Below are 68,801 nucleotides of genomic sequence, written 5' to 3'. Positions count from 1 at the left end.
GGCCACCATGCTGGCCCCTGCCCCCCACCTCCACAGCCCCCGCCTGGCCACCATGCTGGCCCCTGCCCCCACCTCCACAGCCCCCGCCTGGCCACCATGCTGTCCCCTGCCCCCACCTCCACAGCCCCCGCCTGGCCACCATGCTGGCCCCTGCCCCCACCTCCACAGCCCCCGCCTGGCCACCATGCTGGCCCCTGCCCCCACCTCCACAGCCCCCGCCTGGCCACCATGCTGGCCCCTGCCCCCACCTCCACAGCCCCGCCTGGCCACCATGCTGGTCCCTGTCCCCCACCTCCACAGCCCCCGCCTGGCCACCATGCTGGTCCCTGTCCCCCACCTCCACAGCCCCCGCCTGGCCACCATGCTGGCCCCTGCCCCCACCTCCACAGCCCCCGCCTGGCCACCATGCTGGCCCCTGCCCCCACCTCCACAGCCCCCGCCTGGCCACCATGCTGGCCCCTGCCCCCACCTCCACAGCCCCCGCTGGCCACCATGCTGGCCCCTGCCCCCCACCTCCACAGCCCCCGCCTGGCCACCATGCTGGTCCCTGCCCCCCACCTCCACAGCCCCGCCTGGCCACCATGCTGGTCCCTGTCCCCACCTCCACAGCCCCCGCCTGGCCACCATGCTGGCCCCTGCCCCCACCTCCACAGCCCCCGCCTGGCCACCATGCTGGCCCCTGTCCCCCACCTCCACAGCCCCCGCCTGGCCACCATGCTGGTCCCTGTCCCCCACTTCCACAGCCCCCGCCTGGCCACCATGCTGGTCCCTGTCCCCCACCTCCACAGCCCCCGCCTGGCCACCATGCTGGCCCCTGCCCCCACCTCCACAGCCCCCGCCTGGCCACCATGCGGTCACGGGAGCTCCCGTAGCTCCTTAGTGTCCTGGCTCTCTTTGTAAACCCACCGTTCCCCCCAAATGATGTTTTGAAATGGGGATTTGGATCATGTCACGTCCCTGCTTAATATTCTTCAGTGGCTCCCTGTCCTTAGAATAAATTCCAAGTCCCTCCCCAGTCCCGCCTCATGTGGCACCCTCTTGCCCCACCCCTCAGCGGCCCAGCCACACCCTTGTTGTTCTTTCCTACTTCAGCGCCCTTCCCTCGCCCCTCCACCTGCTAACTCCTCTCTACCCTTGAGATGCCAGCTGGAGCCTCACCTCCAGAAGCCCTCCCTGACCTCTCTGGCATCGCCCACCGTCCAGATCTTTCTTTAGAAGCACTTTTGCCAGATGAAGTTGCGTGTTTACTTGTGCCATGACTCTCCTCCTTGAAGACGGTGACTTGGCTCACTTTGCTCAACACTATGTCCTCAGAATGTTCCAGCACCAGCCTTCCAGAACATGTTTGTGAATGAACGAATGAATGAATGGACACATGGACTTGTCCGGGTCTCTGGCTCTCCCTCCCAGCCTCTCGGTGCTTGGGCTTGCCCAGCAGGGCTCCCTTCCCCTCCTGGCCTGGTCAGCATGGCTCTGTGGCAACCCCGCTCAGCAGCCGCCCTGTCCCTGCTCCCGAGACCCAGGGTGCTGGCCGTGGAGACAGCCTCCCCATTCCAGGGCATGTCGTCACCCCTTACCCTGGTGTACGAGCGGGCGGCTGCCACAGACCTGCCCAGGTTCCGGTGAGAGCCCTCCTCCCGTGCTGGTCCCCTCGCCGTGCCCCAGCTTGGCACAGCGCCGTCCTCTGCCCTCCCACCCCGCCCGCCCTAGGCAGGACGGGACACACCCCGGGAGAGGTCACTGTCCAGCCCTTCTCAGTCAGGGCAGGCCTCAGGGCTGGCGGCTTGTGGCCATGCTGGCCTGACCCGCCCAGCCCCAGCCCCGCAGGGACTCCCAGCCCGGGCGCTGGTCCGCTCAGGGCTCTGCACCAGAGCCGCTGGGCCGCGGGCTGCCGCCCAACAGCAGGAGGGCCCGGCCCAGACCTCTGCACCCTCTCCCTCCCTCCGCAGCCGAGGGCTGCCGCCCAACAGCAGGAGGGCCCGGCCCAGACCTCTGCACCCTCTCCCTCCCTCCGCAGCCGCGGCCGCCCCAGGGAGCCTGCGTCTGGGCCCATGAGCCCTTGAGCCGCACACGCGCCAACCCGGAGCTGACAGGCCCTCTCTGCAGGCAGGCGGAGGCTCCTGGAATGCGGCAGCTGTCGCCACTCGGCCCTGGGAACAGGCGCCCTCCGCGGGCAGGGTGCGTGGGAGGGCGGCGGGTGTGAGGGGGAACACTGAGGGCCACCACAGCCGCCCCACGCCAGCAGCAGGAGCCGCTACCACGGCGGGCGCCATTGGTGCCGGCCCTGCTCTCGGCTCCTCCCGCGCCTTGTCGCGTTGATCCTCGAGACAGCCCTGTCGGGGAGAGCCCTCGGTCACACAGCTCGCAAGTGCGGGGCGGGATTTGAACCTGGAGCCCCCACTCCTACCTCACGCCCGATCTTATTATTGGGCAGCCCCACAGCCACGCGTCGGCCCCGACACATCCCTGACAGGGGAGAGCCGGCCCCACCCTCCGCTCCCAGCCAAGCCTGCGGAGGCCGGCGGGAGGGCGGCGTGGCCGGCGGCGCATGCCGACACTGGGCCGGCGGGAGGGCGGCGTGGCGGGCCGCGCACGCGGACACTGGGCCGGCTCGCCCAGCAGCGCTGGGTGACAGTCCATGCCCCCAACTCACATCGGGCAGAGGCCCCGAGAAAGGACGCCCTGCCCAGGGCCACATGGGACCTGGGACCTCCGGACCCCAGACAGCTCTCGAAGGGCAGGTTCTTGTGGGGTTTCGATCCGCGCGAAAGCCGTTGTGTGGCACTGAGAGCCCACCTGGCGCCACCAACATTGCGGTCGTGTCCTCTTTGCCCTGCAGACGGCCGGCAGGCAAAGCTTACGAGGCCTGCGCGGTGGCCGACATCGGCGGCCGTCAGAGGAAGGTGGCGGCCGAGGGTCCTGCCCCGCCTGCCTGCCGATCCCAAGAGCTCTGCCGCCCTTTCTGGGGGTTGCCTTCCTCCAGAACAGGCTGCCACCGGCCCTCCGGGCATAAGGAGAGGAGGCTGGGAGGGCTCTGCACAGAGGACCTGGCCAGGGACAGCCGGGTCGCGCCATTCCTGCCGCGGGCGTGAGGCTTTGTTGGCTCAGCTCAGAGCAGTCCTGTGCAGGAGGAAGACCCCAGGACATCAGAGCTGGAGGGGCCTTGGGGGCTTCCCGTCGCAGGAGAGGAGAGGCGGGTGGGCTGGGGGGTGGCTGTGGGAGAGGCGGACGAGCCAGGGGCCACGGAGGTCCAGACTTTTCGCTGCGGAGCGGACGTGGCAGAGACGGATCTACGCCCGGTGGACGCGGCCTCGCCTCGCTCCGTCCACCTCTGCCGTCCCCTGTGGCTGGCTGTGGACAGGCACCCTCGCCTCACCGCGCCTCAGCTCCTGAGCAGGGGCAGCCTCCCTAAAGCAGGGCAGTTTGCTGGGGTCATTGTGGCGCTTCAACGACATAATGCAATGCAAAGCATTTAGCATGATGACGCAGGGTCCCCCAAACCGTGACTATTGTTGTAGTTATAAGCGTGAGCCGGGCCACGTGGGGATGGACTCTGCCCGGAGTGGAACGGGGTGGCTGTACTCTCCAACCCTGAATTCAGATTCATGTCTTGACGTGGTTATGTCCTGGCTCAGAATACTGGAATCTGGGCCTGTCCCCAAATCCAGAACACATATGAGGGGCCGTGGGAGCGGAAGGTGGGAGAGGTTAGTCCACTTGCCATGGGCGTGGGCTGCAGGCTTCCCCGGAGAGACAGCATCCGAGCTGGGCCCTGAAGGGTGGGTAGGAGTCCCCTGGCAGATAAATGAATGAAGGGAACAGCAAGGGGAACAGCGTCTGCCAAGGCACAGAGGCATGTAAGAGCATGGCATTTTTGGAAGGCTTCAGGGTAGCTGGGGTGGGGTGGGGTGGGGTAGGGTGGAAGTGGCGGAGGGAGGACATTTTACCTCTCCTTTCCCCTGGGGGTGCCCATATTTCTCCTCTCCTTTCCCCTGGGGGCGCCCATATTTCAACTGTGAAGCCAGGACCACAGCCCCTTGCCAGGCCAGCCCTTCACAGCTGACGTGAACATTTCCTCACATTTTACAGATAAGGAACGGGGCCCACAGAGGGCCTGCCCCCCCCCCCCGCCCCGAGAATCCAGCTGGGCAGAGGTAGAGCCAGGTGGGGACCCAGATCTGCTGACTCTCAGGCCGGGGGCCGGCAGCGTGGGCTGCAGGGGGAAGGGGCCGTGCTGGGCTGGGAGTGCAGGGCAGGGATGACGGCCCAGGGTGGCCGGCCCTGTTATTTATGGCTGTTTCTTTGAGAGTCCTTCAGGGCCACTAGGTAATTGAATAAGTGAGGGTGAGCAAACGCCTGCAATCATTTAATTGTGGCAGAAAATGAAGTTGGTTGCAGCTGGGGGCTGCCAGCCCATTACCGCCGGCCCGGCTTTCTGCTGAGCTGGGCTCTCGGCCGGAGCAGCCACCATCCTTGGCCAGCCCCCGCCCTGTCCCCTGGCAGCTGCCCACGCCTGGGCAGGTGGGTGGGCAGGGGATTTGTCCTCCGGGCAGTCTACTCCCCATGGCCCCCCTCCACCCCAGGAAGGCGGCAGAGGACAGTGGAGGGTCCTGGGAGGGGGGCAGCGGGGTTGGGGCCTGCGGCAGGAGCGGGTGCAGGTCACGGTGCTTGTGCAGCAGCAGCAGACACGCGGAAAGCCCTGACTATGTGCCAAGCGCTGTTCTAACCGCTGGTACGTGTCAACTCAGTTAATCTTCCAGTGACTTTGTGAGTGAAGTGCTATTATTGTCCACAGATTTCACGATGAGGAAACTGAGGCACAGGCTCCTGACTCCTCACACAGGGTTGAGGATCTCTGGGGAGGCTCTGGGGATCCCCATGGAGGCTGCAGCAGCCATCAGGTGAGCCACAGTAAGACCCGGCCCGAGGATCCCACAGGGTGCGGGGCTCTCCTGAGCCCGCAAGGCCCTGCAGGCTGTCCCTCTCACCTCTTGCCTTGTTTTAGCCCAGCGGCACCCGCTGCCTGCCCCTGCAGCCTGAACCCCAAGTTCTGAGGCGGATCGTCTGCTTGCAGGCCTGGGCCTCGGGCCGCCTCCTCTGGCACCCTGTCCAGCCCTCCGGGTTCAGGTTCAAGTTCAGCCTGGAATGTGGAAAGCCAGTGGCCCCAGGAATGCCAGGAAGGGCAACTGGGTAAAGGCCAGTGCAGGGCTGAGGCCTGGGTCTAGGCCAAACCAGAGAGGACCTTAGGCAAGTCCCCATAGCTAAGGTGGCCAGGCAGCAAACAAGAGTGCAAGATGCCCTGTCACCTTTGAATGTCAGATAAACAATGAATGGTTTTGTGTGAGCACATCCCGTGTGACTCACATTGAAGTGGGGTCCCATGTTTTATGTGGCAGCCCTCCCTGCAGCTCCAGGCTCAGTTTCCTCAGCTGTCAAGCAGGATGTTAGTGCTCCCTGTCACATGCACTGGGTGTCCCTGCCTGGAGAGAGGTTAAAAGGGCCCCCTCTCCTGAGCACCTGCTATACCCTGAGGGCTGGGCTCGGCTCTCCACGTCTGCGACATCTTGCTGTAGATATGGGGAAAAGGATGCCAGGAAGAGACACAGCAAGTGCAAAGGTCCTGGGGCAGGAACAAGGAGGCCAGTGTGGCTGGAACAGAGGGAGTGAGGGTGAGTGGTAGAAGAGAGGGTCAGAGATGTGTGTGTGTGTGAGAGAGACAGAGAGACAGACAGACTTTGGCTTCTATTTTAAGTAGATGGGAGCCAAGTCCAATCTATATAATTCGTGAAGCATAGTGCAAAGTGAACAAGTGGGACCCTTGCTCAAAAATTATTAAGAATTCCCAGATGGTAACAGCAGAGCATTGGACCAAGTGTGGGACCCTTCTGAGCATGGGCTGACTGCTTGGGTTTTAGGTTCTGGGGTTAAGGGATGAAACGGGGCCCAGTAAGGAGGTTTTGCATTTGTCAAGCTGGAGGTGACAGGATTGCAAATGGTGGAGGGGGAGAGATGTGGCCTGACTGTCCCCATTTTATAGGTGGGGAAACAGAGTCCTGGGGCTGTAGGTCACTCATAGCCAAACCAGGAAGAAAACCGTCTTGGTCCCCAGCCGCCAGCCTGCTGCAGGGCACTGGAGGCGCTGTGGCTGCACTGGCCCAGCACGGGCCTCCCTGCTGACTCCCTGCCTGGTTTTCGCCAGCGCTGCTGCCGCTGGGCGCCGCTGGCCACTGCCTCGTCCCTGTGGCCAGGCTGAAGCCCCCACTCCCACCTGTCCACTCCCACGCTGGCGGCAGCCTTCACCTCCCGCGTGGAGGACACCCTTATCCTCTGCACACCTGGCTCTCTGAGGCACGGGGGCGAGCCCAGCACTGAAGCTCTGCACCGGCAGGACAGGCCGGTCTGAGCAAGGGGGGATCCAAGGAGAAACAAGGTAGAAAGTCTCTGAGGCTGAGGCCCGCCCACACCCGGAAGCTGAGCAGCGGTGAGACCAGGTGCCCTCCCCAGCCGGCCCGGGACTGGCTGCGGCTGTTCCTGGATGAGGCTGCAGCCCCTGCCACCGTCCAGGTTCCCACAGGCAGGAAGGAAGGGGAACAGGAGAGGCGGATCCAATGTCTTAAGGGCAAGTCCAGAACTGGCCATCGTCACTGTCATATGCATCCCACTGACAGATCTCATCCCACTGTCACTTGTTTTTTGACAGACTTTCACTCTGTCACCCAGGCTGGAGTGCAGTGATGCCATCATAGCTCACTGCAGCCTTGAACTTCTGGGCTCCAGTCGTCCTCCCGCCTCGGCCTCCCAAACAGCTAGGACTACAGGCATGCGCCACTGTGCCTGCTGGCCACAGCCCTTCTGAACTGCAGAGGAAGGTGAGAAGCAACCCGGCTAGGCAGCACATTCCAGAACCACACAAGGAAGGAGAGAGGAGGGAGAGTGGATTTTGGTGGCCACCAGCAGTTCACCACAAATGTGTCAAAAGACCCAACTCCCATGCACCCTGTCTCAGAAAGCTCTTACAGGGGCGACTTCCACAAAACGAGGATGTGAACCCAGAGCAAGCATGACAAGGGGAGCAGAGAATGCGAGGCCCGCTGGTGGAGGGGCGCCCGCGAGGATGTTGTCGGGTTGCTGTCAGATTACCAGAGGGGAGGGGAGCCTCTCGAGGGAGTTTAGTCTGGTTGGAGCGTTTGAGGGTAAACTGACAAGGTACATAGAAGCCTCAGGGAATAAACAGCAAAGACCAAAAGGCCCTCTACATAGACTCACACCTTCTCCCTCAGACCCAGTGGATCCACTACTCCTCCAGGAAGCCCTCCAGGCAGAGCCACCCCACCCTCTCTGTTATCTTCTAACAGGGAGGGGATAAGGCTGCCTCTACCTGTGGTGTGGGTGGGTCCGTTCCTACTGCTCCCCCCTCCACACCTAGGCCCTTACTCAAAGCTCGCCCAGGCCTGGCCTGGTCTGACCCGTGGCAGGATGGTTAGGGCTGCGGCTTGGGGGTGACACCTTCCTGCAGGCCCACGGCCTGGCCCTGCCTGGCACGCACCAGGTCTAGGTCCTGGCACACATGAGGTCTCAGCAGTGCTGAGCGCAGGGCCGAGGCTGCAGGTGCCGTTGCCCCTGGAAGGGCAAGGAGCAGGACGGGCGTGGAGAAGCTTCCTGGGCCCCAGCCTCTCCCTGGAGCACAGGCCGCGACGCTGTGTGGGTGTGCAGGGGCCAGATGCGGGCCGGCTCTGGTACCGGGGCACTCCTTCCTTTTGTGACCCTTGGCCACATCCATGGCCACAGGAGCCCTCGCCTTGGCTGCCACCTCAAGCCCTTCCATCTCTGAATCTCACTGCTGAGACCAGGCAGACAGCCCCCAGGGAGGAGAGACACATTCAAGAGGACTCCCATGGGCAAGAAACTCCGCTGGCTTTAACCAAAAGCTTACCTGGAATCACACCCCCCTAGTGTAGCGCAAGATGCTAATTCATCTGCTTCTGTCCATCCTTTCAGAGCTAGGATCTCTGCTGAATGGTCATGCAGCCTCTGCTTACATAGCTCCAGTGACAGGAGCCTCACTACCTCTTGGGGCAACCCAAGGCTCAAAATAGTGAGGGCCTTCCTCCTCCTATAGAGCTGGGGTTTGTCTTTCAGAGGCTTCCACTCACAAGACCCGGCTCTGCCCCGTCGGGTCCTCAGAACCACCTGATGCTCCTGCTTATGGTATTTGGAGCAAGTGATCCTCTTCTTGCTGAATCTTATTCCCAGCCAGAAGCCAACAGAGGGCCAGTAAGAGCCACTTGGAGAACCAGGATGTGCCTGTCAGAAGGAGGAGGCGTCTCACTCCCAACCTTCAGCAGCCGCTGAAACCCCGCCCAGCCACGCACGTCAGCTCTGGGGCGGAAAGTAGAGAGAAGTCCTCGCAAGGCTGGGGGTCTCAGAGGCCAGGCCTGACTCTGGGGGCACGTTTGAAAGGACAGGGCTGGGGCGCCCTGGCCACAGGGAGGAGAGACGGGGTATGGGTGGCTGTTTCCCAGGTGGACGGTGTGGAGGGGGCTGGGCTTGAGCTGCCTGAAAAGTCCCTGCCCAGCAGGTCCCTGGCTTCAAACCCGGGAGCTCTGAGTCCCCACTACCCTCCGCCTGGACGCTTCCCTTCACGATGCGGCCACGGGCTGGCTCGCCCTGCCGCAGCCACTTCTGCCCGCAGAGCTGACCATCGTGGTGACCCCCACGCTGGCGCTCCCCACCCCGGGCCTGTGCAGTCAGGTCTGCGGCCCTGGGAGCCGCTGTCCTCCCCTCCTCCACACAGGGAGGCAGGGCACAAATAGGACGGAATCAGCACGTTTGTCCCTGTTAAGTTTCGTCTCGTTAGATCCACCCCATTGCTCCGGCCTGTCAACTTCTCTTTAGATCCCAGCTCTGTCATGTGGCGTATTTGCCATCGTCTCCCCCAGCTGTGTGGCATCTGCAAATTTGATAAAGTGCATGGAGCATGTTTGTCCCAGAGGAAGCCCCATCCCTGCACGGGGTGGCTAGAGCACAGGCACGTGCAAGCATGTGCATGCACACGCCTTCGAGCACACGCACGGTTCACACACACGCACTTCCCTCTCTCTGGCTGGGCTATTCGCCCCTGTCCAGTCACCCTCACGATCCTGGGGGGGCCCCTGGGCACCTGCCCCACAGAGGGCCAGGCACGTCGTGCTGTGTCCCTGCGGGGGATGGGATGCCCTGGGGGTGTCCATGCCACCTCACCTCCACTGACAGCCGTTTTGTTCGTCTCTGACCTGACCGCACACTACTGGCGTCTTCTGCCACGCTTGGGTCAAGGCTGGGCAGCCGCCGTGGGCCTTGGCTCTCCTGGGACTGCCGCGTGGCCCTGCCTCCACTAAGCCCGCGAGATGCAGCGCCTGAACCTGCGGCCCCGGCTTCTCCGCTGTGGCCCTGGCTGCTGGTGGAGCCAGCGCGACTGCCTGGCAGGGGGATCCCCCTGCCCCCGGGCCTGTGGCCGCTTCTCTAGTTCTTCCCTTCAGGGACCATGGCCTTGTCTTGGCGGTAGCTGAGGAGGGGAGCTAGCTTGGAAAGACCCAGCTTCAGCCCCTCACTACAGAGCCTGCCAGACTCCGCCCTGCTCTCTGCACCAAGGCTTTGCAGAGTCAAAAACGCAGGACCTGGACAGACCTTCCAGAGTTTTCTAGCCTATTCCCCCACATCCCAGCACTGGAAGTAGGAGTGCCGAGGACCCGGGCCTGCTCCCATGCCTGCCTGCTGTCATGCGCTGTGCTCCTTCCCCAGGGAGGATGGCAGTAGCTAGAGACCTGGGTCAGCGAGCATGGCGGGCCAAAGCTGGGGTGGCACACCCCCAGATTCCTGGCGGCATATAGCAGCACAGGTGGGTCTCTCGCTCAGGCCCACATTGCAGGGCAGCTGGGGACTGTGGGGCCCAGGCTGAGGGGCAGCCCCGGCGGCAGCACCACTTGTGGCAGAGGACGAGAGCAGGCACCATGATGAGCTCTTGCTGATTCCGTCTCAAAGTGCTGTTTGTCACTTCCAGTCACATCTCACTGGCTGAGGCAAGTCCTAGTGCTGTGCCTGATTTCAAAGGGTGTGGGGAAAGGTCTAACCTTTCCTTGTGCCAGGAATTTTGGTAAATGGCCTCAGTGACTGCTCTGCACATTAGCTGTCCCTACCCCTCAGGGCCACCCGAGTTCCTAGGACCCCTCTTAGGCATTCGATCTGAGCCCAGTGAGGAATGTCCCTCCACTCCCACCTGGGACCCGAGAGCCGGGGTTTGGCCTGGGCTCTCTCCTTCTGGTCGCAGCACCGCACCCTGCCATTTGGGAATTGCTCCGGCCCCCACCCTGTGATTGGGCCAGCCTTGAGCACCGTCCTGTGCCCTGACCGGGGGGAGGCACAGGGCTCCGAGCTGACCCCACAGTGCTCCATCCCCAGGCACTGGCCTAGCGGTGGGTCCCGGCTCACTCCGAGTCCTCCCTTCTCTCCTCCCTCGGAGGTGTGTCCGCTGGAGGAGCCCTCTAGGACCCGGGGCGTATGCAGCCCCATGCTTCCCTGCCCTGCCTTGCCGAGTGGTTACCGAGCCGGTGCATTCGCCCTGTGCTTGCGACGGTCTGAGCTGCTTCTCTCACTTTCAACTGAGCAGCGCCGAGTACAGCACATGCCTAGTGGTCTCGCGCATTCACGCGGAAACTTAGTGTCTTCCTGGGATAAAATCCCATAGAACTAGACACACACACACAAGTGCATGTAAAACTGGTGGCACCGGGCAAAGGGCTGTACCTGAGTTTATAGGGTTGTATCAAAGTCAATTTCCTTTTGTGACAATATGCTGCGGTGACACTGGGGGGAGCTGGGTGACGGGTGCACGAGAACTCCCCGTACCATTTTCCTATCAGCGTGTGAGTCTTAAACTATTTCAAATTAAAAAGTTGTAATAACAATATAAAGTTAGTGGCTTAAGACAACGATAACCACTGTTTATTTACTCCTGAAGCCACCATTTGGGCAGGGCTTGGCGGGGACAGATTATCTGTCCCCATGGCGTGGCCGGGGCTGCTGCAGGTGGCTTCACTTGCGCATCTGCCGTGTCAGCTGGGATGGCTGGAACAGCTGGGGCTGGCCAGGCGTCTCTCCCCACAGGGCCGCCCCACGGGGCTGGCCGCTGGCTGTGGCAGCTGGGCCCAGAGGGAGGACGTGGAAGCGACAAGGCCTCTCGAGGCCTCGGCCGCAACTGGCTAGCGCCACGTTCCATTGGCCAAGGCAGTCACGGCCAGCCCTGATCCAGGGGAGAAGAAAACTCCGCCCTTTGGTGACAGGAGCAGCGAAGGACGTGCAGGTCTCCAGCCCACTGCCATTGCCAAGTGTGTCGGAGGCTGCTGGGCTCGCCACCCTGGATCTAGTCCAGCTTTTTCCCTTGAGATGAGGAGGTGGGGCTGGAGAGGGGAAGAGGACCGGCCACACTGAGAGGGCCATGGATTAGGGGCAGAGCTGGGCTCCCGGCCAGGGCTCGCCCACCCTCACCCCGTCAGAGCCCTGGCTCCGTCGGCAGGGCCGCCTCACCAGCCTGGCATCGCTGCTGGGTTCTGTTTTGCACACGCTGGTGTTTGCAATCAAAAAGTTCAGCGGTCCTTCTAGTGTGCTTAAATTAGTTCCGATGAAAACCAAATCATTTCATTTGCAGAGAAGGGCTTAATTGCAAGGGGAATGAGGCAAAGGGAATTCTGCTGCCTATTTTCATTGAAGGAAATTACTATACTTTCCCGTCTCCTTACGAAACAGAAGCAGCTTAGAAATTGGGCTGTAATCACCAGGCTACCTCCTCTACCCTTTCTTTTAAGAGCGGGCTGTTCAGCTCCTGCCCCGTCCTGAGACCCTGCCTAGGACTACTGCTGTTCGTCCCTGGCCGGGCACACCTGGAGTCTCCCTTCACCCCGTGATGTGGAGACGATCGCCCCCGGCTTCACGGACAGACCCCAGCGTAGAACTGGACCATGCCTTTGGCAATGAGAATCATCCTGGCCCTTTCCTTAGAGATAAGTCAATCTGCCCCAAGCTTTCGCGCACCAGGGCTGGCGAGAAATCACACTTCAGGGGGCTGCCGACCAGCATCTTACACAAATCCTGGGCGTGTCTGCTTTGATGCCTGGTTGAGGGGAGGCCCTGGGCCCTAGACCATCTTCTCCGCAGCTTCCTCTGTTACACGGGGCCGGGGGCTGGGCAGGTCCTCGGTGCCCTGCCGGGTGTCCCACTTGAGGAAACATGGTCAACACGGCTCTCCTGTCCGACGTCTCTGGCCAACGTGAGAGCCCTGCCCCGACTCTGACAGTCCTGCCTCGACCCCTCTGTGGCCAGAATGAAGGCTGTTTACCTGGGCTGGGGACATGGACCCTTCGGGGAGATGACCTGCAGGGAGAGGTGGGGGCTGCAGGCAGTGAGGAGTGCTGGGGCCCATGGCAGATGGGAGAGGGTCACTCAGTTCACTCAGATTGAAGAAGAAAAAATAAGGAACAAAACCAGCCTAAACAGAGACCTTAGAAACTCAGCGCCGGCTCTCCTGGGATGGCGGTTTCCCGTTCTCTATCTCTTGACTATACTGAGTGCCTCCTGTGTGCCTGGCACTGTTCTATGCTGGGGACAGCAGTGGACAAGAACCAAAGGTTCACGCCCTTGATGCACTGGCAGGCAGGTGGGTGGAGAAACAGGAATGAGTAAAACATGCAGCATGTCAGGCGTCAGGAGAGAGAAAGGGGAGTTGGTCGAGAGGGCACGTGGGTGGCGCAGTCACAACTTCAGACGGGCACCAGAGCTGGCGGAGAGGAGCGAGGGCGCTGCATGGAGCTCTGGGGGACGCAGGGCAGGCGGGCAGCAAGTGCAAAGGCCTGGAGGCAGGACGGGGCGGTGAGGGCAGGACGGCAAGGGCGTGGGCCCAGCAGAGTGGGAGCACAATGGCAGCCACGGGGCGGGAGCTGAGGTCCTAGCCTTCCTCTGGAATGAAGTTGTTCATTTGGACAAATCCGTAGCAGCGCCAGTCTGAGCGTGCCCCCGCCCCCATCAGGGAAGCGGAGCGTGCAGGGCTGAGGCAAGGCTCTGGAGCCAGGTGGCCTGGGTTCTGACGCTGGTTCGTCTCCTGACTCCCCCACTTAGGGGATGACAGTGGCACCCACAGCATGAGGCCAGGGCTGTTCTGAGGAGTCCTCAAGCCGAAGCTCACTAGGAGCGAGCAGTGATGCTGTCACGCGTGGGCTGATTTGACCATTTAATGCCTGCCCTGGATACAGGGTCGAGTGATTTGCCCGAGGTCCCCAGACACTGAAGGGCAGAGCTGTCCTGAGGATGCTAAGCCCACACCTCCACCCCTCCCAGTGCAGCCCGCCCTGGGAAGGCCTGGGGACACCAGGTGGCACAGTGCCCAGGGGTCCGGCCGCCCCACTGGTCGCTCAGCCCTTCTCATCCCTGGTACATCTCCTGTCTCTAGTGCTTTCTCTAGGGACAGGGTGGAGAGGCTGACCTGGCTGCCCAGGGCGGACTGCTTTGGAACAGTTAGGTGACTTACCATGTAACCGCTCCCCTGCCGCTTCCCTCTGGGGGAGGCCGACAGGATAATAGATTTGAGTCCACGCACCTGTCTCAACAAAGGCAGTTTTTTTTGAGGCTCAAAGTCAATGGTGTATTAATTAAGGGGAACAGCTGCTACCGCAGTTCTTATGATAAGTCAGTGACAAATGGCCGTGTTTACCTTTTTCCTGAGTTGAGACTGTGGAAGGTGGCCTGGAGCTCCTGGGTGGATGTCCATGGCTGAGATTTGTGGGGTACAGCCTCTTCCTCCCTCGACCCTGAAACTTCCTTAGCAGTGCTGAGGCCGGGAGGGCTATTTGTCACCAAGGAAAGACAGGTCTGCCACCTGGGGAGGGCTCAGAAGGGATTCAGAATGACTTGAACTTTCCAACAACAGCTCCAGCCCCAAGATGGCTCAGACGCCCTCCCTGGACAAGCCCCACCACCCCCTGCGGTCCCCTGTGAAATAAGAGCTACCTAAAAGTGAGACTTGGCCCTTCAAAGGCGAGGGAGGCTGCAGAGACTGATCTGAACCGGCTGCAGCCGGAGCGAGGCTGAGGACGCACCTCGGGGCCTTTGTGCCAGCCTGTGTTCCAGAAAGGAAGGAGCTGGGCCGGCGGGGGCCTTTTGTTATTTGGTTTATTTTGATCTCTCTGCTGCTCTCCAAACAGCTTCACAGAAATAGAGCCACATCAGCTCCCTTCTCAGCTCCAGACGAAGCAGAAGCAGCCGAGGCAAGTTCCGCCGAGGAACAGAAAGGGAAAGATGGGCTCTTTTCCCGCCCCCCCCCCCCCCGTTGTTTCTGGGTCCTTTGATGGACTGCGGACCCAGATGTCTGACGACAGCTGACGGAAGACTAACAGGCTGGTGCTGGCTGTAGACAGGAAAGGTGGCCACAAATGGGCAGCGCAAACCCCACGGGGCACAGCAGGGCTCACTGATCTTTGGGCCCCCAAAAAGGAGGGCCCAGGCTGGGTGTTGGCGCCGTCCCAGATGCCAGCAGCCTTCCCCAGCTCTAGGCGCGGCTGCAGGCAGGGCGGCACTGGTGAGCAGCAGCGGGCCCCGAAGCACTCAGCAACCCGCCCAGGCCCGCCGGGCCCTGCACACAGCCGGCACGGGTGGGGGTGGGTGGTCTCCTCAGTAGTTGGGGCCGAGTGGACAGGAAGTCTTTCTCCTTCAGGGACACCATCAGTTGCTGGGAACCCCCCCAACCTTCACTCTGCTCTTTCTTCCTCTGCCTCTGGGAGCTGGTGCGAGTACTCCAGGGACACCGTGGCCTTGGCAGGGCCAGAGATAGAGCTGAAGGAGAAAGGCCCTGTTGGCTCCCACTTCCAGCCACCCCTTGGGGCAAGGCAGATGCCCTGCGAGTTGCACTCCTCAGGCTAGGGTCATCAAGCCGTATCACAAATGTGGAAACCGAGGCTCTGAGGACTGGTCACTAAGCAGTGGAGGCCCGGAGGCTGCAGGAGCCACAGAACAGGCATGCCCCCAGCCCTCCCCGAGCCAGAGCTTCGTAACTCCACACGTTCCTTAGATGTTGCCTTGGGGGAAAGAAAGGACCACGGACGAGAAACCATCCACTTTTAATAAATAGTTTATTTATCCAGCAGTTTCAACCCTGATACTGGAGCCCATTGCGGTGTTTCTTCCTATTCTGGCCACAGTCCGATTGCGAGAACGCGGCGTCACTGTGGGCAGCACGCAGACTCCAGCCCCGCGATCGCGCCCACATCAGAGGAAATGAGAGTATTGCTCAAGTGAGGGAGACTGGAGCTTTATTAAGGAGACAAAAAATACCAGTAAGACCAGAGATGGTAGCTAGTGTCTTCTGGAGGCAGCCTGGCATCTCCTATGTCTGTTCTTCCTCTCCCGCCTGCTGCAGATAAGGATATAGGGGATGAGGGTCGCCAGAGTGGCTTCTCACTTAACTAATAAGGCCCCCTGCCTCGGTGTTTCTGGAGCCTTCCACCAGGCAGGCTGAGGAGAGCCCGAGCAGAGCCCGAGGGAGGGCCGGTAGTCTGCGGTGGCGGCGTGTGGCCAGCAGGGGGCAGCGTGTGGCCACCGCGCCTCGCTTGCCGGGAGCCACAGCAGTGAGTGGCACAGACACAGTCGCTGTAGGAAGTTCTGGTTAAACATCCCCGGGTGGGGAGGCTGTGGTCACAGTAAAACAAGGTGTTCTTCGCACACAGGAAGTGTGAGGCTCCAGCTGACGTAGGACCCCAAGGTCCTGGAATGCCCGTCTCAGCCAGATGCAATGCCAGCTGCAGGTCCGGTCTAAAGTCGCCACTTCGGTGAGACGCACCACTGCACAGGGCCCACCCCTGGCCCTGGAGGTGGTGGCTGCACGGCTGCAGGACCCTTCTCTCTGCTCTCAGCTCCGCCCTTCCTCTGGGTTCCTCCTTCCAGGAAGCCATGCCAACAGCTCGCTCCTCCTGACCTGAGGGCTCCTCTGTCAGGGCCTGGTGTTTCTAGACAGTTCCCCTACAGTTACTCGTTCTAATTTCTAGCATCTTCCCCTTCAGGATAAAGCAGTGCATCCAGCCAGAGGCCAGGCTCACCCTTGAGCTCCCAGGTAACACCCCCTGAAGGCACATGGACCAAGCTGCTCCCATCCCCCCACCGCCCAACCCGCAGTCCCTGCCCCACCTCCCAGGCCAGCAGACTGGCCAAGCGGCAAGCCCCAGGGCACCCACCCTCACACGGCTCTGCTGGGTTTGACAGCTGCTGCTCTTTTGTCTTTTCTATTCATGAAAAGCAAACCCTTCTCCCCTTTTCTGCCAGGAAAAGGGGGCAGAGGATGGGCCCTCACCCCTGGCTTCTCCCCTCCACCATCAAAGGAAGCCCACATTTCCTAACTAGCTGAGCTCCTCTGGAGAGAAACCTTTGCAACTGTGTCGGGAGGCGGATAAAAAGTCAAGGCAAGTGTGAATTCAGCACCGGCAGGTCTCGTGACCCTCTGTGCCCCTGGAGGTGACCTCCAGGACAGGCTGACTGGAAACAGGTGACTGTCCAGGCTTATCGCTCGGAGTCGGAGAAGGAGGAGGGCTTAGTCCATCTCCACACCAGCATGTCTTCTCCGGCCACGCGGTGGGACTCCGTCTGGATCCGGGACTCATTGGAGGCCAGGAACTCCACGGCACGGTCCCAGACCCGCTTCATGCGCCTCCTGCAGTGAGAGGGGTGGGCTCAGCAGGCGAGTGGCGCCCTCGCCAGCTCTGCCTGGCACTGCCGAGAGGCAAGCTGGCCCGAAGACGCCCTTCTACAAAGGAGACAAATGTCCAAGCTCCAGCACGGAATTTATCTCAGGGAGGAAAAGCTGTCAGGTACTAAATGACGACTGCAGAGCAATGTCTTGGGCCACGGGGAAAGGATCCCTTAACCGACTGTGCTGCAAAAGCACTCACTTAAAGGGAGCTGCACGGGGCGAGGTGTCAGGAGCACCCCAGGTCTCCAGTGAGAAGGCTGCGCCGGGCGGCCCCACTACCAGCGCCACTGCATCTCCATGCTCCTTGGGCGCTCATTAAGGAGACGCCTCCGGGCCGAGTCCCAGCTCTACAACGCCACAGGGCCCGGGGACGGGATAAGCATCGGACCAAGAGGCCAAGACGGGGGAGCCACCAGAGAGGCCCTTCCAGTGGCCAGAGTCTCTGCTTCACTGGGTCCCTGGGGCCTTACACCCCTCACCCTTCTTCCCCCTTTCAGACTAGACAGGAAGGCTCCACGGCTGCTGGGAGGCTGCTTTGACCTTTCCCTTTGACGAGCTTGGTCACACAGACCTCAGCCTTTTCCTGACACTGCAGAGCCCGTGACGCCATGTGTGGAGAGAGCGACGAGTGTGTACGTGTGGGAGGACAAAGGTGGCCAGTGAGTCAGGAGGCAGGGTGGGGGTGTAGGGGCTTTCTTCTCCTGGGTCAGGCCCTGCCACCAACCAAACCCCGTGGCCGATTCAGCAGCCCCCACTTGGGCCATACTCCCTGGAGACTGAGCTCCGAGGACAAGGACGCCATACCTCGGGCTGGTGCCGAGGAGGCAGTGAGCACTGGGTGGGCAGTGCCTCACCCCACCCCGCTTCCCAGGTTGCCCACGATGGGATGCGCGAGCCGCCCAGGCCAGCAGCTCCAGGCAGCGCCCCATCTCACCGCACATGCTCTTCGCATCCCCGCAACCTTTCACAAGCAGCCCCACTACCGGACAGACCTGACGATCCGGCCAACGCCTCCTGACGCGTCGAGAGCGGGCCTGGACTGACTGGGTGTCTCGGGAGGTGAGTCCAGAGACTGCAATTCTCGACAGGCTCAGGCCCTGCAGGGCGGCCGCCTGAGCGCGGCAGCTCTGGAGTCTACGCTGGAGCACGGGAGCTTGGGGTGAGTCACCCCGGCCGCGGGCAAGCTTCGATGCCATCTCACATTCTTATTTAAGTGAACGTGTGTTGCAGACATCGTTTAAGCCCTAGTAATAATGGATACCCTTGCATGGGCACTTATGTGCTAGGCCCTGCCTTAGCTTCGAGGCCACCTCCCCAACACTCATCCCCACTTCCTTTAGCACTTGCCACTCACTATCTGATATTACACATTTTCCTTACGAATCTTGTCATCTGTCACCTTCCCTAGAACAAATGGTCTAGCTGGAGAAGGCTTAGTGCTTCTTCCACTCTCTGCTATCTCCTTGTGACCCAGGACAGTACTGGCATGGAGAAGGTGTCAATGAACATTTGCTGAGTGAATGAACGAATGAACAACAGCCTCTCTTCCACATGGTCCTCTGCCAGGCAGTGGCTTCCTGCATTTAGGATGAGGAAACTGTGGCTCAGAGAGGTTGAGTGGGTTGCTCTGGTCATAAGATGACTCCTGTCAGGGCCAGGAATTAGGTGGGAGTCTGCGTACATCACGTGGCCTCCCCTGGGCAGGAAGGCCGTGTGACTGCCTGCTGCCAGGGACCAGTACGCATCCTACGCTGCTGTCAGTCTGCTCTAAGCTTCCTGCCCACCACCTTTCCAGGAGTGGGGTGGGCATGAAAGTTACCAAGTACCTTCGTGTTTAAAATAGACCTTTAAATGATCTACTCTTCTGATTCCTCTTGGGATGCACCATGGCTGCCAAGCCCATGATGCCACGTGTGGAGAGAGCGACCTAGCCATGGGTCTAGCCATGGTGGCCTAGCCATGGGACTAGCCATGGGACTCTGAGCCTGTTCCTTAACCTCTCTGTGCCTCAGTTTCCTCATCTGTAGAATGACGGCTGTGGTGAGGGCCAAGTGAGTTTGTACCTATGAAGAACTCAGAGCAGTGCCAGCTCCCAGCAAGCACTCAGCAAGTGTGAGCTCTTGGCATTATCTGAAGATGACAGCATCTGGCCAGAGACCACAGCTAAGTCTGCTATGGAGGGACCACAATTTGAACCAACACTGTGATGGGCCCTACTGGCTGCCTCCTGGGACTCTGCCCCCTCCCACCCTAGCCACCCCACCCTGGTTTTATCAGGACCATAGTCCCAACTCCAGAAACCACAGTGTGCAAGGTGCCCTTGCAGTTGTGCACGACAACGCCCAGCCACCACTTCCCACGAAGCCCTGTGCCCTGGAAGCTGACCCTATTCACTGTTGTGAAACTTTACTTTCAATTACACACATATGCTCGAGTGTGTGCACGTATGTGCAGGAACTGGACTACTACACTGTTGGTAGTATGTGTTTCTGACTGTGGGTCATAGTTGAAAAAGTTTGAAAATCTCTTCCTCCTTGCCAGTGATTGATTCACAAATAGGCAAGTAACCAACTCTGGCTAACAGAGCTTCCAGGAGCGTGTTGCTGGAGGCTGCCGGGAATGTTTCTCTTGCTTGTAAGAGAGCAACAGGAAGCCCACTTCTCCCCTGCTGGCTGAGACAAGGCAGACATTGCTCTAGCTGTTGGCCACTATCTTGTGACCATAAGAATCACAGAGAAATGGAGCCAGAGATCTGACAGTTGTGTGCCTGGAGGCCACACTACTTTGGACTTCCACGTATGGAAACACAACAGATCCTTCACTGCTCAAGCCATCAAGGGGGGAGGATTCTATAACTTGCAGCCTAAAGCATCCCAACTGGTACCACCACTAACAGCACTGTCCGTACAGAGGAGAGGGCCATGCTTTCACACGTCTGGTCTAGCTCATTCTGCTGTAAGAGCTGAGTACACTGAGGAGCAACAGGAAGTGTGAACAGTGCCCTGATTTGTGACCTTGGGGGCTGAGCTGCCCTCTACTGACAACTGTCAGGAGGCTCTGGGCTTCCTTCTGTGGAGCTCAAGGTCACTGGAGTCAGACCTGGCCTCACCCCATGCCCAGCAGCCCCAGCCAGGGAGGACTCACCGGCTCTGTGGGGGGATCAGGGTGTCGCGCACGTGCAGGATGCCCACGTACGGGTAGCGCTCCATGTCCTGTTCCCAGTCCACATAATGGTCCTGGACCACATCTGCGGGAGAGCACACTGTTTAGGGCAAGGACCTTCTGGCAGGTGTCAGGCAGCCCATTTACCGGGGCCACGCACCTATAATCTTCTTCACCATCTCATACATGGCTTGCTCCTCCTCTTCTAACTTCCGCCACCGGTATCTCAGGAGAATCAGGAGCCCCCACAGAAAAGCCAAGCCTGCGAAGGAGCAAAATACCGTTAACCCCTCACATCTCCTTGGCTGCTCAGACACTCAGTGGCTCTCACTATGGGCAAGACACTCTGGAGGCTGCGGGGTTCTGCCAATGTGCTCCGAGTGCCCACTGTGTGTCAGGCACAGGGCTGGCCTGCAGGAAACAAAGGACGCGGAAATGCAAGAGAAGACAGGCTATGAAGTGCTCATCCTCCCACCGCTGTCACCACAGAGGCAACCCCAGCCGTCCAGATCTCGGCTCCTCCCAACCTCATTCCAGGGCTTTCATCTCCTCCCTTGTGAACCAGAACACAGTGTTTCATACATATATACATGCGGGGCCCTTTGTATTCTGAGATGCTGCTGCCGATAATGATTTCTATGCCTGACGGCGGAGGGGAGGGAGCTGTGTGCACACCGAGACGGTCTGTGATTTGTAGCTCGGGCTATCTCTGGAGAGCCAGCGGTTTCTGTGACTTGGACTTTTGCCTTCAGAGACACCCCGAGGTCTCTGCTCAAAGGCAGCCCCTGATGTCAGGAGATAAGACCTGTGCTCTCCCTTTCAGCCCAGCACCCTGGGTCCTTCTTGCTTTCATCAGGTATCTGTAACTCTCCAGGAGATGTTTACATTTTTTCAGGAGTAAAATTAGGCCAAGCCCCCACTGTGCCTCCTGCCTGGAGCCAGTCTGCATACTGGGATCCCCGCAGAGCTGCTAGAAGGGGTGATGCCTGGCTCTTGCTCAGGCCAGGTCCTTCTCAGGGAAGCTGACAGTCCCCTGCTCTGATTCAAGGACATTTTCTAGTTGTCCTCCTGCTCCTGCCACCAATCTCCAAAGGTAAAGACAACCCAGGGCAGAGGCTGACTTGTTCATCTCCTCTGTTTTATTAGGCAGACCTCAGGTTCACCAGACAGAAATGAACCCTCCGGGCCTGGAATTTCTCTAGCTCATTACTCATCCCCAGGAGTGCGCCTGACTGCATAGAAGGGGAGGGAAGGCAGCTGAGGACTTACACCAGAAGAAGATGAGCACGTTGGTGACAGCAGTGAGCAGGGCGCGGCTCAGGCGGCAGCCAACACCCATACGGGGACGGGCAGATTCCAGGCAGACCACCTTGTCCACAGTCGTCACCAATTCAGACTGGTCTTCCCCTTTCAACCTGTAATAGGACATGGGGCTCTAACATGTCGAAAAGCCCTGAGGAGCTGCAGTATGAGGCACACTTCAAATAGGAAGAGGCGAAGGAAAGAGAGGCCTTGAACCTCTACTGGCTTAAGGAATAGGCTTGGTATCCTGGTTGCACTCTTTCCAGAAATTTCCCACGTTGGCTACTCAGAAAGAATAAAGCTCTAAAGACGGCAGCAGGCTTGAACCCCTACCGATAAAGTGATGTCCCCCTCTGTCAGGCCTTTGACAGCCTCTCTCAGCTTGAAGAAGATTAAACTGTAAATTGGTTTCCCACCTCCCAGCATAGAGAAATGGAAATGTTTACTGAATCACTAGCTTTGCAATTGCGTGGCAAGAAATGAAAGGCAGAATCTGGGAGGTTGCGCTTTTCCTCTGTGATGAGGAGGCACATAAGCTGTTTAAGCGTAAAGATCATGGGGCATCCGTGAGGTTCACTACCAGGCTCTCAAGGCCAGACCTCTGCCACAGTGCCTCCACCCTGGTCCCCCAGCAAGGCGGTGTCAGGACATGTGGGGACGCTAATGCCTGAGCCTTCATTCAGCTAGGTGACCCAGGGCAACAGTATCATGTTCTGGAAACTGCGTGCTGGAATGGCTGGCATCCGAAGTGTCCCGATTTCTCCCAACCCAGTTTGGCATTGGCCATCCGAGCGGCTCAGCCACCCCAGGCAGCCTGCCCCCACATGAAAAGGTGAGTGTCATCACTCCTGTGTGCTAGCAGCTTCAGTGAGCGCTGCTGAGGATAAAATCGTATTCTCCCCGCCTTTTCTAACATAGGAAAATCACTCAGCCACTCAGGGCAGCTTTTTTTTTTAAGCCAACGAATTTTAATCGAGCCACGCATCCAGTTATCAAGCTTTGGGTTGAACTGCCCGAGGGACTTCTGCTGGATGCACTGCTGATGGAATTAGTAATTTGGGTGGATTAGAGAGGAAGAGAACAAAACCCTGGAGTGTGTTTTAATATCAAGTACTATAACCTGAACAGAGAGCCTGACAAACACCGAGAAGTGGGGAGGGACTGTGTGATGCCTGGTCTTTGGCAGGGGACAGGTCTCCTGGGGCTGTCAGGCTGTCGGCTGGTATGCCCCGCCCCCTGGGCTAAGCAGTAGACGGGGCTTTTTAGCCTTGTAAAAGGGCCAGCGATCTCTGCTACAGTGCTCACCAGTGATAAAATGAGGTGGAAACGGCCTGGTCAGAATAAAATCCAGTATTTCCTTATGCAATTTCCAAACTGAGTAAAACCAACATATAGAATCATTTCCTCTAAAAATGAAAACTAGCACCGGAGGAGAGGAAATACAGAAAAATGCCTTTTCTAGCAAATCACGTGAGGTCAGTGAATTGCAAAGGCACAGGCTGAGTTACTTGAGACAAGATTTAGCTGGAACGCCAGGCGACAGGCTAACATCTGGGTTTTGTGTCTCATCTTGAAACCCCCCCTTTACACTGCATTCTAAATGCTTCCCCCGCTGTTGACCCACTTCAAACCCAGCCTGCACGACTCAGCTGGGAAACCCGGCCTCCAGCTGCAGACCCGAGACACCTCTGTCAGAGCACGGGAGTCAGCTGCCATGCCAGGACAGTGGCCACGAGTGCCCATGCTGTGCTGCCCTCCATGCCGCCTCGCCCGCACTCACCAGATGCCCACGTCCTTGTTACTGCTCAGTATCCAGGTCAGAGCAGCCTCGAACTTGGCAGAGGAGCTGCTGGTCACATTCTGTAGGAGGGTGCAGGAGAAGATCAGTTCTGCGTCCGGGCAGAGCAGCTGGAACAACGTTATTCTGCTGCTGGATTAGGAAGCCCTCCCTCTCCCGTGTCTTCCACAGCCCCAAAGGTCTGTTCTGCTAAACGCACAGCAAGCTGGCAGGAAGGGAATCTGGGCTTGATGAATGCCAAGGAAGAGGCTGTAACCGGAGAAGGCGATGCAGAGGCACACACGGAGAAACAACGCGGTCTGAGGTAGCCAAAGGAATATAATTTCCTCAAGGACTGAAGCTTTAGGCCTGAGAGCTGGTGGCTAATCTTGGGTCAAAATGAAAAAGAGTGTTGCTGTTGGGGATGGGGTGCACAGCCAGTCCCGGCTAGTGGCCTCAGGCAAGTCTTTGACCCTCTCTAGGCCTCAGTTTCCTCATCTGTGAAATGAAAATTGAACTAGACGACCCATAAGGTTCTTGCCAACTCCAAAGTTCCGTAATTCCACTACACAACATCAAATGGGCCGAGCAGGCCGCATGGCAGTCACAAGGGGAAAGAACAGACACGTTAAATGTGAATCCTGGAAGCTGCTGAGGAAAGCGAACCAAGGAAGGAGCAAGCACAGGGCCCGCTTGCGGAAGGGCACCTGCAGTGCTGGCCACTGGCTAATGTGTGAGCCCGCCTGTCTACGTGGCTGGCCCAGCTCGGCACAGCCACCACCATGGCTGCCTTAACTTAAGGTAGCCTCACACTCCATTAAGTCTAAAAAAAAGGGGGGGGGAGGCACAAAGCAAACACAAAACAAAAAGGAAAAAAACCCTGTAGGGCTTGAAAGATCAATACAGAAGCACCAGGCCCTCCCAAGAGTGGGTAAGCACCTGGCCGACTTACTGCTATGTATTCCTGGGCTTCTGTAACAGGAATGCATTTGCTTTTGAGCTTCTCTGGATTTCCACACTCAAAATTACCTAGAAGAAAAAGAATACACGTTCAAACACAAAGAAGAGGTACAAAAAATCACTCCGAAATGGACTAAAACTGCAGCAAGAATCAAGCCATCAGCTCTAATAAGGAGATGTGGCCGGCGGCTCCCCGGCTTCTGTGGGGCATCTTCACTCCGCAGCAAGATCAAAAGCCACTTAGCTTGGATCGATTCCAGATCATTAAAACCTGACCTGCAAAGCAGTGCAGCAATTTGCATTAAATGACTAAAAAGCTGCCCAATACCAAGGTCTCTTGGCAATTGATCCCTAAAAGGATCAGACAGATAGCTTCGGAAGATACCGGAATGGCACTATAAATAAACAGGGCCTGGGAAAAAAGAAAGGCTGGGAGGCTGTGGGCACCGCAGGGACTGTGACTCACAACACAGGCAGGAGGCCGGGCCCATTGTTTTGAGGGGTGCTGGGGAGAGATGCCCAAAACGGCCCTGTGGAGTAGGAGGGTGTCTGCTGTGAAGGGGCCTCGGCATGGCATGCCAGGGGACAGCTTCCTCTGAGCAACCTGGGAGGACGGTGCCCACAGGATGGAGCTGGGAGCCTCCCCCTTCGTCCTGCTGGCCCCACAAGCCCAGCCCAAGGGGCACCTCCTCTGGGAAGCCCCCCAGCCCACAGGGGCCTCTCACTTGGCCAGATCACTCCAGACTTGGTGGCCTGTCGCAGCCCTCAACTCTCCATCACATGCTGCGGTTTACCTGCCACATACTGCTTGCTGTGGGTCCACCAAACTCCTGAGGTCAGCGATAGCACAGGGCTAGGCACACACAGCATCGTTAATACTTATGCATGGCCTGACTGCCCTCAACCTGGCACGGCCATTCTCTGCATACATGCGTGTGTGCATGCGTGCGTGTGTGTGTGTGTGTATGTGCTGGGGGAGGAAGTGTGTGTGTGTGTGTGTGCTGGGGGAGGAAGTTTGTGTGTGTGTGTGTGCTGGGGGAGGAAGCAGATGAAGATGATATTAAACATTCTGGAAAATGAACTGAAGCCTGTTCCTCCACCTCCAACAACCAAATCCTCCTCCTTCAAAGTTAATCTTGACCCTCTGCGTCCCCCAAGACCAAGTTGGCTTCGAGCATCCTCCTGCCTCTACCTAGAATACCCTGCCCTAGCTAGGCCTGCCTGGACCACCTCAATGGCCTCCTGATTGGTTTCTTCCTGTCCCCTTTCCAATCTCCTTGCTTTGTCAATAAAGTTTTAAAATGATTCTGCTTAAACGACACTGCGCCACTCAAGCTACTGCCGCATCTGCCTTCCTGGGACCTGGCTCTCAGCACGTCGCCCCCTGCGCAAAGCCTCCCTGATGCTCACTGCCTGCCGGATCAAGCTTAGCACCGCAGCTGTCCACGCAGGACCCGACCAGCATCTCCAAACTCCATCCCTGTTTCTCCTTCCCCCATGAATCTGGTGCTTCCCACGCCGGACCTGCAATTTCCTACCTTTTCGGCTTTCCCCTTCTCACCCCACACACAACCAACCCTACCCGGGCTTCTTGACCTGGCAAAGATGCTACCTCCCCCTGCTCCAGCTAAAAGGCATCAGGCCTCCCAGAACTTCTCGCCTCTCGGTTCTTGTCTAATTGCATCTTATACCACATAGTAGTCAGGGAGGGAAGTGGTCTCTTCCACTGGACCCCAAACAGTGTCATCTGACATCCTACGAGGGCCATGACAGTGCCCAGCCCAAAACTGTCCAGAACAGGAGGTGGGGGTGAAGGGTGATGGGGTGAAGGGAGTGTGGCCTTTCAGAAAGCCCACACTCCTGTCTCAGTGAGACCTATGCCTCTAGGGCTGCCCCTACCGGGCTTGCCAGAGGGCAACACATACCAGGGCCCTTGATGACGTAAGCCAGGACCACATATGGAGGGTGGGATAGAGGAGAAATATCTACTAGGACCTAGTTTAGAGCAAAGCTTTTCAACTTTAGGGTGCACACAAATCCCCTGGGGATCTTGTTAAAATACAGGCTCTGATTCAGTGGGTTTGGGATGGGACCTTAGAGTCTATGTTTCCAATAAGCTGCCAGGTGATGCTGACGCTATTGGTCTTAGGACCACAACTGAGATGCAAAGTTGTGGAACACCCTCTTAGGCCAGTATTTACATCCCAAACACCTGAGAACACAGAGGAATTCCCGTGACGACTGTGACACTGCAAGCAGTGGACCGACTTCTGCTTCTCCTCTGAGTGCTCATGCCTCCCCGACCATCTCCAATCTCCCACCTTCAAGAGGGAGGCGGTAGGAGAGCTGATGCCCACAAGACTGACTCTGAGGACTGAGGGCCCTGTACAAGTCCACTCAACCATCACTTCCCAGTGAAATTTAAGACAAGGTTCACAAGCCTAAGACCTGCCCTCTGACGGCACAGGTGAGGGGCACCCCTTGAACAGTTGTTAAGACTGAACCACTCTGGTTCTTGTGCCAGGTATATTTAACACAAGGCACAAGCCCTAGACATTTACCTATGTCGGCAGCAAGTGATTTGGAGAGGCTGCTAGATGCCAGCGGTGGGGGAGGGCATAATAATGTAGGTGACCTCTCTGGCCTTAAAAAATGAATTCACCACATGAAATAGTAGAGGACCCTTCTGCATTACTTTTCAGAGGGCATTTTGTGGGGGGGCTGAGAACGCCCTCCTCTAGAAGACAGCAAGGCTTTCATTTTGTAGAGAGCAGACAGACCCAAGATCACTTGGTCAGATGGGGAGACAGAGGTCCTAAGAGGATCAGGGACTTGTCCAATACCCTAGAGCCAGATGGGGCAATCAGGACCAGGGCCCACCATGCAGACCACCTACTGCCTGCCTCTCCCCAACCCAGCCGACTGTCTGGTTCAGGGAGGCTCTTCAGGGCAGGGGACACATACTGTGGCAAGACTGGGGCCTGGCCCTTTCAGGGCTAACACGGATCCCAAAGCATTAGGTAGTGGGCATCCCGAGAAGAGAGAACATCTGCTGAAATGCCCGTGCATATGCCAGGACCCTGGAAACCTTAAACAGGAAAAGAATCAAATGTATTTTGCCCAAACACAAGGCTTAGCAAAGATGTCCGAGTGGGGAGGTGAGAAGGCCAGGTTTGGCTTTTGAGTATGTCTTCAGGGAGACAACCAGGGAGTGTCTCAGCACTCCCTGGCCAGTAGGGGCCGGCCACCCGGGCCTAACTACTCAGCCTGACTGGCTGGGCAGCAGCCTACACCTTGCTCAAGAAGAATCCCAGGACTTCTTCCACCTACTCACCAGCTTGGATGGCCAGGAAGTTGTACAGTTCATGCAGCAGCTCCAGCAAGGCCGCCTTCTGCTTGGCCTGACAGAACTGAAAAGGCATAGGACAGCCAGTCAGCAAGGGGAAGGGGGAGGCCTGTCCATTTCTACCTCCCCAGCCATATTGTTAAGTACCACGCAGCAAGGAACATCTTATACTTTTAAGAAATGGAAAGAAATTCTGCGAAGTGCTGAGTCTAGGGCGCAAGATGATAAATACCAGGCTAGCTGTCTGAGAAGGACGCTGTAGAAGTGGAGGCAGAGCAGACTGCAGACACAGTTACTAAGGGGCTGCGTCCCCGGGGCTCCCTGCCTGTGCCCCACAGCCCCCTGGAATAAAGGCCAGTAGGTGGGCCGTGGAGCAGAGGTGATGTGGTTGGAGGTTGAATGCAATAGCCCAGCTTCCTTGGAGGGAAGAACAACCGCTGCCAGAGCTTACAGAGCTTGGAGGGGACAGGATAGCATGTCAGTGGCTGCTGTCTTGTCTCCCTCTTTAGGTACAACCTCAGGGCCCTCATCTGAATAAGGACTGTGGTGAGGATTCAGTGTGAGCTCACACACAAACCGCTCAGCATAGGCTAATGCCACCTAAAGGAAGAGGAGGACAGAAGGTACCAGATAAGGAGACAGCCTGATTAAGACAATACACCCACTCCCAGCCTGGCCCCATGTTTTCGGCAGCACAAAGCCAGAAAGAAAAACACAAAGTGTCACAGTCTTCAACAGCTAACAGGGAAAGAATATGTATCTGAAACTCAAATGCCTGTCTGGGTTCTCTGTGGGCCTGGAGCTACATAAAAAATGAGACTTTCCGTAGGAGCCTCACCAAAGCCAAGAAGCACATCCCAACCTGCTGCTCCGTAAAGGGCTAGGGCACCATGAAATGCCAGCCTAACAAAGCCTGTGTTGAGACGGCCCAGACCCTGCTTCTCGGTGCTCTGATGCAGGCTTGAACGGTTACAAATACCAAATATCTGTGCACGAAGCCTGCCTGGCAGGTGCCGGATGCCGTCTGCTCACTGAGCACATGCTTAGCGAGGACCTCAGGGTGCCTGTCTGGGCTCACTCAAGTGGGGCGAGTGTGTCCAGCTCTGAGGAGGGTCAAAGAGCAAATACATCATTCACCTGTGAGTCTGATATGTTCAAAGATGTGAAGGACCAAAGAACAGAAACCAGGGAACCCTTTTCTAATTAAAAGACAAACAAAACTAACAGCACCAGAGAAGTCTTCCAGAAAGTTATTTTTTCCTGTTTTTGTTTTTAGCCTTCTAAATTCTAGTTTTCCCTCTGGCTGCTTATGTTTCTGGGCTACTTCCTCTAATCATCAACTGCAGTTTTTATGATGAAAGGCAGATTAGGCTTATTATGGATCTGTTTTTACAAAACAACTGGGAAGCAAAGATACTTGGTGGATGAATGCAATAAATGGATGTAATAAAACACCCCCAACCATGATACACCAGAATCCAGTTATCTGCACCAGGACACCCTTCATGAGCCTCGGTAAGAGTCAATGCAGGGGCGTCCAAATGACCAGGCATTTTTCTCTGGTCCCTGGGCTACCAGAGATGTTAACTAAGGGCTCAAGAGGCCTGGCATTGCACACTTAATAATTAGACTACTAAGTCATGCCCTCTGGCAGCACAAGACTTCTGGTAGGATTTACGACCTGAGAATTTACTGCCTCATATCTTCTCCAGATCATCACCAGTGCCAGGACCCTAGCTCCCACCAATGCCGCTTTCATGATTCATGAAGGGATGGGACTGCTTGCCTTCCCCAAATATTATTTGTAGGGAATGTCAGAGCTTCACCAAACAAATATAAACATAGACTAAGAGAGCTAATTCTACTTATGATGTGTTTCAAATAAACTCCTATGATGTTTCAAATCAGAACAGTATTTTCAGAGCCACAGACATACCACCAAAGGGGAGAATGTTGAGTTGAGAACCTGGTCTTCTGATGCTTAAAAACCATCAGCTCTTCTGATGCAAGGGAGCTCGAGAGGTCCTTCAGCAACAACCCATTGCACCCCCCTAGATCGACTCAGGCAGAAGATCAAAGTCCCCGATGCTATAATTGATGGGAGAGCTTCTGCAACAAGCCCAGGGGCTGGATCTGGGGAGCTCAGTTTTCCACATTTCCAGCACTCTTTCACTGCCACAATTGAGCCTGACACAAACATCACAGAACACAACATGATTCTAGTACATTACAGGAAGCACTCCTTGGAAAATGATCCTGTTCTTTCTGGGGAAGTTTACCTCCTGATGGAGGCTAATATCCTCAGGAGGAATAATAAAAGCCAGAGAAACCCAAACTCACCTCGTCTGTTTTTTCCTCACAGTCCACTGGCAATAATTTCACTGAGGTCAAGAAAAGAAACAGAGGATATTAAAAGTGTGAGTTGAGGAAAAGAATCCAGAGACCACTCTCAAAATTCAGGGAGAATAAAACACGACCAACCCAAGGGTAGGGATTAGAAACATGTCATCTAAATAGGTAGTTTTAAAATGCAGCTAGTAAAATGCAACAATTTCTAAATCCTGGATTAGGAATTAAGACAGCTGGGGCCTTATTCCAGCTGAAAATGATTAATCAAAGGTTCTTGGGCAACTCAACCACTCTGAACCTCTGTTTCCTCATCTAATAAAATGGGATTACATAGGCCATCCTTTCTTAACTCAGGGAGTTAGGTTCAAACAAGACAACATATACAACAGTTTTGTAAACTGTAAACAGCAGTATGTTAAACAGGAATAACATCATGGGAAGGGAACTCCATGTAACTCCCAGTATATTTCCCAGAGCTGTGTCTTAAAGCATCTCAGCGGTGAGTTTGAATGTGATACTGTTTGACATCACCAAGGTAGTTATAGTACCTACAGTACCATGACACTACTCCCAGGTCTGCTTAATTTCTCTACTAGGTCAACAAACTATCCACACAGTTGGCAAACTACTCTCATAGTGGAGAAATTGTTTGGGTGTCTGCACAAGACTGTAATCCTGATGTTCACAGACTTGTACATACCCAAATATCCATCTGCCACAACAGCTAAGACATAATTTAGCTTTTCTGTCTATTTTGGTTGTTCCTGCTAGGCATGGAAAGATGTAGCTTTGGCTCAGGTATGGGAACAGTATTAATCACATTCATGCTTTGCAAAGAATATTAAAAGCTGGTGAACTACAGTGTCACTTTATGCCTAACTTTATAATGAAATGATCTCTATGTTATTTTCTGTTCGACTAGAACCCAGAGTTCATGGAGAGGCAAACTTTCCTTTTAGAAAACACACAGATTCTCAGCTATTCAGGAGACACTGCATCCTGCAGATCTCTCATGGGCATGTTTAATCATGTAACTAAGTGTGGACAGAAGGATGGCTGGGAGTGTCCTTGAATCACAGACCTCTTACACTCCATGAGGGTGCTGCAATGATAAATGTCCCCTGTTGGTATCAAAATGTTCTTAAACACCTGTCTATACTAGCAGGTAGGGCTAGTATAATCTTTTGCAAATGAAGGCCCCGTGGTCCAAAGAAGTGGAGAGTGGCCTTTTTGGTGCTGCAGAGCTGGGACCCCTACTAGATCCCATCTGTGGGCCAGTGAAATCTGGGATGCCTTCAAATGGGCCCTAATGTGTGAGTGAGAAAAAGATCAAAAAGAAAGAACTGAAAAGGAATGGGTGGACCTGTTTGTTGGAGAGAGGTGTGGCTTTCTCATCATAGAGAAAAACAGAGGTTGGCAGAAAAGACACTGCAAATGAAGATTGCTTCCTGCTTGTGGGTGAAAGGGAGACATTAGAAGGGAGGGCTAGGACAGAAAAGGAGAAAAGGACAAAGTGAAGACAAAACTTATTACAGATGCAAGGGCCCTGGCCCTCTCTTCCCATAGCTGGAAGAAGGAAAGCGAAGGTCTGGAGGTGAGAAGACAGGTAGAGGCAGCTGACAAGGCCAGGAGCGTGAAGCCCGGCGCTGAGAAGGAGTGGCTGTCCCAGCGGACACGCGCGCCCCAGGGCCCTCCCCTGTGCCGGCCCGGGACATACTGTTGTCCTCCGCCTCCTGTGGCGCCGAGGGCTTGCCCATCTTCACCCAGAGGATGCCCAGGAAAACGAGCAGCAGCCCCAGGCTGGCCCAGAGCAGAAGCCTCGACAGGCAGCGCTCCAGCCGCCGCCCCACCTCGGGCCGGGCCCGCGCCGCGCCTGCAGGGCCCGCTCGCGTCGCCCGGAGGCCCGGGCGCGGGTAGGGGCCGAGGAGGGCGGAGGGCAGCCGCGCCGGGGCCGGGGACGCGGCCCACCAGCGGCGGGCGGCGAGGTCCTGGCCCTGCACGGCCCTGTCGAGCGTCCGGGCGTCTTCGTCCTCCTCAGAGCTGCCCCGGACCGAGGCGCGGCGCCTCAGCGGCGCAGGGCGGGCGGAATAGGCGAGGCCGCGGCTCCCTACCCAGGAAGCCGAGGAGGCCCCGAGGTCGCCGTAGGCCCCTGAGGTCGTGCAGGCCGAGCCGGAGGGCGGCTGGGAGAGCCAGGGCTCGGCCCGCAGAGAGGCCGCCGCGGGCCGGGCGCGCAGCGGCGCCTCCTCGCGTAGCCGGGCCTCCTCCCGCAGCCGCTCCTCGCCTCGCGCCCGGGCCTCCTCCCGCAGCCGCTCCTCGCCCGGCGCCCGGGCCTCCTCCCGCAGCCGCTCCTCGTCGCGCAGCCGGGCCTCGCCCCGCAGGCGGCGCAGCTTGTTGCGGTAGACATCCCGAGTGGTGTCGGTGATGGGTCCTGGCTGGAAGCCCAGGGCCTGCAGCTCCCGCCGCAGCTCCAGGTCCGACAGGCCGGCCATGGCCAGGACACCGCCCCCGCCCGCCCCCGGCGCGCACCGCACCCGGAACTGCTCCCTCCGGCTGCCGCGGCTGAGCGGGCGGAGCCCCGCGCCATGATGGGAAGGTCGGTCGAGGCCGCCATGTTGAGAAGGTCCGCGCCTGGCCGACGGCTCAGCCATGTTGAGAAGGTCGGATTTGGTTTTCAGGGTTGCCACAGTGTGGAGGTCGATATTGCTTTTTTATTTTTAATTTCCCCCTCTTGCTATGTTGCTGCCCAACTGGTATGTATTGCCGCGGCACAAAGACTCAGTACACTGAGGCAGTCAGGGTTGCAATGGAGAAAGGGTTTAATTCTGTGAGTGCTAAGCAGGGAGACAGGAGGAATTTTTAAAATCTGCCTCCCCCAGAATTTGGGAGACAGGATTTTTAAAGATAGTTTGGTGGGTAAAGGATTAGGCAGTTGGGTTTGTTAATTGGTTAGGTTCTGAGCAAAATGTGTAGAGGTGTGGAAACCATCCTGTGTTGAGTCAGTTCTGGATTGGGGTCACAATTCCAGTTGAGTCAGTTTCAGTTTGTTGGGATGGGCTGTTGGTCGGGTGGGTCAGCCAATCCCCTGGAATGGGGGCCTGGAAGGTATCTCAGAAACTACCTTTAGGTTTTAAAAAGGTGATGCAGCAATTATAGAGAAGCAAACAGGGATGGTGGCTAATAATTATCAATATTTTTAGTTAGGCTGGTGCCTTCACAGAGTTTTAGGCCCTTACCACAGTTCTTGCCTTGCGCCCCTTTGTTGATTTGTAAAGGGCGGTTTCAGCTCCACCCTTCCCCTTCCCTTCCTTAGACCAAGCAGTGTTTATTTCATAATCTTCTAGTGCAGTCCCTGGCGCACAGTAAGCATTTAATAGCAACGTCATGTTGATTTAATGGGTGAAATACTTAATGGTGAAAGACAAGCCACTACCACAGTGGGGAGGCGCTGTCATCCTCTCTCTCTGCTTGGGAACCAATGTGTGACCAGGTTTATTTGGGTCCTGGAGTAGGCCCCAGGTGTGCTCCGAGCCCCTGTCCCTGACTTTGGGCTGGTTCACTCTGCAGACACTGAGCACCAAGTGGGTGACGGGCCCTGCCCCGGGACAGAAACTGGCCCCCAGCGAGCTCTGGCCTGCAGGACACGTCTCGTCCACTGTGGAGGCAGAAGAGCCAAAAGTGTGCAGTCGAGGCTTCCTGGAGGCAGCTGTGTGACTGCTGCACAGTGGAATTTTCATAAGGAGAGATGGGCGGGGGAGACTCCAGAGACCCATGGTCTTGCCATCACTTGCAGCTTAGGAGGTGAGCTTTGGAGCCAGACAGTTTGATTTCACATCCCAACACCACAACTGTTAGATGTGTGAGCATATCCAATTAATGTTTCTAGCCTGTTTGCCAGCAAACCTCAGCAGGGTTGCTGTGAAGATTAGAAGAGGTAATTTGTGTAAGTCTGGTGCTTAGGACAGTGACAGGCACATGCACACAGTGTTTGTACCTAACCCACATCTTTGTCATTGCTGTGTAGAGCCCCCACCCAACAGGTGATTTGCCTACACAAAGACTCTGAGCAGGAAACCTATAAGGTAAGCAAGGGAAGTTGTGGCAAATGGAAACAGAGCCATAGTTCATAGTCTTCCTTCCACCTGCCTCCCCTCTTTGTATTCCTTCCACATACCTTCTCAACGTTTATTGCCAGCCTCATAGTTTCTATTTTCCCCCCAATTCTGTTTCCTCCCTCCCCCAACCTCCTTCCTGGGATCTCCCTGTAGCTTTACCCAACAGCCCCATCACCCACCCCCACCTATCCCTCCTCTCCCTGGCACCCTGAGCAATGCTTCTCTGTTGGGGTTTGGCATGCCTGCCACTTGCTCTACCTCAAGGGTATTCAACACTGGCCACACTGCTGGGAAAATTATATCCTCGGCTTGGCCAGGCTTCCAGTGTTAGCCTCCCCATCTCCCCGACTTAGCTGCTCCCATGTGGTGCGATTTCTCTCACCAAGTGTTGTTTTCCTTTTCTGTGCCTGTGTTTGCAGGGAATGCCATGAATTTGATATAGTGATTGCCTAACACATATACCACATAATAGTATTTTATTTCTTTCTGAAGCTCTGTTTGCAAGACAAATGAGTTGGTAACATTTGTGCAACTCCTTGCAGCTGTGCAGTTCAATATATAAAGAATGAGCCTTTCGGCATCAATACTGGCCCTGTGTATTCTAAGAGGGCTTGAAACTAATGCTTAAACAAAGTTAACATTACAGCATTTCACTGAGTTATGGTCTATTTTATCACAATGGATCTCAGGGCGATTTAAAAATATGGACTGAACTGGAGCCACCCCCAGAGTGGCACGTGGTGTGGGCTATGTCAGCCTCCCTCATGTTTGGGGCGGCTGGTTAGTGCTGCTGCTGCCACTATACACACTGGGGGCAAATGGCCCAGCCCTTCTGCTGAGCCCTCTTTCCTCCCTCTAGCATAGAACCCATCATATTTGCAGCTGTGGCTGTTTGCCACCCTCGGTCAGCCCTGTACCCCCATGGTGGCTTCTGGCTGCCAGTGGCCTTGTCCTGCTGGGTCTGACAGGCCTTTAGTGTGTGCACCAGCAGGCCCCAGGCCCTGGGCCACTCGCAGCATGTTTGTTGTTCGATACCCCCTTCCCACCACCTCTGAGAAAAAAGCTCACAAATCAGCCACCTGTCAGTCATTCCTCCCAGGTTTCGGCCTTTCTGTTTTCCTCCTGAACTCCCTGCTCCAGTCTCGCCCTGTCGTGGCCCGTTTGCAGGCTGGAGGATGAACACAGAACATAAAACACAAACTTGAAGAACACAAAGAAAAACGCAGACATACATACAAATGGTTGACTCGAGTAATAATACACTGGGTCCGTTTTATTTTTATACTCTAAAAGATTAAAGTTAGTTCCTTGTACATAACCACCCAGGCGTGGCAACAATGGCCATAAATTCTGGAATAGCCTTAGGGAAGCATTTGTCCCCTGACTCATAATCTCAAGGTGGTTGCTGTAGGCACTAGGCATAGATAAAGGACTGAGATTAGCAAGGATGGGCAAGGTGAGCCACAGGGGGCATTTCTCATCCCCAGCTTCTCTTAGGGTGACCCCCTAAGATCTTCAGATGAGCCCTGGTGGCTGTGCCTGTCTTAGGTCGCCCCTCCCTTGAGGAGTCTTACCTGTCATTGACTAACCAGCCATCTTATATGTGTACGCAGCAATCACAGGAACAATGTGTTTATCCTGTGGCTTCCAGACCCCCAATGCTGTGGGACAGGGCTGCTCTTGCTACTCGCAGCTCAGGTCCTTTGTTATGCCTCTAGGCTACACCTTTGTTTATCACTGGGAGCCTGTCCAGAACAGATTACTTTCAAAGGCTCTGGGCAGAACATGTACATTACTCACTAACTTTAATTTTTAAACTAGGAAAATATATTCGGTCCCCTACATCGCCCCTTCCCTGGATTTATATCCCCTCCTCGTCCTCCGTCAACATTGTCTGCCTGCAAGACACGGCTTGTACACGGCTTAGTAAAATTGGTCTGTTGCTTTTTACTTTCCTCTGCACCCTCCCCACTCCTCGGAGGGGCTGGGCCGCAGCCTCACACTGCTTTGCCACTGCAGCCCCTTGGGGGCTGCCCACCAGGCCCCTCGGTCTGCCTTTCCGTGTCGTCAGCATGGTGCTCCGGCTGGGCCTGTCCAAGCCGGGAAGGCCTGTATTAAAGAAAAGGGCCATATTGCGACGTCAGAGCTGCCCTGCACGCCCTCCTCCCTCGACACTTCCTGTGGGTTTTTAAAGGTGAGCAGCTCAGGCTGTGGTTGCTCTTCCTGATTTATTAAAGGCAAGAGAGGAAAAACAAGCTCCAGTGTCTCAGTCTACTTAGTAACCACATCCACACTGTTAGCGAGGCGAAGGGCTGCTCGGAGCGCGCGCCGGATTCCCGGAGGGCTGCCACGCTCCCTTCCGCCCCGCTGACCTCGCTCTGTCTCCGCCAGGCCTTGTAATAATAACGGCCATAAATCTTTTAGTGGGTTCCATTCTCCTCCTGCTGCAAAAAGCCCTGGAACAGGACATCTGTCAGGTCCTCAGAGATGCTCAGGGACCATGGACTTGTCCTTGACCCACTTCGTCAGGGCCTCTGGGCTCCTCGGGCATCCTTCATGCCACGTCGTGGGTGGCAGCGCTGTGGGGCCGGCGCTCTGGGAGAGTGTGGTTGAAAGGGGGTGCCATTTGGGGCCCAGATTTTGACTGGCATGATCTCAGGAGCACCTGGTTTCCTGTTGTCTCATCTCAGGCCCTTGTGGAAGAGGAGGTCACCTTCTTCATCACTCCCTAGGTTTGGGGTGTGTCAATGTAGGGGGTCAGTAGAGTCACAGAGAAATGCCACAGTGGGTTTAATGGGCAGTTATGCCACCTGCTTTTCATAATCTGTTAAAAATTAAACAAAACTCTCACACTGTATCTGTGGGTAAGAGTTCCTTTAGAGACATGGAATACATTACCCGATGTCAATAACAGATTGTGTATGAAGAGAAATGTAATGCTTTCAGAACATTTTCTTTTGGTCTTTGTTCATGATTAGATTATACTAAATTATAGCGTGCAGATATCAGGCAATTACTCTTTGCTTTTAACTATTCAATTTCATGGCAAATCCACATAGCTCAGTAATTCCAAAATCACACCAACGTGTTTACCGAGAAAATACCTCATCATCTCCATCTTGTGAAACGAGGTTCAGCTGCCCTATAATTACCTGTGGTCTGTTAAGCATAAAGAGCATTCCAAATGAAGACAGGGTGATCTGTACCTCTCCGCGCTTGCTGGGTATCTGCAGAGATTCTCGCAGATTTTGCTGGATAAACCTCAGTGAGATGGCCCTGCTGTCACGCCCTCCCTGTCTCTGATCCTGGCTGGTTTCTGGTCCCCTCATTCTATAGCTTTTACCAGGAGGGTGTCTCTCTTTTCTTCTGTTTTGTGAAAACATGGTCATTTTATCTTGGCTCAGCTCACAGAATCCTCCCCAACCTCCCCCCAATTTTAATTTCTTCCAGGGCTGTGCATGTCCCATAAGCAATCGAGTCTGCTGTCCTGGAAACTGGAGGAGCTCGTTGGTAAAAAAGAATTATTTGAGCCGATTGTGAGAAATCGAACAGTGGCAGGAGGAAAAGGAGAAGAAAGGAGCCGACACATCTAAACAAGCGCGGGGCGCTGCGCATGCAGATGTAGGCGGTAGCTGGGGCTCTGTTTCGGCTCATTATCCAGAAGCACATCCGAGGGGGTGAGGGTCAGGGACAGTGGGGCTGTGGTGCTGAGCCTTGAACGAGGCTTTCTGCAGGGAGGACAGCACACGCACCCTTCCCCGCTGCTGGTTGCTGAACCGATTCCCATTTAAAAAAATGCAGACCACCTGGAGTGAAGTCTCCTAGGAGCCCCATTTCCCTCCTAGCAGCTATTTCAACACTGCTCTCCAAAGCCCAGGATCTGGGGAAACTCTCCAGCCCCAGAAATGGGGCCCCCCTGCTGGTGATAGGGGAAGGTGGTCTTGATACAGGGGCAGATTCCAGCAGAGGGTGAGGGAAGGACACTAAATAAATCTGTGTCTTCCACAGGAAAGAGACTGCGAGAATCTTGTTTTTCTGCTGCTTGGAGTGTGTTATAGATAATAGGGTGGAGTGGCATGGGGGTGTGTGGAAGGGCAAGGAGGAGTCTTGGCTCCAGCTCTCACCAGCAGCACGCATTGCAGATTTCTGTGTCGTTCCCCTCTTTCCTCCCCGCGTGCCCCGCTGCAGCAGCCCCCTCTCTGTGTGTTACCGTTCGGACGTCTTGGCAGCGTTTCCTGGGAGCCTGCAGCTGCTCTTGGGTTGATTAGTGTATGCGCTGGAAATGTGTGTGAGTGTGCAGCGTGGCCGGGTCTGCGGCCATGGAGGGTCCAGGTGTTCCTCAGGAGAATTCCAAGCACCCCAAACCACGGTCCTTTTTAAGGGTTAGAATGTTATTCTGGCAACTACTGTCCGTGGCTAAGGCCTGGCAGCAATTGGGGTGGGTGGAAATACAGATCGGAGACTGTGTCTAATTGCTGGTGACCTATGGATGGAGGGAGCTATGGTTCCCGTATAGGTCCAGTTTATAAATAAATGAACATTCATTAATGTAAAATTAAATTAGAATGAAATTCCCCATCCAGTTTTGTTTGGAAGGCAGAGATAAGTGGGCTGGCTGTGTGGCCTTGCTGTGGATGCTGGAGCAGGCAGTCACAAGGCAACGATGATAACAGTGTCTGCTCTTTGCTGGTACCTCGGTCCCCAGGTATTGCCACCTGCTTTTGCAAAGCCTCTTTGAGGCTAAAGGGCTGGTTGGAAGTTGCTCAGCAAGGGGTTGCGCAGAGGCCTTAAAGCCTTCTGGCCATTAGACCTGCAGCACATCTGCGAACAGAAGCCAGTAAACAGGAATCAGACCACGGTTCAGGAGACCGGAATTCTAGCCCTTGCTTTGCCGCGGACTCAGAGTGGGCGCAAAAATGCCATTTCTCCGAGCTCAGTTTCCTCTTCTATGTTGAGTCTTCCACTTGTCCAGGTCTGAGTTAATGTTGGAATTTAGAACTCACCAAAGGCGCACACTTTGCTGATGTGTGCTCCATTGTAGCCAACTCCCTCTGAACTTTACTTCCCCCTTTCCTCATGACCTGAGTTTGCCCTTTGGAAATTAAAATATTAAATACGAGTCCTTTCTGTGTATTTCATGCTTTATTTGCTGGAGGGCATTTGCTCTGGAAAGGGTGTTTTCCTTCGGAGCCTGGCTGGTGGGCGGTGCACATTTCTGGAGCCTGGCTCCTGTGGGAGGGGCTCCCAGATCTGTCCATCTTCTTCGCAGAACGCAGAATGGGGCTGTCACTTGGCTGCTGGGGAGAAGCAAAGGGTTGCAGCTCAGTACTGTCAGCAAGTTTGCTCACGAAACCGCCCTCTAAAACCTACCTGGGGGGGGGCGGGGGGAGGGGCCATTCTGGCAGGCGGGGGGAGGAGGAGGGGGAGGGGAGGGGAGGGGACTGGGAGGTGGGAGGTTTTCTGAGGGGTGAGAGGAGCTGCCTGTAGCCCGGGGCAAGTCATTTAACCTCCCATTTTCTCCATCACCGACACTTCCTCTGTCTCTCCCCTCTCCTCCATCTAGAAGTAATTAGTGGCTATTTGTCAGAGGAGATCTAGCTTTGCACAAGTAACTCTGGCTGACCCTGAACTTTGCAAGGCCAAATGGGGCTTAGGACTTCTATTGCAGAACGAGTAGGGAAAAGAAAACTGTACCAGGGTTTCCTTCAGAGCAGCTACCCAGCCTTGGTGGTGTTTTGGGAGGGAATGAAAACATCTGGAGCAGGGAAGGGTTGGGTGGGCTGCTGTTGTGGTGGCCCTCTGCCAGAAGGGCCTCTGGGAAATGGGCTGAGACACCGTTCCCTGCAGACATCAGAGCCCGCCCCTCTGTGATTAGGTTCCTCTCTGGGGAGAAAGCTCCGCCATTCTTAAGTGCAAAGCAGAAAAACAAATCTCGCCCTCAAACCCTGCTCAGGCTGCTCCTGGAATATCAACCCTGTGGGCCACCCCGCCCTGCAAGTACCGTTCTGGGTGGACAGCAGCTCCTCGCTCAGCAGCCCTTCCAGGGTGGCCCGGTACTTTTCCAGCTGCCTGGAGTTCATCCTCATTCCAATTTCCACAGGAGCAGTCAGCTGTGAAATAGGCCGAGTTAACAAGAAGGTAGAGGAGAGGTGTGGAGAGGGCTGCTGGGCCCCGGGTGCCCTACAGGTGGCAGGCTCCGCCTCTAGGGCTGGCTGAGAATTCTGGCCCCTCCCCCCAGTTCTAAGCAGAGGGCAAAATGCTGCAAGCCGGGAGATCAGCACACCTCCTGTAATGGGGGCTGGGACAGGAGGGTGGGCTGGAACCCCCTGGCTTTTGTATGGGAGGGAACTTGCTCCCTGCTCAAGGATAACAGCTAACATCCAGGAGCCTTACATGTGCTGGTGTCATTCTAAGCGCTTTATGTATATTAAGCCTAATAGTAGAGACTATCAGTTTCCCTTTTTGCAGATGAGGAAACTGAGGACAGAGAGGTTGAGTAACTTGCTCAAGCCCGCACAGGTAGTAAGTACCAGCCGGGCTCCAGGGTCTGTGCCCAATGCCACCAGGCTACCTTTTCTCTCCCTGTCTGGAGGCTTTTCCCGGGGGAGGGGGGGTTCTTATGGCCTCAAGGCGAAGCCCAGGGTGCAGGCCAACTTCCCTGTCGCCCCCCCCCCCCCCCCCCCCCCGCAGCGTCCTGGCTTGGTGGTCTTGTTGCACAAAGTAGCTGGCAGACTCACAGATCCTGCCTCTGTGGAGAGTTGCCATGGAGGAGACCCGGCGCCCTCCTCCACCTCCCCGGGGCCCTGGTGTGGGCAACGGTCCTCTAGACCCTGGGCTGTTGTGCAGGTCACCTGTGCCACCCCTGCTGTAGTTCTGCCTCTCCCCAGGGGGGCCTCCACGTCCCCACTTTACAGTGGAGGGCTGGATGGGTAATCCAGAAGGGACCTCCCAGCCCCATGAGTCATGGTTCTGGGGAGACGGAAAGGGCACGAGAGGTGCCTCTCCCCAAACCTGCCCCCAAAGGTGACACTGGATGTGTTATGTCCCATGGAAACCGTGGAGCTAGTGCCTCAAACTCTGCCTCAGGTGAATTTAGAGGGTGATTCTGAGGAGCTCCCCCTTGCCGGCCTCCTCGCAAGCCCACGGAGGTCAGGGTGGATGTGGGGAGGAAAGGGGCCCTACCCTGCCGAGGGCAGGGACAGCACTGAGGTCACTGTCTGGGCCATGTCTTGCCAGCCTGGGCAGGTCAGTGGCCAGAGTGTCCAGTGGCAGGAGGCAGGAGTCCGGCCGGCTCTGCCCTGGCTGCTGTGTGACCTCGGCAAGGCCCTCGATCTCTCCAGGTGCCAGTCTTCTTGCCCCCAGGCCCCTGCGTCGGGGGTGCCCACACGCAGGCCTGGGGCCTCGCCTTCTCTGTCCACACCTGCTCCCTTCAGTAGCTCCCCCAGTCCTGGCTTGAAACTCCATCCAACTGCTGGTGGCTCCCATGTTTACACCCCGGCCCTAACCTCTCCTGAACTCCAGACTTGGGTGTCTGCCTGCCTGTGCACCGGCTCCACCCGGATGCCAAAGAGCATCTCCTAATCCACAGGTCCAGTCTGACCTCCTGATCTTCTCCCCAACAACCTGCAACCAAGCCCAGACTTAAACTGTCTCAGTTAGTGGAAAATCCATCCTTCCAGCTATTCCAGCCAACACCTTTAGAGTTAATTTTTACTATTCTCTTTCTTCACATACTATATCCACTCTTTCAGCAAATCCTATGGACTTTTACCTTCAAAATATTTCTAAAATCCAACCACTTTGCCCTGCCTCTACCATGACCACCCAGGCTGGGCCTTCCCCTCTCTCTCTCTTTCTCTCTTATACTCTTATACTGCCTCTCTTATACTAGAGCAGCCTCCTCAGTGGTTTCCCTAACTCTGTCTTTATCCCTTCAGTCTGTTCTCAGCACAGCAGCTGGGGAGACCCCTTTAAAATGTAAATCAGATCATGTCCCTCCTCTGCTCAAAAGCTCCCACCTCAGCAGAGTGGAGTCCACAGTCTGGCCTTCCCCCGGCTGCTCCTGACTCCTCTGGTCCAGCCTCCTCACTGCTCCTGAGTGCACCAGGCCCCTCATGCCCCAGGGCCTTTGCACTGGCTGTTCCTTCTGCTCGGAGCGCTCTTCACCCAGATGTCCTTCTGGTTTGTTGCCTTGCTCTCTCCAAGTCTGGCACTGATCCCATGTCCTCATGAGGCCTGCGCTGTCACCCTGTCTAAAACTGCAGCCTCCTCGTCTCCTATCCTGGCCCTGCTTTGTCCCCTCCATGGCCCCTGTCACCACCGGCCGTCCTGCAGAGCTTGCTCGCTCTGCATACCTTGTCTATGGGTTTTCTTGCTCCTGGGATCCTGCTTTTGCATCCCCACTGGAGCGGGAGCGCCACGGGCAGGGATTTTGTCTGTTTTGTTCTACTCTATCCCCAGTGCCTGGAACAGCACCTCGTACATGGTGGGGACTCATTTATTCTTCTTCTTGAATAAATGAGTGTGTGAAATAAAGAGCTGGACGGGACAAACTCAAGGCTCTGTCCAGGCCTGACCACCCACGCGTCCTACCGCGGGTCCTGGGCGTTGAGGCGCAGCTGTCTCCTGGGTGCAGTCCAGGAGGGAGGAGCTGGCGTGCTCGCCCCGCCTCCCGCACACTGCGCTGCCTCCCGCCTGCTCTGCCGATTCCACGCGTGCTGCCCCGGGCCTGCGTGAGGCCGGCGGTTTCCTGCCCCGGGCCTGCGTGAGGCCGGCGGTTTCCTGCATTGGACCGAGGCAGCCGCCCAGGCGCTGCCCACCTCTCGGCCTCTCCTAGCGCCCGCCAGGGCCTGGGACCCGGCAGGTGCTCCTGCGCGGCGCTGCTCTCAGCGTTCCTTCCTCTGGGAGGCCCTGGCTCCAGGCCTTCACACAGGGGCTCCTTCTCTCCATCCAGGTTTCAAATCGAGCGTCACCTCCTGCGAGAGGCCTTCCCGGACTGCTCCCCTGGACAAAGCCGTGCCCAAACCCCACCCAGTCTCCCTCTGTCTGTCCCTAAAATGGTCGATGTGCCCCACTGTGGGCGTCCGTCTCTCCCTCCTAGGGTGGTGCTCGTTGCCTGGGTGTGTCACTCACAGCTGCACCTTAGGACATGGCTTGGCCGAGGGGGGCTTGTGGGCCCTGCCTCCCGGCCAGGCTGGGGCGACAAACTCGCCAGTGTCCCCTCTGTCTCACCTTGATCACCTCGTTTCCGTCTTCCTCCGCGGGCTCCATGGGGCCTATAGGACCTGGCTCCTCAGACCTCTGCCACACACTCAGGGCCTTCTTGTGCCCTTTATTCCGTTCCTTTTCCTAGGGCAGAGCACGAAACTGCGCGAAACTGCCCTCCCTCAGCCCAGCAGTCGGCCCCTCACCCGTCTCCGTCCGCCCAGGGTGCTAGCTGCACAGGGCTCCCCGGGGTGAAGGAACCCCCTCCCCAGGTGCCCCGCGTGAGGGGTCTCAGAACCCCAGTGGCTTAAGGACGGCCTCAGGGTTGCCCACCAGTGGGCCGACTTGAAGAGGAACCCACTCCTTGCACCCAGATTGTTACTGTTAATTAAGTTAAAAAGCTGAAAATTATGGCCACGCTTCATGCATATTAAGTGTGAAAATGTGTCTTTTTTAGCAGAGAGCCTATAAAAAAGGCAGCGAGACAGCCTCGCCTGCGAGGGCGCCGTGGGGTGGCCTGGGAACTCAGAGTCCCTGGGAGGTGATTTATAAGAGGCAAGACAGGAGATGAATTATGGAGGAAGGAGTTTGCAGCTTCTTCATAAAAATCTCCATGCTTGGCTATTACGAGGAGCAAAACCAAGGAGCAGATTAATGCAAAGTGTCCTTTGGTTGCCGTTTTGCCAGTTTATATTCTACTGAACTTGACTGTTTCTGGCCAGCCCCAATCTTGCCTGGCATGCTGCTTGCCAGGTCCCTGAGCACAGAGACTGGACACGCCCTGTTCCTTTGGTTTCTCTAGTGACAGTCTTGGCATCTGCTGTGGGTCTGCCCCGAGACGTGATTCTGCTGGGAGAGTGAGGCAGTGGGGAGGAAGGGCCTGCTGCGCGCTCCCCCAGGCCGGTCTGCCCCTGCAGCAGGGGGCTGGGGTCAGCCTCTGAGGAGGACCCTGCTCTTTGGGGAGGCGGAACCGCCCGTGCAGATGGGCAGGCTGTGCCACAGAGCCTGCCCCCTCCCGGGGAGCTAACTCATGCTGTCCCTATAGCAGGCTGGGTCTCAGGCCGGGCGGGGCATGACACTCCCATTCCTTCATCTCCTTGGGTCAAAGGGAAACAAATGTCTGCACAGACACTCAATGTCCCCTAAAGCTTAAAGGAGAACGTGCCAGGGAGGCAGAGCCAGCAGCCCAGGTCCCTGAGGCCCTGCTGCCTGAGTTCCAGCAGGCCTGCCTACCTTGCTTTGCCCTGGGCTCTAAAGAGGAGGCTTTTGCCACTGCTACACAGAACTCTGCCCTGTGTCCCCCTCCAGGCACTGGCTCCCATTGGCCCCTCACTCCTCGTCTCTCAAGGCCCCCTCCTGAGTGTCACCTTTCCCCTGTAGGCTTCCAAACAAGCTCCAGACCCCGGTGACGGTGACTTCTTCCTCCTCTGAACCTGAGTGCTCACCATCAGCATCACTTAGGGGGCAATTCGTCATGTCCTGTTGTGACATGTCTCTTTGTCTTGACTGTTAGTTAATTTTTCATGTATTTGTGTCGTAGCATCCTAGCCTTCTCCTTGAAGATGGGGGGTGCTGAGGTTTCCGTGCATGCTCTGGCCCATCACCCAGGTGGCCCCTTGTACTGCAGAGGAGCTCAGTAAATATTCATCAGCTTGGTAATTTAAAATTTCTTCCAAAGGGTGGGCAGGGGTGAGAAAGATGCTGCCACTGACAGCTCTGAGTGATGCTGGTGAAGGAGTGGAGGCAGCCAGAGTGACAGCTGGAGCCCGGGGGTCTTGGGTCCTGGTTCTCTGCCCTCTCCTTGGTGTCACTGGCGCAGGTAACCAACGTGGGCTTACCAAAGGAGCACGCGTGCTTCAGAGACACCAGCCACTTCAGGGCCGAGCAGGACGTGAGTTACCCCAGCTGAGTCGGCGAGGCGGGCAGTGGAGGTCTCTTACCTGCATCCTCTGGAGTTCGCCGTAGGTGAAGATAGGGACAAAGGCTTCTGTCTGGGAGGCCAGCATGGCGACTGTGTGCACCACCAGCAGGGCAGCCACAGCCTTGTGGGACACCATCTTGGAGCTGGACAATGACAAGGAGCTCTTGTCACCAGGTTTAGGGCACAGTGGGGGACTGCAGCATTGGAGTCAGGAGCCTCAGTTCTGGTCCATGCCCCTCTATAGCTGTGTGATCTTTAGCAAGACCTTGGTCTCTCTGAACTAGTATCAGGGCTTTACCAGGTGAGCTCTGAGCACCCTCTCTGCCCCAGAGCTGTGACAGCTGACCAAGCTCTGGGGAAAGGCCACCCAGCCCCCTGCCACACACCAGGGAAGAATCATTCTACTCGTCAGCTCTTCTCTTTGTTATAGGAGAGGTCTTCTGGGGCCAGCGGGGCTCATACCACAGAAGGAACCTCATCTCTCAGAGCTTTCCTAGATTCTCAACGGAACCACAGTCCGAGACCCAGGGAGACTTCCCTGCTCCATACGAGGATTAGAATGATGAAAGGGATGGACTCACATGCAGATGACCAGGGCTCTGCCTGGGAGCACCAGGCCAAGACCCTGGGTCCTACAGGGAAAATTCTGAGACCCCACGTGCCCACGTGCAGGAAGAGCAGATGGAAAATGCGGCATGGCGCAGCATCCTAGAGCCGCCACACCAGGGCGCTAGTGCTGGCTCTGGACAAGCCCCTCCCCAGCCCCAGTGGGTCTAGCTGCCTACTGGCCGCTGTCCAGAAACGACAGGCAGGAGGCCTCCTCTCTGCAAGCCGGCAGATCCCCCGGGACATGGCAAGTACCGAGGGGCGCTGGCACGCGTGGGTGTGTCTGGAATGGCTGGCAGAAGGGCAGACCGGGGTGGTTGCCGGGCTCAGGTCCTGCCAGGGAGCACGTTGGTGCAGTGACTGCAGGCTTGAGAAGGGGGGTCTGTTGGGCAGACTTTGGGGAGGGACAGGGTGGTCCTGGGGAGGGGTGGCACCACCTGGCTGGGTGCCAGCCTCAGTTGACTCACTCAAAAGCAGCAGAAGCTGGAGCCCTGGCCTTCTGAGGCCTGGTGCATTTCCTAGCACCCAACTTCACGTTGCCTTTGCCCAGAAGAAGGAGGAGGAGGAGGAGGGCGTCGACGGGGCTAGGCCTGTTGAGTGCATCCTGGACACTACCGTTCCTGCTGTAGGTGGACTGCTGAGTGCAGGGCCAGGCCTCCAGAGCAGGCAGGGAGCCTAGGGCGGCCTCCTCGGCAGTAGGGTGGGGTGGGGGGTAGTTACAGGGTTTCAGATAAAGTGCTCTCCCAGCCCTCGGGCAGCCTGGATTCTGTGGGTAGGAGAAGGCTGTGCTACGGGCTGGCCTCGCGGCTTCTCTGCAGGTCTCAGCCAGGCTCTCCCTTTGAAGAGAACCTTCCCAGCTGTGAGCTTGCAGCCTGCCTCTCAGGCAGGGCCTGTTTTCTCGTCTGAAACCGCTTCTACCGAGCAGGACAAGCCTTCTGCCTCCTTGCCGTCCCTGCTCTTTCTGCCTCACCCACTCTCTTCCCACCCCCTCCTGCTTTCTCTCTCCATTTTGTTCAAACTCCATAAGCAGGAACACGAGAGCTCAGGCAGCCAGTCTCCCCATCCAAGTAGCATACAAATTCCAGGCAGGTTGGAAGGACCACCTGCTCGCCCAAGACCACCTGGGAAGCCAAGGCCCTGCGTGGAACGGAAGCTGGGTGGGGCGCGTGAGCCCCAGCACCAGTCCCCCCTCCTTCCTGTCCTTTCCCTGCGGAGTCTCTGGGGCCCGTTTTCCGCCCAGCGGAGAGGGATGTCACATTTATGGCATCCCATTTCCTTCACGGAGATGCTATAGATCCCTTCTCATTCTGGTGTTTATATTTAATTCACTCTATAAGAATCAATAACAACTTAAAGAAAGGCAAAATCCAATTACTGCTCATTTTCTTGATCCAATCGGTAGCCGGCATGTCACCTAGGTTCATTTGCGTTCTGGCGAGCTAGGCGTGGGAGAGGCAGCTTTCTATTGGACTGCAAGGTGCCGAACTCCCTTTCCCACCGCCAGGGTGGGGCCCAGCCTGCAGGTGCTCAGAGGGGGCTGCCTGCACTCGCCCTGCTGCGCCAGCCAGGCTGGTCCTGCCTTGCCATGGGATCCCCCTTGGGACCTGCTGTTTCTGAGCTTTCCAGGGCTGAGCTGCCTGCCAAGTGGGGCTCTGCATCCCGCTGAGCTCTGGTTGGGTTCCTGGCCTGCTGTCAGTGTGCCAGCCCCCCTCCCCTTGCCCCCAGCCTCTGCTCTGCAGGGATTGTGCTGCCTGGCTCCCTCCAGCCTCTAAGCGTCAGCCCTTGGCCGGGCGCGGTGGCTCACACCTGTAATCCTAGCACTCTGAGCTGCTGAGGCAGGAGGACTGCTGGAGGTCAGCAGTTTGAGACCAGCCTCAGCAAGAGCCAGACCCTGTTTCTACTAAAAATAGAAAAAAAATTAGCCGGGTGTGGTGGTGTGTGCACCTGTAGTCCCAGCTACGTGGGAGGCTGAGGCAGGAGGATCGCTTGAGCTGAGGAGCTGGAGGTTGCTGTGAGCTAGGCTGACGACACGGCACTCTAGCCTGGGCAACAGAGTGAGACTCTGTCTCAAAAAAAAAAAAATCAATCAATAAAAACAATAAGCCTCAACCCTACTTCCACTCACTCTGTGACTTTAACCAATTCCCCTGTTCCCTTGGGATTAGCCCGGGGCGCTCGGTCTGAAGCCCAGCTGGGTGCCAGAGGTGGCGAGGGACACAGTCTCCCGGCACAGTCTCGCGGGGAGAGCTCTGGGCTGGGCCGGCTCCGGCTCGCTCGCTCGCTGCCTGGCTCTGCATCGGGGCCTGTGCTGACGACGCCCCGCCGGGGTGGCTACTTACAGCGCGGGTGTGCGGTGCGGGCCTGGAGGGGTCTCCCTGCTTGTCCTCTGCTGTCCGGCTGGTCTGACGGGCCCTTATATACCTCCCGTCCCTTGGAGCTCCCTTGGACCCCATTAACCTTTGGCCACACCTTTGGGGGCCCTGGGTGGGGGAGCCTGGATTCTTGAAGCTCTCGGAAACCACGCTATGGCTTCCAGGGCCTTCCTGGATGGCCTCCTGTGCAAGCAAGTCAGGGGGCAGCAGGGCCAGCCCCGCCCAGCGGCTCCCCACCCACGGAGGGCTCTGCTGCCGCCCAGAGGGTCGCTTTCACGGAAGTCTTTTCTTTTTTGTTCCTTGAATTTATGACATTGTGTAGCATCTCCAGGCCAGCTCTTTAGTGATCAGATTCTCTGTAAGCCTGTCAGAGCTCTGTATTAGAAAGATAACTCTTTCTAACTCTCTGCCGTCTTCCCCGAAGCTCCTCAGAGACAAAGCGTTCAGGAGAATGTGGAGTGTTTCAATCGACTAATGAAAAGAAAACGACCCAGGGGCGCGCAGGGCCAGACCAAGGGGGCTGAGGAAGTGTGACGGCTGCGGTGTGGCCGTCTACACATTTGTAGCCTAAACCGGGACACCGGACACCTGATGGGAAAGGTTTGTGGTGATCTAGGGAGGCAAACAGCAAGTGTGAAGATGCGGGTGGGGGAGAGGGAAGAGGTGAACGTGACCCGGAGTCAGACCCTGTCGCTGCCGCCGTGGGCCGGCGCCGTTTCCAGAACGCAGCACTGAGCAGGGACTGCTCCACATGCACGTCCTGCGAGCTCAGCAACCCGGGAGGTTGCTGCCTCTGTTTCCCCATTTAACGGCGCTCTCCTGTTAACAGTGCCAGTGAACAGCCAAAGAGACAGAGGCACAGTGAAGCAGCTCATCTGTGACCCCACTGCCAGGTCTCTCCATCCAAGGGTCACGGCTGGACATGGTTGGGTGCAGCAGAGGGTGGGGCTAGTTGGGGACACAGGGCACAGATGGCACGGAGGATGGGGTCACAGGAGGCCCCTGTGTGGGCTGGGAGTGGCTCAGGGGGGTCTGATTGTGGGGTCCTCAGGACCCAAGCAGAAGGAGTTAGATGGGACAGGAAGTAGCAGGGTTGTCATGACACCTCGAAGGGACGGTGTGACCAAAACATCATGCTGCTCGTTGCCCAGGAGACGCCGCCCTGTCGGTCCCTTGCTTGCCCCGGCTTCTCCCCTCAGAACGGAGCAGATGTTAGCAGTGCCTCAGCCCAGCGCAGACAGCCTCTGCCCCGCACAGCAGGGCTCCGTGAGAACAGACGGCAGGCCGTGTGCCCGCGACCCGCGGGTCTGCGTGTGCCGCAGGGCACTCCGCTCCACCGCGCCCCCCTGCGCGCTGCACCCGAGACCGCGGCCACGTGTGCAGTGTGGCTCCCAAGTCTTCGAGGTTTGTCTTGGAGGAATCAGAGCTCGGAGGCGGGGCTTGCAGCCCAGTTGCCGTCCCTTAACCGTGGCCTCGCTGGAGCTTCGCTGCCCCTGCCCGTTTCCAGAGGGCTTTGAAGGCTAGGTGGGGGCAGCTTGCTCAAGGGTCGTTGGCAGCCTGCCAACTCCTGAGGCTCCGGACAGCTCCATGAGGGCCGTCTGTGCCGCGGGCTGCCGGGGCGGGCCCTTAACGCCTGCATCTCTAACACCTAGACCAGGCCCAATCCGGCCCACCACCTGTTTGTATGCATCCTGTGAGCTAAGAATAGTTTTTACATTTTTTAATAATTGAAAATATCAAAAGAATAACATTTAGTGACATGCAAATTTAATGTCCATATCCATAAATACAGTTTCGCTGGGACAGAGCTCCTCTCGTTCACTTACGTGCTGCCCGAGGCTGCTTTGGGGCTCCAACAGCGGAGGTAAGTGGTTGGACAGAGACCTCACGGCCCACAATGCTGAGAATATTTCTTCTCTGGACCTTTATGGAAAATGTGTGCTGGCCCCTGACCTCATCAGTGTCCGGAGCGTGTAACAGCGGCCACACAGCACGCCCACCAGCTCTTTCGGTACCACACCACATCGGGTGGTTAGTGTCCCCGTGGATACTACACGTGGGGAAACTGAGGTGAAACAACCAGTCCAAGGTCACATCTATGACAATGGCTGCGCCAGGATTCAGACGCAGAGAGTCTGGCTTCAGAATCAAGCGTTTCACCACTATGCCTTTCTGCCTCTCAACCTTTGGTGAGTGAGAGTATGGGTGTCTCTAGCTGGGGAAGACACAACACAGTAGCCTGCTACAAATTCCACGAACCTGCCACTCGCTCCTTAGACACCCCTGCAAGGTGTCTGAGTATGATGCAGTCTGAGCTGACCACCTGGGACAAGTGCAGTTGTTCCCGTGTGTCCTTAGGTTTGGAAGAGCCAGACCTGGACTGGGAGGAGGGCTGCAGACGGTGAACCAGGCCTGTCCACCGAGCACAAGGAGACATTTGAGGCCCCTTCCTTAGGCCTCGCCTCCTCCCCCACCACACTCCCGCCCTGGGAGCTGTGCTCTGCCTCTGCTGGGCCAGTCTGGGCTCTGGTCCCGAGATGCCTTCAAGATGCTGTCTGAGAAATGATCAGGAGCCTCCAAACCCGAGACAGGTCTGTAGGGAGGGCCGGGGAAAAGGGAGGTGTGGAAACAGTAAATAAGCCGGAATCAATCTTCTGGGCGTGAACGGCACTGTCCTGGATCTCTCTCATGATTCAGTGTTTCTGCCCCAAGGAACTTACAACACTATAGCATGGTCTCTGCAGTTTGGTGTGGACGGAAGGCAAACCAGGTTGACCGGGAGCTACTCCCTGTAATGCCAGAGGGGTGTAAACGAATGGGAGGCTCTGGGTCTGCTCTGGGGTCTCCGCTGCTGAGATGAAGTGGCCTCCCTGCGTGTCCCCACGGGCTGCAGATCTTGCGAAGGGTCAGCCCTTGAGGACTCCTCTTGCCAGGCGAATGTCTTCTCTCCCCTCTTTGCCACGTGCCCGGGTCCTCCAAGGGTGTTTTCCACGGCCACAGTCCGAGCTTTAGAAACGGAGATCAGGGCGGATGGCAAACCTGATAATGACACTTCATCTTTACCACAGACATCAGCTCTGCCTACGAATGCTCGTTAGTGGCTGTTTCTTCTGCTAGAAACTGGACAAAAATAGAAGGGAGGCATAACCTGGTGTTCTTCCCTTTCCAAATGGGAACGGCCATAGATGTGCCGCAGCCGAGGCAGAGGGAGGCGTGAAGACCTAACCCGAGTCTGGGAAAGGAAGTTCCCAAAACTCAGAAGAGACAGCTCAAATCACATGTGGGCGCTTGATGGCCTCCTTCCCCTGTTGGCCAGAGGTGTGAGCAGTTTCGCTCTCCTCTCCTCATGACCTTGAAAATATTGTTTGCTGGGTACTGCCATAACGTCTTCATTAATGGCCTGGAACAGGGAGGCAACGGCATGTTAATTAAATTTGCAGATGATACTAAATTGGGAGATGTAGCGAACATCAGGGAGGACAGAGACCTAATACAGGAAGACATCGGGAGGTTAGAACTATGCTCTGGAAACAGCCAGGCGAGCTGCTGGACATATGTCACCAAGGCCCTGAGGACACAGGATGGAGGATGTATGTGGGTGGGCCAGAGGGGCCAGCGAAGAAGGCAGGCTGCAACTGGGGGCCCCGGGGTGGGGAGCCACTCGGACACTGCCGTTTTCCAGATGGTTCCCTCGGAGAGGCAGAGGACGGTAGCTAAAGGAAGACAGACTTCAGATGAGCTGAAATAGCCCAGGGATTTCTGGGAGTGCCACAGCTGAAGGAATAAAAATGACACATGAAAAGTTTCAAATGGCTGGCTTGCCCAGAATGCAGTAAGAATTAAATGTGCGTTGCTCATGGTGAGCGCGGGCGGAGGAGAGGCAGAGAGCCAGCCTCAGGAAGGAGGGCCAGGAGAAAGAGCTGTTCCTAACCCGTGTTTGAAGTCCCTGATGTCCCTTACAGAGGCCGGAAGTGTGCGGCTGCACTCTTGAGCAAAAACAGGAGTCGATGGTGACGACATTTAAAACTAGGTCAAGCAAATCACTGAGAGATGTATTTTGGGCAATGACTATGCCCCGGCCTGGGGGACAAAGGCTTTGGTGACCTGTGGGGTATTTATATTCTTTTCCTTCTATGGCTCAGGGTCTTTTATCAGAAATAACAGATGATTTGTTGAGAAGTGATACACAGCAGAAACCATACTCTGAGACCCCCATGGCACAGACAGTGCAAATGGAGAGGAAAATACAGACACACGGTGGGTCCATCCAGAATTAACTTCCAATTTGCCGAGCTTCTTGTTTGTGCGTTACACCTGCTATTCAAATTAACATTCCTGCATCTCTAATTTCCTGTGGAGTCCACTCAATGCACACCAACAACCTGGACCTGAGACAATCCGATAAAATGCTTTCCTTTTCAGTTCAGCCGCGTGGACTATTGACAGTGTGCACTCAACATGGGGACTGGGCTGAGCATTACAATAGCTTCCCTGCCTACTTCCCGGTCGATGTTTCTCCCGGTGGTTGAAATACTCCCAGAAATGTCCCCATCACCAAATTGCTTCTGGGTTTCCTTTCTATTTATGGGGGTTTATCACAAAAGCTGCTGCTATAAAACTTCAGGAAGAGGTCACATAACTTTTTTTCCAGGGCCAAGGCCAGGGTGTGTGTGCTAAGAGCAGGGTCTGTGGGCTGGACTGCTGTGGGATTTGGTTTTATTTTTATTTTCCTGTTCCTTCTGTGAATTGAGTGTGTGATACCAGATCTCCTTCTAATTGAATTTTAAATATATGTACTTATATTTTTATGGAGATGATGGATGTGTGTGAAGAGAAAGCAGATGGCTTTGGAAGTGGTGAATTGATTCTAAGAAGGGTTGGCCTCTCGCAAGCCAAAGCCTCCCCTTTCTCTCCAGTCCCTTCAGGGCAGGAAGCTCCTGGCTCTCTGACCTGGGGGCACCAGGCACTAGAACAAGGAGGCAGGGGCAGCTGACACATTTTCATAGATGATTAAGGAAGTCTGTGGTTGAGAAAAGTTTGCACTTTCATCTTTAAGAAGGAAAGAAGTCTTGGTAGACGTTTGACACCTAGGCATGGAAGCCAAAATTGCATGAAATGTCAGCCTTACCCAGGGTAGATTCAGGTAAAAGGTGCTGGCTGTCCAGACTTCTCTTCCATTGTGTCAGCAACCTCAGCCGTTGACTTCCTCACATCTGCTGGGCTGATGGCTTTTGGATTTGGGGGGCTGCCAGCCACTGCAAATGGAAGCGGCAGGCCACATGCAGCCTCTGCTGGTGACGGCTGTGGGTGGCAATCACTGGGGCCTCCTTCCACCAGCCCACTCTGGAGTGGCAGGGGAAGGGATAGGGCCCTGCTTCCTGTGGGTCCAGGGCTAGGGCTGGGTGGCTGGGTAGGGTCAGGGGAAGTGTGGGAGGCTGGTGAGGAGGGTGAGTTCACCCTGAAGTTCTGGTCAGGTCTGGTGCTCGGAGGCCATTCACAGCTCCAGTTTGCTGGGAACCTCAGGCCCCAGTCCCTTCTTAGGCTGCACGGAGGCCTGGTCTGCCGCCACCAGCGAGCCTGCTGCTCAGTTCCTCATCCCTGTGCTCTCTGCTGTGCCACCTCTAACTGAAAGACACGCCGAGTGGGCAGGTCCTAAAATCTCAGGCAGGATTGTAGGGTGGAGCCAGAGGCACGATCCTGTGTTCACACCACAGCATGCAGGGTGTAGGCGGGATGGGTCTGGAGAAAGCGGTTTAAATAGTGGCAGGCCTCAGCTACCTCGCCTATATCTAAGTCAAGAAAGAGCTGCCCAGAACAGATCCAGAGACAGGGGGCATTAGAGCTCACTCTTCTTCCCCTGACAGCATCCATTCCTTTTCTTCCTTCTCTGCTTCTTAGAATAAGATTTTTCTTGAAAAAGCAGCCAAGTTATTAGGAAACTACAGCCAACACACTGCAGGACTTTGAGAGAGTATCTGCAGCTCCCAGGCAAGACCCCATCACAGAGATAATTCATTTAATCATTATTCACCCAGGGCACAGTCTTATGAATGTTTGACTGTCAGAACTGAATTCCACCCCAAAGAAAAGCTCTCCTCAGAGAAGATTTGCAGTTGTTCTTTGTAAAAAGGAGAGAAAAAAGGGGGAATTTATTTAAAATAGACACGTGTAAGCCCTCAAGGGATAGGAGGCATAAATTGCAAGAACAGCTCCAATCAAACCGGAATCCTCCCGGTTTCAGATTTTACTAAGAATTGTGGAAAATGAAAGGGAATGGAGTATCCCCACTCCCTTCCAAGTCACATCAAGGCAGTCAGCTTGTGACAGGAAGATTACCTGCAGGAGGGCTTTATTTGATGTGAAAAGGGTTAACGTCATCTTAGTAGATTAGAAATTCTCTGGCTCTCTTAGGAGTAAGAAGCAAATTCTGAGCTTTTACACAAAGGGATGTGCAGGAACCCTTTCTAGAGACTGGAAACGAAAGGGGGAATGGCCAGGTTTGTCTTGGGTTGAAAACACAGACTCATGAGGATCACGAGTTTTGTGGTCCTACCTGGGGACAGCCTTGCTGGGCTGGGGAGAGGGGATGCCAGGCAGGGTCGGGCCGGGCCTAGTTCAGGGCAGTATGTAAAAGCGGCAGCCAGTGAACCCATCGGTGAGCAGGTAACGATGACCCACCCAGTGTACGGCCAGGCACTGGGCCAGTGATGCAAGCACGCCCACCCTGCAGGTGCGCTCGCTCTGCCTGAGAGGGAAAGAGGAACAGCCAGGAATCTATGCTGAATGCAGGAGATGGCACTTAGCACAGGCAGCAAGCTCTGAAGGACTCCCAGAAGAGAACATCCGTAAGGCCAGAGTCACGGGGAGGGCTGGCAAGAGGGGGGGACAGGCAGACTTTAGCCACAAGGTGGGAAGGCATGCAGCCTCAGAAACCTCCCAGCCTCTGCCATCCCTTCTCCCTTTCTGCCTCCCCCTTCCCTCGTTGTTGCATCCCTCTGTCCTCAGCACCTCCCACACCCACCTCCACCCTCCCCAGAGACTGAGGACACATTTCAGGCCAGCCGTGTTATTGGATTTTAAATGATGCAGTGGCTTTTTAATTCTTGCTTTAATTGCCTTTCCATGCAGGGCACTGAGAATGGTTGATCACCAGGCAACTGGGCCCAGCAGTGACGTTCCTTATCCGACATCCCTTCAAGCTGCAGTGGAAGGGACATGCTCTCAGGGTCTCAAGAATGGGGGTTTCTTAGGCCTAGAGCCACCCCCTTCCCAGCTGCCCGCCTGTAGGCACCTGGAGGCCTACAGGCTTGGTGACCGCTTGGCCCTGGGTGCGCTGTCCGTGGTGCTGATGTTCTTGGCCACCCCGGGGCACTCCTTCATGCAGCTTTGAAACTTGGAGGGCTGAATAATTTAAACAAATAGACTTGGACATATTTCCCTTTTCCCTGAGGGCAGCAAAATATCCCCTGCTAAGGCTCTGGAACGATTACTCCTTATTCAGGGGCACCCAGGAAAACAAGAGATTCAGGGAGATGGAAAGAGGAGTGTAGGCCGGCTTAGCCGTGGTCTTCCTGCTGGGGGCAGGGCCTGCTATTAGCTCTCAGGGGATGGTACCCTGAAAAGACAAGCCCAGCTCTCCTCCCCTCAGCCACTGGCCTTGTCAGGTCTATGTGGGGGTCCAGTTTGTCCCCTGATTGCTTTTCCTCAAAGCTCCTGATGACAGGCCCTGTGCTGTCCCAAGGAGCATGCAGCGGTTTTTCCTCAAAGACTCTCCCAACCCACCTAATGTGTGGAGGTGCTACGCAAAACCACATGGGCAGATGCTGCTCAGGGAGAAGAAAGCTCATTAGAGGCCACAGTCTAGGCACAACGTTAACCACGCAGAGTGGGCAGCAGGCCTTTCCTTCACTCTCCACCCCATAGCTGCCATCCCTGATGTCCTCCATGGCTCCTTCAGGTCTAGGTCCAGCTCAGGTACTGCAGACAGTGCCCACAGCCTCCCCTCTCCTCCCGGGGAGCCCGTCCTGCTGGCTGCCTGCCTGGGTTTCTGTTCTCTGTTCCTCCCTCACACCCCGTCTCACAGCCTGGCACTGAGTAGCTGCTCCCGCCAGGCCCCTCCTCACAGACCCCAGCCACCTCCCTCTCTGCCCTTTCCCTTTCCCTGTGTCCTTAGCCAGCTGTACCTCTCCTGTGTCCAGCAGATCCTAGGTCGCATGTCGCTGACCAGGGTGCTGAATGTCAGTACCCTGGGAGATAGGAAAGCAGTCCACCCCCTTGGAGCTAAGCTGGGGGGCTGCTTCCCCTCCAGGAGGTCCAGAAGGAGGGGCCAGTTGCGGGGAGCCAAGGAAGCCACCACCTCATGGCCCAACTCACTGAGGCCACCATCAGGGGACACTCTTTTGCATGACAGGTGGGGTGGGGGACTTAGTCATAATTTGGTGGTAAGAGTGGCCGAGGCGGCCGGGCACAGTGGCTCACACCTGTAATCCTAGCACTCTGGGAGGCCGAGGTGGGCAGATTGCTCAAGGTCAGGAGTTCGAAACCAGCCTGAGCAAGAGCGAGACCCCGTCTCTACTATAAATAGAAAGAAATTAATTGGCCAACTAATATATATATAGAAAAAATTAGCCGGGCATGGTGGTACATGCCTGTAGTCCCAGCTATTCGGGAGGCTGAGGCAGGAGGATCGCTTGAGCCCAGGAGTTTGAGGTTGCTGTGAGCTAGGCTGACGCCACGGCACTCACTCTAGCCTGGGCAACAACGTGAGAATCTGTCTCAAAAAAAAAAAAAAAAAAGAGTGGCTGAGGCAAGAGAGCTCCCCAGACCACACTGTTGCTAGAGGAAGTGAGACCATGAGAGCCCAGGGCTCAGGAGTATCAAGGGGGCCACAGGAAGGGCACTTAGGCCCCTAGCATGGGTGCAGACATCACGTCTCATCACCCCCCTCTGTCACCACCCTGCCACTGTCAGAGCGCATGTGACAGGCCCCGCCCGGCCTTCCTGCTTTCATCTCTGCATTTCAACTCGCTGATTTGACATTTCCTCAGAACGCAGGGTTGTTTTTTTTCCCTATTTGATTTCTTAGGGTTTGTCTCTTCATTGTTTTTCTTCTTAAAAGAATAAAGCCAAAGATAAGCACCTGTCTTCTATGCTCGCCACTGAAATTTTGCAGCTGTTGGTGGCAAAGGAGGTGGGGGAGGAGAGAGGGGGCGCGTTCGGGAGATGGGACACAGAGGGACAGGATGTCCACATCCACTGACAATGAGCCTGCATCTGGGAGAAGCCCGCCTCGCGATCTCAGACCTGGGGCTGGTGCAGCTGGCAGTAGGGGACGCTCCCACCAAAGCAGCAGCCAGAGCCCTAAGCTGCCCTGACAACACTCAGGGTCCACACATGTGCTGGCCGTGGAGGCTGGATTAGGGTCACCCACACAGCTGACTGGAGCATGGCCTGGCCCCTACGGGACATGGGTTAGCTCTCCCACCCCTTCAGCAGGAAAGAGGGAGGGAGCAAGAGAGGACTGTGGACAGCCAGGGTCATGGGCCTTGCTTCTTTACCAGGGGCAGCCCTGTCGGAGACTGTGCAGACAAGAGAGAGCTCGCTTGTGTTCCAGATGACACTTCTGCATGGCACGGAGTGAGCCCAGGGCTGGGGTAGGTGGACGAGCTGGGGGGAGGAGGAGAGAGACACAGTCACACAAGACCCTGAAGGCCACATGAGGACATTTATCATGCTTTGACTGTCAGCAGCCACCCATCCTCCCATCTGGGGGCAGAAAGAGGGAAGCCAGAGGGACAGGTGCATCTCTCTCTCTCACTCTCTCTCTCTCTCTGCTAGGATTTGGCACATGACTTGGCTTGGCCAACTGCTCACTCCTGCCCTGAACTTTGAGTTTCAAGTGGCCAATGACAGAAAGTTAGGCTCCCTCTCGGTGGTGACAGGGGGATGCCTTGGGCGTGTTGTGCCCAGGCTGATCCTGCCAAAAGATGCTTCTCACCTGCTTTTTAAATCAAGAGTGTCCTCAGTTTGAGGGTCCCAACATCGCTGGCAGAGCCCTTTTTTTCTTAAGATAGCCAGAAATAGGTGTCACTACACATGGATGAATGCATCCTGACTGGCCCTGGATAGGAGTTTGAATGGGATGCCACTGAGGGGTGTCAGGCAGGGGAGGACATGGTCCGAGTTGTGTTTTAGAAGATCGTTCTAACCAGGGACACCAGTTGGGAGGCTGTGGGCCAGGGGAGGGACATACTTGGAAACGGATTTGGTGATAAAAGAATCGAGGATGATGCTTGGGTTTCTGACTTGCCTATGGTTGTGATAGTGGTGGTAACACTGAGCTGGAGAGAACTGAGGAAGGAAGAGACACCTGTTGGGGGAGGTGAAGTCAACAGTTCCATGTTGAATACTTTAAGTGTGAGACGTTGTGTCCGCTCAAGCAGTAACACAGAACTTTTGGTGGGGAGTTCACTAAGGAAGTATAATATGCAGAATGGATTGCTGGGGTGCTGGAAGTGCTGAAACGGGATGAGCAGGTGACCCAGAGATCGCCAGTGGCAGGAACCTGCTCCCCCTGGGGATGGAGGAACAAGGGCCAGGGTCCCGGAGCTGGCTGCCCAGCGGGAGCCGGGGTGCAGTGAAGGGGCTGCCTGGGGGACCTCCCAGGCTGAACTGGAACTGTGGAGGGCAACCCGTGGAAGCCAGCAAAAGGCCAGATAAACAGGTTTCCAGAGAGATGACACAAACCAGAGAGAGGGGAAGAAACACCCTGGCTTCCCTCCTCTTCCCGCCCACGGGCCTCACCCACGGCTGCCATTGGTCCAGCCTGACAGGAAGCCAGCAGGTGAGGAGCCTGGGAAATGTAGTTTATGGGGGCAGCCCTCTGTGACCCGGAGCAGAGCGGAAAGAGCCGGCAGGCAGGCAAGGGGCCAGCACAGACGAAGGCCAGAATGTCTGTATTTTAACAAGCCCATGCAAAGGGAAAATCTCTAATGAGGGGATTCGGCATCAGGGACAGGGGGCCATGGGGTCATGAGGTCCTTCCTTGTTCCCCTGCAGGGTGTGACCTATTCCTTCTAGGCTGGCCTGCCCTGGAAGTCAGAACCGGCCTTGTCCATATTCTAACAAAGCCGCCCCACCCCTGCCACCTCCAGGCTCTGTCTCCAACATCCTTCTGCTGTTTTCGAAGGGAAATGGAAGCAGTGGACTTGTCAGAAACCTGCCTCCAGGATAAAGAGAAGGAGGAGAAATGTGATTAGGAGAGCTGTGAAATGGTGATGACAGCAGCTGCTTAACATAGAAAAGGGATCCTAATTATTGCTTGGACAGGCAGGGCAGGGAAAAGTCAATCAGACCTCGTGGAGGGCAGACGCGTGTGTCAGGGCTGGCTGCCCCCACCAAGAACCCCATCCCTTCTCAAGGTGGAGGGGCTGACAGAGACACGGGGAGCTGGGCCAAGCAGCCGCTTAGCCAGGGAGGAACTGGCAGGGCAGAGGCTAGAGAGCAGGGGCTTTGGGGGAGCCTTGGGCAACCCACCTGGCCTTGCAGGGCCTCAGTTTACTCATCTGTAGTAACTCAGATGCCTCCCACTTCTCCAGTCTATGGGGACTGTGCTTCCTCCAAAACGACGGTACTCAGAGCCCCTCTCCTACCTGCGGTCTGTAAGGAGCCCAGTCTCTCCCAGGCTCCCCTGCAAAGTAGTTCTTGGGATCCCCAAGGAATTCTTGCACATCTCCCCAAATCCGTGGTGGCGGCTATGCCAGCATCGTGCTCTGGCTGACGCTGTTCCTGGGCTCTGCCCACCACCTCATCACCGTGGGCATTTTCAGGCCAATTCCTTTCTCCTCAAACCCCTTCCCTCCAAGCTGGAACACACGCCTAATTCCCTTAATTTGCAAAGTCTGGCTAAGATAGGGCTCTGGGGTTTAAGCAAGCTTTACTTAGGACTTAGCCAGTATAAAGAAAAACTGGGTAGCAGGAGCCCTGACCCTGGGGTCTGAGGGCCCTGTGCCTCCACGAGCACCTCCCAACTCCTCTCCTGCAGGGCGGCTCTCACCTTAGGTTGGACCTGATGCCAAGGGGCCACTTGTACCTTTCATGAGAGTGCCTTGGCCATAGCCCTGTGACCCGCAGCCCAGGCCCTGCCCTCTGCTGGGCTGAGAGGCCACATGGCCTCCGGAAGCATGAGCTTCTCACCAGACCCACCCGCTCCAGTCTAGAAGAGGAGTTTGGCTATGCTTTTGCACAAAAAAAATCTGTTAAATTATTTTTCCCAGAACAAAAGAGCTGTCTTTCCACAACATGAATCATAGAATTGCTGATAGCTTTGACACAGAAGTTCCCATTTCTGGTCAATGAAGTTGCAAAAATATTGGGGCTTGGCTTGGTTGGAGCCCCTTTTCCTGTGAATAGTGGTGTCATAAGGTTTGCCTCCCTGGGGCACTATAAGAATTGAATAGACAATGGATGTGAAGAGCCTGGTGTCTACAGTAGGTGCTCAATAAATGCTGAGGCATTTTCCGCGTCTTCGGTTACTTTGACTGTAACCTAAGGAGTTGGCTGGTGGTGGGGGGTGGCCATCCTGGGGACTTTAGAGGCACTTCCTAACACTCAGAGCACTGGACACAGGGAGGAAGGAGGGTTTTTAGGGTGACAACAAAGGGCTTGGGAGGGGACCAGACCAAGCACTGTGGACATGGGCTCCTGGAGGTCGGCTCTTTGGGCCATTGAAATGTGTCGAAAGCTGGGTCCAGGCCCAGGCTGCCCCCTCCTTGCCATGCTGTGCACCCTTTGGACAAGGCACAACCTCTGTGTGCCACACTGTCAACAGCTCACAGCCGGCATGTTAGTCCCACCCAATCCCTTACCTCCTGGGTTGGCCTGAGAATTTAATGAGCAAATGTGAAAATTTTAGTCCAATTTAAGTGTCATCTCCACTAAGGATGGGCCTAAGTGTCTGATTCAGGTCTGTGTTGTCAATACCTGGGCGTGAGGAAGGCCGGGCTTTGTGGGGTTGTGGGGCCATCTGGGTGCAGAGGGTTTGGAGAAGCTGCCTGCAGCCACACCTGCACTTGTGCCTGCTGCCCTCACCTTTATGGAATGACTCCTAGGCACTGGCACACAGTGGTGCTCATTAAGAGCTTGTGAAGTAAATGGATTTGTGGGGGAGAAGCCTGGGTTTAAAAAGCAAGAAAAGAACCAAAGAGGTGGAGAGAATCAGCGAGGCTGTGAGGGAGGAGGAGTATCTCAGTGCAGGAGGACGGTCCCCGCCTGCCGGGCTATAAGCAGTTACTGAGAGCTTACAGTGGAAGGTACGGCTATGTGGGCGGAAGGCAAATGACCCATGGCCTCAGGGAAGGGTGGGTTAGGCAGCATCCAGAGGACAGAGTGGACAAAAATCTGGGGTCCTTCAATGGTAGGTGGGCTCCAGGGGCCTCCCTGGAGGAAGTGGCATTTAGGTGCAGAGTGGAGAGTAGGGCGCACAGAGACAGTTTCTCACAAGACCTGGAGGAGCTGAAGAGAGGTCAGGTGGGTGAGGCTCCAGCAGAGTGGCCAGGGGTGCAGGCTCTGCTCTGGACAGGTGGGGTGGGGAGCCGAATGCGCCACCCCAATGTTTGGACCTGACTCCCTCTTGTGTGTCTGCCCCTGCCGGGGTGTGGTGCCCACTGCTTTTCACCACCCTCTGAGCTTTCAGGCCTTGGGTCTACACCTGTGTTCTAGCATAAGCATGCAGCTCATTTGAACTGAACATGTTTGGTGGAATAGCCACTGTGGAGCCCACAGGTGCTGGTCCTTACCTGCTTCTCCCGGGGTTTGGGAGGGAAGAGGATTTTGACCCGGTTTCTGGCCTCATATTTTTCCTGCCTGCTGTGCAGGGGGCGGAGATTGGGTGGGGAATAAGAGGCAGGCACAGTCACAGTCAAATGAGGGGAAGACACAGCCCAGCGGCTCCCGCCTTTCCCAGTGTAAGGATGCATGATTGACATGAACACTCTCAACAGCTTTGGACACCGACTCACGTGACAGAATTGCCATTAAGCAATTTTTTTGAAGTGTGATAATGGTATTTTGACTCTGTTTAAAATAGAGAGCCCTTATCTTTTAGAGATCTATAGTAAAATCTTGTCGTATGAAGTGACACGTGAGCTGGGGCTGGCCTCAAGCTAACAGAGGACGGGTGTGGCCAGGGTACGGGTACGGCAAGATTGGCCTAAGCTGGTGACTGTGATGCTGGGTGACGGCATCTGGGCTGCCTTAGACTAGTCTCTGCACTTTTGTCTGTTTTGGAAATTCTCCATAACAAAAATGTTAAAAAGAAAATTAATAAAAGAATAAAACCCAGCATCGCTTTGTTTGAAAACAAAAACTTTCAACTGCTCTTTTAGTATCTGTCACTGTGTAGGAAATTCAGTGACGAAGATCCACTATAGACTCAGGAACGTTCTGGATGAATTTGCATTTTGTTAATCACAATAGCATCTTCAGACATTTGAAAAATGGCAGGGCAAGTGTGGGGGACAATATGTTCAGTGTGCTGCCTGTGCTCAGTTGGCGAGCAGCGCAGGGAATCTCTGGCAGTGCTAGAGTCGTCGGGGGCCGGCTGAGGACAGCACTTGGAGAATGGGCAGTGGTGGCCCAAGGCTCCTTGGGTGGGGGATGGGTTCCTAGGGTTCTCAGGGCTGGCAGGGGCAGTGGACCGCACATCCCTGCTGAGGACCTGCTGCACCTGGTCACTGTGCATGTGGTGGGAAATGGCTTCATTTGCACCTCGTGACCCAATTCCACTTGCTGCCTCCCATTAGGCAGGTGACAAGCACTCTTCAGGCCAAAGGAAGAGCCAGGGATGCGGAGGATTGTGGCCCTACCAGGTCCCTGCCCTTGCCAGGGTGGGGCTCTGGGCACTCCTGGGGTTGAAATTTGGGGTCAGCCCAGTTTTCCCCCTGCTCACCCCCACCCCTCCCTGGGCAGGTGCTGATGCTTTCTCAGCTTCTTGGCCTCACGTTTCCTGTCTGGCTTCTCCTGTCACTGCAATCCCAGGGGGTTCAAGCAGGCCACGTGGGAACGGGGGGCGGTGGGTAGGGGAGATGCTCCTCACCCACCCACCTCTTTTGTGTTCTCATTGGCCTCCTTTCAGGGAAGTCACTGCAATACCCCGATTACTTCCCCAGGGGCCTTTAAAAAGAGGACACAGGAGGAGCAGAATGCTTAACTCAAAGCAGTAACAGCTCTGGAGGAGGAGGGAGGGGAGGAGGCAGAGGAGGAGGGGAGGAGAGCAGCCAAGGGAGGGAGGAAGAAAACAGGACAGAAAGAAAAGAGAAGGATGGAATGTGTGCTGGGGGGAGAACACAGTTCGACACAGATGGAGGCAGGAAATGGAGGAGCTGGGGTTTCCTGCTGCCACCCAGGCCTGGAGCTGTCACAGGAGCAGGGTTAGTACTGGTTTGGGGGCCTCGAGTCATAGGGGCATCCCCACCCCCTTCTGCTGTGGCACCCTTCTATCCATCTGTGTCCCCGTGGATTGATCTGCGGGTCTGGCACCGGGTGCCTGTCACTGCTGTCTCTTCCACTGGGAGCCCTGCCACTGGGGAGTGTTCTACGGGCACCTGCCCTGGCACAGCAGAGCCTCTTTTCTCCCTGCTCCCACCTTCCCCGTGTGGCCTGGCAGCTCCTGGCTGATGCTCCCAGGGAGGGTTTAGAGCAGCCTCCGGGCCAGATGGGTGGTAGCTAGAAGGGGGCAGGAGGCATCAGTCTGAGGCTCTGAAGCCACAGCACTGCTAATCTCCTGACCACGCCACCAGGCCCAGCCTCCCCTCCCTGGCCGGAGCCTAAGGAATTTCTGGGCAGGTGCACGCCAGGTCCCAGGCTCCGCTGGGGCGTCTGCATGGGGCTCTGAGTCAGCATTTCTGGGCGAGTCCTCCACGTCCCATATAGGCTGGGAGATTTTGCCACAGGGAGTTCCGCCCAGCCTCCTCCCCAGGAGAAAGAGGCCTGGACGTGGGGCTCTGCACGGCCACTAACGGGCTGTGTGACCTGAGGCAAGTTGCTGTGGTTCGAATGTGTCCCCCAAAGTTCATGTGTTGGAAATGTAATTTGCAATCCAAAAGTGGGAGGGGGGCATGGGGGCTCTGCCTCACAAACGGATTATTGCCGTCATGGCCGAGTGGGGTAGTTATCTTGGGAGTGAGCTTCTCGTAGAGGTGAGCTCAGCCCCTCTGCTCTTGCTGTCTCACGCTCCCTTGCCCTTCCTCCCTCCGCCATGGGGCCGGGAAGCCCGCAGGCCCTCGCCCAAGGGCCCTCACCCAAGGGATCAAGGTGCTGGATCAAGAGTCCAGCACCTTGATCCTGGACTTCCCAGCCTCCAGAACTGTGAGCCAAAGAAACTTCCCCTGTTTATAAACCACCCAGTCCGTGGTACTCTGTTGCAGCAACACAAACGGCTGACACCACTCTTGCTGTGCCCGTGTCCGCAAGGCTGAGCGGGCACACTCCCGACCACAGCCACTCTCCGGCACCCAGGCCAGAGTGGTGCAGGGAGGGGAGCAGGACCTCCCACCCGGAGGGGCAGGCTGCAGGGGTCCTCTCCGCAGAGCACTGGAGAGACAGAGCCAGGCTTGAACAGCCCACCTGGCCTGTGCTCCTGCCAGGCTTCTGCTCTGCCCTCCGCCAGCCGAACCTAGCTCTCCCCTCTAGGAGGTCCCCAGGACTGCACCTGCCCTTCAACCCTCCTTTTCTATGACCACCGGGCTGTGTGCCCAGTCCTGTGTGGGGACAAGGACGGTGGGGGCATCAGGGCTGAGTCCTTAACTACACATACTTTTCTTTTCTTTTGGCATATTATGGGGATACAAATTTTAAGGTTTCAAAAAATGCCCTTTACCTCTTCTCCTCACAAGTCTGAGTTTCCAGCGTGACCATCCCCCAGATGGTGCACATCTCACTCATTATGTATGTATATACTCGCCCCCCTCCCCCCTGCCCAGTACCCTATTACTGTAGTACTGTGTCCACTTAGGTGCTGCTCTAACTACACATACTTTGCAGGGAGTTCTGTAGAGCGGGTCTCCCACAGAATCTCAGCACTCCCATGTGCGATTGGATCACATGCCTGGACATGGACCAATCAGCTGTGGCCAGGGAACTAGGGATCTGGGACCACGTGATCTCCAGCCCAGTGCTACAGCAGCCTGTGGCCAGGCGGGGACCCTAGGGCCCGGCTGCCTCTCTCCTGGCCAGGCTTCAACAACGCCCAGCCTCTGTGCTGCTGCCCCACTGTCCCCAGTCCCGGCCCCATGGCCCCTCTCTGGGACATCTGCACCTGCCTCCTCCCTGGTCTCCCTCCCTCCCCACCTCGTCCCGTGCCATCCCCCCTCAGTCACCAGGCCACCCTCCGGACGCGGGTCTGACGGCTCCTCTTTCTGCTTCAGGTCTTTGAGGGCTTTGTACGAAGTCACAGCCGCTTAGGGACTTGCACCACCTACCCGCCTCCTGCTTTTCCTGGCCTGCCTCCAGTGCCTGTGCCCGGCGCCCCAGGCTTGTGGGCCAGGTCCCCACAAACGCGGTGCAGCTTTCTCCAGGTTCTGCCCCCGCTGATCCCCTTGACTAGGGTCCTTCTAGGCAGAGTGAAACTGCCGCCTTCCCTCTGGCTGTCTTTCCTGACTCTTCGGGTGGAATTAATTGCCACCGTGTTCCCGTTGCACCTACAGACACCTCTAGTGTGCTCCCTCCTCCTTTCTAGTAATGCTATTTTATCTGTCTAGCTCCCCATGTGGCTCTTATGTGTCCTGACAATGGGGACTGTGTCTTCTTATTCATTTAAAACTTTGCCCTGCACACAGTAGACACATAATAAATGCTTGTTAGGTTGAATAGATAATTGCCATTCACACCATGCACGAATTGCTCGTTTTCTTTTAAAACTTTAAAAATTATTACAAAAATAATCCCTACAGTTTTTAAAAGTTCATAACCATACCTGGGTGGATAAATGAAAAGTGAACGTCCCTCACGCGTGCCCTACTCAAACTCCGCAGCGTGAACCTGTGAACAGCGGGGTGTTTTCTCCAGGCTGATGGTTCTCAAAGCGGGTCCCGCCACCCCTCAGCGTGAGCGTGTGCTAGAGGCGCAGGTTCTGAGCTCGCTCCAGACCTGCTGCATCTGATGCTCCCGGGCGGGAGGCTGTGCTCTGGGAGCCCCCAGGAGAAGACCAGGCGGTCTGGATTCCCACCGGAGAACCAGCTCCATTAGTGCCCAAGCTCATGGACCTGGGGCCGTCCCCAGAGCCCCCAGCCCAGCCGGGAGGGGAGGTGTGGCAGGTGCCGCCTGCACCGCAGACTCTCGAATTGTGTTTTGGAGCAAAACTCCAGCGTTAGCTCATTTCCTGGCCTTTTGCCTCATGTGGTCTCGGTGGTGGCAGAGAGCCAGCATGGGCTGTGGCCAGTACCCTCGCCCGGGGTTAGGGAGTGGGACTCTGGCTGGGCCACTAACCTGGTGAGTGACATCAGGCAAGTCACTGTACTCTCAAAAAGGTGCTGTTCTCTGGGTATTCTCCAATGTGTCCAGGAAAAATACATGAACAAAAGAATGTCTGTTCTGTGAGCTCTCTGAGGGCTTGTGCTCTGGATAAGGAGAATTATATAAGGAGATGCTACCAGTTTTCAGATTTTCAGGGGAAAGGGTTGAGGCCCCCGAATGGGATGAGACCTTGCTTCGCCCTGTGCTTTCCCTCCCATCAGCCGCTGCACGTTTGTGGGTCAAGGCAAGGAGCAACTCTGCCACATAAATTCCCTCTTTGTAAAGAACTGGGTGTAGCAAAAATTTATTAAGCACCTACTGTGTGCCGGGCACTGTTTCAGACACTGGTGATAGGACAGTGAAGAAAACAGGCAAACATAGCCACCCCGGGCCACCTAGGGCTTTACAACCTAGTGGGAGAAACAGACAATAAACAAAAAAAGAACTAAACTATACAGTGTCAGAGGGGACAAGGGCCACAGAGAGTGATCAAGCAGTGGCACTCGGCACACCTGGTTGTCAGGCCCCTCCTGTGAAACGGGAAGACGCATTTTCAAATGTTCTTCCTGGAGCGAGGGTGAGGGCTGCCCTGTCCTTAGGTGTGCTTAGAGAGACCAGCCCAGCCAGGGCGCAGTGTGATTCTTCCACGTCAGGATTCTGGTTCTGGCTGGCTTCCGGCAGTCAGGGAAGGTGGGAGACAGTAGGTTGGAAGGCTCGGAGTGGGCTTCCAAGAGGAGGTGGAATCTGTGCTGGGCCTGGAAGTGTGAGCAAGCTGCAGGGCAGGGAGAGCGCACTCCAGGCCAAGGTACGGCGTGAGCCGAGACGCCAAGACGCAGCCCAGCCAGGGCTGCTTCCCCTTGGAGGAGGAGGAGGGTATGGGCTGCCCTGGCCTCCAGCCTGAGCTTGGTAGGCAGTGCCCAGTCAGTCTATTAATTCCACCCTGCATGTACGACACTGCACCTTGTCCACTGTGGCAGCTTTTAAAGGCCCACGATGCCAACCTCTACCCTTGCCAGCATGTTGACATTGTTCCTCTGTTTCCTCCAAGCACACCCATCCCCTCCCAGCCTTACTCAACAAAGAACTGTTTTGGGCAAAAATCAGAAGAGAACATCTTTATTTTAGGAGGGGTGGTGGTGAGCTACAGGAAGGCACAGATGTCCATTTCTCTTTACTTCAAGAAGGCCCCAAAACTGTCATTCCACAAGCCCAGGGACAACTGTGGTCCCTACGAGCCTCTGACTGGCTGAAGGATGCCAATACGAATGAGCAGGTGCGGTGGTCCAGAAAGGGGTTGAGACTACTGCTATGCCTCAGTTTCCCTACGTGGGGCTGTGTTGCAGAGCTGAGGTGGGATGGTCCTGGATCTTGTATCAGAAGGGCCAGCACGATGCCCAGCGCCGGGTGTCTCACGTCTGCCCTGCAGCTCCCGGCAGGGTCACAGGTGCGTCTAGGCCGCAGGGCCCTGGGGCGAAGTCGGCCTGGGGAGTGAGGCTCGTGGGTGCCGAGCCTGATGGAGGCGGCCAGGCCGTTACGTAACCATCCTGATGGGCTTCACGCTCCCAGTGGAGACATTTTTGCTGCAATTGCCTAAAAAAGCAGTAGTGGCACCTCCCCCAGTCATTTTTCTACTGTTCCCCGTAAATGAAAAGGCAGGATGTGTCCCAGAGGGTTGCAGCTAGAATCTCATTTCTCCCTAGTACCTTAGAGCTTGGGACGGGATAAGAGGGCTGCAGCTCCCTTGGGCCCACCTCCCCCGGCCACCTCCTGGCCCCCCAAGCTCCCAGGCCTGTCCGCACACTCTTTCTCAGTGCCGCCTCCGGCTATGACTCCTGCTAAGCCCCTTGTCATCAGGGTTCCTTGCTGCCTTCCTCCTCTGCCTTCTCCTTCCTCCCTTCTTTTTCTCTCTTACCTCTTCCCCTCCCCCCTTTTGCAATCCCCCTTCTGTATAATACTCCTTCCCATCTCTCCTCTCCCCTCATGCTCAACCCTTCCTTCTCTCTCCCACTCCCCAGGTGCTTGTCCATTTTGCAGATGGGCAAACAGAGGCACAGAGGGATGGAGGCACTTGCCAGAGGTCGCACAGCTCATCCACCTGGGTGCTCTGGCTCCAGAGCCTGGCTGTGCTCCTAATGGTGACATTGTAGGTGCTCAGTGTGCTATGGCTGCTGTCCTGTCATCTGTGACATATGGGGCTAGACAGTGGTCCCTTCGGCCAGGTGTCAGTGTTGCAGTCCCCTAGGGTGTCCGCCTGGGAAACCACAGATCTGGCTAAACCAGACTTTTTCTTTTTCTCTCTCTCTCTCTTTCTTTCTTTTTTTTTAAGAGAAGGGGTCTCACTGTGTCACCCAGGCTGGAGGGCAGAGGATCTATCATAGCTCACTGCAGCCTCGAACTCCTGGGCTCAAGCCTCAACTC

At 56.2% G+C, this 68,801-nt stretch overlaps 2 protein-coding genes and 1 long non-coding RNA gene across 5 annotated transcripts; 1 reads left to right on the top strand and 2 right to left on the bottom strand.

Moving 5' to 3' along the window:
* Positions 1-15,135: 15,135 nt before the first annotated feature.
* Positions 15,136-32,170, bottom strand: LEMD2 (LEM domain nuclear envelope protein 2). Its single transcript, XM_012746896.2, has 9 exons — positions 31,376-32,170; positions 29,650-29,690; positions 27,298-27,373; positions 23,956-24,032; positions 23,007-23,086; positions 21,194-21,339; positions 20,085-20,186; positions 19,907-20,009; positions 15,136-16,723 (listed from the first exon to the last, which is right to left on the bottom strand). Exons 1-9 carry the CDS (start codon positions 32,145-32,147, stop codon positions 16,573-16,575), a joined length of 1,548 nt encoding a protein of 515 aa, XP_012602350.2. The 5' UTR covers positions 32,148-32,170; the 3' UTR covers positions 15,136-16,572.
* Positions 32,171-32,281: 111 nt separating this feature from the next.
* Positions 32,282-37,782, top strand: LOC142870990 (uncharacterized). 2 transcript variants are annotated; one of them, XR_012919339.1, is made up of 4 exons: positions 32,282-32,408; positions 33,223-33,456; positions 33,680-33,737; positions 37,221-37,782. It is a non-coding gene; the product is annotated as an uncharacterized LOC142870990 (long non-coding RNA). The 2 variants fall into 2 exon arrangements; XR_012919338.1 differs by lacking the exon at positions 33,680-33,737 and having other exon boundaries at positions 32,284-32,408.
* Positions 37,783-38,893: 1,111 nt separating this feature from the next.
* Positions 38,894-45,031, bottom strand: MLN (motilin). 2 transcript variants are annotated; one of them, XM_012746897.3, is made up of 4 exons: positions 44,915-45,031; positions 43,002-43,118; positions 39,772-39,880; positions 38,894-39,067 (listed from the first exon to the last, which is right to left on the bottom strand). In XM_012746897.3, the coding sequence occupies exons 1-4, from the start codon at positions 45,029-45,031 to the stop codon at positions 39,057-39,059; spliced, it is 354 nt and encodes a 117-aa protein (XP_012602351.1). In that variant the 3' UTR covers positions 38,894-39,056. The 2 variants fall into 2 exon arrangements, 1 of the variants encoding a protein (XP_012602351.1); XR_001149542.3 differs by lacking the exons at positions 43,002-43,118; positions 44,915-45,031 and having other exon boundaries at positions 38,894-39,064; positions 39,772-39,915.
* Positions 45,032-68,801: the final 23,770 nt, after the last annotated feature.

This window comes from Microcebus murinus, chromosome 5 (genome assembly GCF_040939455.1).
Source record: "Microcebus murinus isolate Inina chromosome 5, M.murinus_Inina_mat1.0, whole genome shotgun sequence".
NCBI lineage: Eukaryota > Metazoa > Chordata > Mammalia > Primates > Cheirogaleidae > Microcebus > Microcebus murinus.
This window is presented reverse-complemented; position numbering and strand designations above follow the sequence as displayed.

Bases quoted from the DNA above. Each gene is read 5' to 3' on its own strand.
- LEMD2 (XM_012746896.2), bottom strand. From the start codon at position 32,147: ATGGCCGGCCTGTCGGACCTGGAGCTGCGGCGGGAGCTGCAGGCCCTG. The intron at 27,374-29,649 runs GTGAGTTTGGGT...ATGCCTTTTCAG, and splicing joins GTGAGGAAAAAACAGACGAG to TTCTGTCAGGCCAAGCAGAA. The intron at 23,087-23,955 runs GTAAGTCGGCCA...ACCCTCCTACAG, and splicing joins AAGCCCAGGAATACATAGCA to AATGTGACCAGCAGCTCCTC.
- MLN (XM_012746897.3), bottom strand. From the start codon at position 45,031: ATGGTGTCCCACAAGGCTGTGGCTGCCCTGCTGGTGGTGCACACAGTC. The intron at 43,119-44,914 runs GTAAGAGACCTC...GCTCTGCCCTAG, and splicing joins GCGAACTCCAGAGGATGCAG to GAAAAGGAACGGAATAAAGG. The intron at 39,881-43,001 runs GTGAGACAGAGG...CCTATTTCACAG, and splicing joins ACGGAAACGAGGTGATCAAG to CTGACTGCTCCTGTGGAAAT.